Raw genomic sequence first — 72,089 nt, 5'->3', positions numbered from 1 at the left:
AGGATTTCGTGTATTAGGAAAGATGATTTGCATTAAGCCAAGATCTTATTGCGTCTTTCACAGATGTATCTTGACATCTATTGATGTGATATTGATATTTCTTTGTAAAATATGAAGGGGGGAATGCAAGCTTTTAAAAGATAGAGGTCAAATCTTGAAAGGCTACCTACGTATCTTACGAAGGAGACGCCAGGCCCTACGTAGTTCGACTAGCTTGAAACTTTTTCTAACTTGAGATGACAAATCCGCCCTTTTTTAGAAGAAAGAGTAAGATTAAGGATTCGAAAGTGAAGTTCAAAGATTTAAGATTTGATAGCGAAGTTCGAATTTAGTTAGGAAACTAAAGACACAAGGAATATTTGAATGCACTTTTGATAGTGACTTGATATTTTAGGGACTTCTAGAAAAACAATTAAAAAGGAGTGGGTTAGAATGTCTTCAAGTAAAGCAACACGTTCACACAAACAGTTATAACATATAACAGATAAACAATTATTGTGCGTCCTAAACATATATGTGACCTAAGCCTAGCGATTTAAAGGATGTATTATGTCATTTGAAAACATTCCATTGCCCCCCAAAAATAAGATTTCATAAATAAGATATTACAAAGCAGAGTGATAGGGAAATGCAAATACAAATAAAATCAATCCCACACATGGGAAATAATAAGGTGAAAAGTGGAAGTTCATGCTCCTCCTGTTACTTTCTCCATCTCTTCTTGAATAATGTACTTGTTGACCAACAAGTAAGGCTCAACCAATAAGGCTCTATCAGATACTGGCAATTGTTTGAGGTTAGCGAGTAGACTGTCCAAGTTTAAGTGCAATTGTGCTAGAGATGCTCTCGAAATGGCTAGCTCTTGTATTACGAAACTTGAGGCTCTTTGGATCACGACTCCCTTTGGTGGAACTCTTGTTCCCTATGTAGAAACTCTTATTCACTGCATTGAAACTCTTGTTCCCCATGTTGAAACTCTTGTTGGAAAAGGTGGTCCTGTATTTGAAGTCTTGCCTAAATATCTTCGATTTGAAGAGCCTCATGCGGTCCAAGATTCAGTGTACTTTGCAAATCCACTGTTAACCATACCTTGTATTCTTCGTTGTACCGAGCTTCGTACCTATTTTTAGCTATGCTCTCTTTTAAATAAATACAACCGGCCCACTCTTTGAGGATTTCTTTAGACTAAGGAATTATATTATGACCATCATAATAGACGACATATTGGTCAATGTGCCCTCACTGGGGTAAGATTTGCTTTTTGCTGAATTTCCACAAGGACCAAAAAAGGATATCGGAGACCTCGAATTTCTATTCTTTCATATCTAAAGTTTTCGAACATCCAATGACACCTTCGAATCATAAAGAACTTCAGCCCATCCTTCTCTAGTTTTTTGAATTTGGAAGTTTGAGAGACACAAACTGAATTCATGGTGATGAATTTCATCTGTCCCATCCTGCTTTCCCAAAGCTTGTGGAACCTCCTCTGATATTTTAGCCAGATGCTTGGAAATCCACTATTGAAGCAAAAGGTTACATATTTGGAAAAACTAATGTCTATTTTTGCATTGACTTAAGGATCGATAAATATCAGCCAGAATGATCAAAACCAAATTGAAATGATTCTTCTTCTGATTTTGCCACCGACGCTATAAAAAATGGCATGTGTAGTCATAACAATTCTAGAGTTGATTTCATTATCTCTATCCCGTGGAAATACCTGGTTACCATAAGACAAATAGAGAATGACAAAGCTTGGGTGTTACTCCAAATGGTGTGATCATGAAACTCGTTGGGAAATATCCTATAGTAGTTGTAATGTCCCCAACGATCGAAAACCTTCATCAATGGAATATTTGGTGTGTCTAACCAATCTACATTTAACAGTGGTTGGTGTTATTTCGACATCCCCGAATTGAAAGACCATTCTTTCTCTATCCCAAAATCAAGTAATGACCTCAATGAACTCTGGCCATGATTGGAGTTTCATGATCGACGAAAGATGTTGTAGATGGATCATAACTTGAGTCCGTAGATAAGGGCCAAGGTTGTCCCACCAAATGCGGAGAAGATTGGGAGTCTTGGTAACTATGCCGAAACTCAAAAATCTTCTAGTCATCTACAAAACACACAAAGGATTAGGGAAAACTCCCAAACCCATAGGCATAATAGTTTGTCCAACAGCGCATACATACTTCAAATTAAACACATAATCATAGGCGTCCAATTGGGCCATGGGCCTTTCGGACTCAAGGTGATCTTTCCAATGGGTCCAACACGCCTTGGGTATTTGGTCAACTTATTCCAATGTACTAAATAGAGGGATTTGGCTTCACTCTACGCTAGTTTAACTAAAAGTAGACATTATTTTGAAGTGTACCAGTGACCCAAGCGGATAACTTGAGCTCGAAGAAGTTAGCGAATGTTGATCATCCAGTGGCCAACTCATTTCACCAGGGTACCCCCTAGGAACATTTTGGATTCAATAGTTGTGACCCGCATAACTGTCATTTAAGTAAGAAAATAAAAGGCCAAGTGGCGGAAAAGATATTATGCATGCAATGACAATTTAATATGCGGAATTTAAACACATAAAACCTAAATAAAGAAAAATAAATTACTAATTATTACATTCCCAAATAGTTAGTCAAAAAATCAAATAAATATAATGGTTAGAACCTAATTAAATCTCTAGCAGAGTCGTCATTTTTGTTATGTCGGAAAAAGATAGTTTAAAATTAATTTTAACTTTTTAGAGAAAAAATCAATTTTTTGAAAGAGTCGCCACTTAATTATTTAAAGAAACTAAGAAAACTTAATTTAAAAGACTCTAACAGATTTAAGTCTTAGAAATTAGAGAAAACAGGGTAAGGGTTCAGATTTTCACTTTGAGAAAATATTAGCACTCAAAGTGGCTGCTAACGTACGGTTATCCAATGATTTAAAAATTATTTGAATAACTTTGAGAAAATAATAAAAATAATTAAAATCATTTGTACTAGAAATCAACTTAAGACATTTGAAATAATTTATAAAGAAGGTATACTTTACTAAAATGACCAAGTAAAAAGAAAAGAAAATTATTTGAAGAAAATATAAATAAACTCAACATATTTTAAGTAAATTAAGAATGATTAAGACTTGATTAAAATATGATTAAGAGAGAACATTTGCATATTTTCTTAAAAGATCTTTTCTTTTTGAAACAAGTAAAGGATTTTGGACCAAACACTTAATTAAATAAAAACAAGAGTCAATGAAATCTAAAAATGCAACCTTATAAAAGAAATTAGTTCCACTTTTAGGAGATTTAATTAGATTAAAGTTATAGTTAATAAATATTCAATCACAAGAATAAACAATTAAATAGGTCAAATAGTAAATTTAGGCTTCTTTCCCAAATTCAAACTGTTGGGCCATAGGTCTATTCCTCAATCATGTCCTAATTTCGAATAAGAAGGTAATTGTTGCATCATTTGGGCCTTCAGTCAATTTTTCATTCATGTATCACCAATGTAAATATACTGTATATCAGTGTATCCAGTCCATTTTCCACTTGTATTTTTGCCTTCCAAGATATGTATATCGGCTTTTCAGCAATTCGAATAAGATTTGATGGTTCGAGACTCGAGGATATGCAAGAAGGAGTCCAAAATGAACTCGTTCGGGATTTTTCATGCATAAAAAATGAAAAACAGAATTAGGAAAAATTCAACAAAAGTACTTGATGACTAAATATTTTAAAATTAGACAAGACACGAGGAAAGAAATAGAAAACATATATGCCAAAGTGAATTTGCAGTAACTTAATTCTTTATCAAATTGAAATTTCAAAACTAATTCCTCAAGTAGTCATATACACAGTGTGCACAAAAGAGATTTTAACCCTTAAATTCTTACCAATATTACATTAAGGATTAATGGACCAAAACATATTATTTTTTAAGAGCAATGGCACATTTTTTCTAAGATTTCACATTAAAATTAGCCTAGTTGATACAAAATAGCATTAAAAATAGAAAATAAAAAAATGACAACCAGCCATTCAAATGATGCAAAGGAAAATGTAAGGATAAACAAGGAACTCATCAATGATCAAAATTTCTTTAATTCATCACATGTCATTCAAATTGTAAGGAAAAAAAAACATAAAAAGGAAACTAATCAATAAATAGTTAATCTAAATAACACAGAACTTAAGCTATAAAATAGATGATTAAAACAGACGAAAGTTTAAAAATGGAAAAGCATTATCTTGTTCGAAGCAGCAAACTAGGATTACGAGTTGAGAAGATCAATTTTCACACTAATTTCGAGTGCAAGTAATCAAAAAAAAGAGTGGAGTGATTGCGTCGAAAATCAGAGGAAAGAACAATAGTAAAATTAGTGAGTGAAAAAGTATAGAAAACTCCAATATTTCCCAAGCTCTCTACCACTTGAGTCTCTCTTTCAATGGAAATGATTCAACAATTTATAGCCGAAAACAGCCAATTTGAATTTCAAAAAAGAAATACCTCAATAATTCTGATTTGATTTTGACAGCCTATGATTTGAATTTGATTTAATTGAAATTTTTCTATTTCAAAAAAAAATCAAAAATTTTCTAATTCGGATTAGATTTGATTTCAACACTTGAGGCTAGAGTTTTGCAATTTTTTCAAAGATGGAAAAAGAAAGAGGTAGAGGCGGTGTTATTTGGATGAAGAACTTAGGGTTCTTCGTCTTGACTTTTGTGTTTGGGGAAGAAGGAAAGGGAGAGGAGAATATTTTGGGTGTTTGCTGTAGTATATTGTAAGTGAAGTGGGTATAGGAAATTGGGTAGTTAGGTGTGAGGTGTAAAGTAGGGTGGAAATTAGAAAACAATTGGGTAATTGAAATAATGATGGATTTTGTAGGGTGAAAAGGGAAAAGAAAAAGGGTGTGGTTGTATTAAAAGTATTGTAGTGTGGGTATTGGAATTAGGTTAATGGGAATTGTGGTCAGTGGGGTATGTGTTGTAGGAGTAGTAGTTTGCTGGAGTGTATCTACTATAGAATTGGACTTAGGTGGGTTTGCTAGAAAGAAATTGGGTTTAAAATGAAGTGAAAAAGTGGTCATATTTGGATTTAAGAAAAGGCCAAATGGATTGCAAATTTGGTCAAGTGAATTAAGAATTTAACCAAAATTGGATTTAATTGGCGAATTTCGCTAAAATTTAATAAGATGAGTTAGCATGAGCTTCTTAATTCTAACAATATAAAGTAATTAACTTAACTAATTAATTTTAAAATAAACTACTAATTTAAGAAATAATTAATTAAAAAAAATTGAGATCATTTTCGAACATTCATAAAAGTAATAATTAAGGGTACAATTATATGGAAATATATACATTATTTTAAAATTGTAAAAATGACAAAATTAATTAAGAATAACATGAAAATATTTTAATTGTTTATTAAAAGGAATCACTTCAAATTGTTTAAAATTGAAGAAGCTCGATAATTAATATATGTTGTCGAAGGTCAAAATTGGGTGTCAACAACAACCTCGCACTATAAGAAGAATGAATAACAGAAGTTTTCTAACAGTGTTCATAGCCTCTCGAAGATAAGTACAGATATCTCCGTATCGATCCTCAAGATTCTACTTAGACTTGGCTTGTACACGTGAGATCTATGAACCTGGGGCTCTGATGCCATTTGTCATGACTCAAAATTTGGGTGTGATGGCACTCATCCATTCCCAGTGGACAAGTCAGCCTAAACCCAGCCAATGTGGAAATAAAAATGGAAATAATTCAAAGTAGGTAATTTAAAGACAAAAGTGGAAGTCTTAGTCATCTACAAAATCCCCCACTAACTGGTTGTCACATGCACAAGACTCTAAATATAAAGATACTAAAATAAATACAAGTCTCAAAACTTTGTCTTTCGAATAGAACAAAGTAAAAGTAAAGAAGAACAAGAACGATCGTTGGCATTAACAGCTACCTCTCGATCCTCTGAACGCCTCGAATGGAAAGAAGGAGAACAGGGTCACTGTATGGGCTCGGAACCTACACAAGTGTAGATAGAAAGGGTGAGTACCACCAAAACGGTACCTAGCAAGAAAACAACTAAGACTAAGCAAAGCTAGTAAAGTACATGTACTCCTGTCATACCAACCAACCCCTCAGACTACAATCTGCATAAAATTAGCCTAGTCTACAATTTTAACAGCACAAGTACAAATATCTCAACGACAGTATAGCTCAATTCTCATTCAAATCACAATAGTCAATAATATAGATTAGGGGAATATCAGGGGTAAAACAGTCCACCATGGCAAAAAATGTATGATGCAATGCAATGTCACATATAGTGATGTATTTCTATCCTAAATGATACACATCCGCTGACTAGCATGCCGGATTGGGGGTAAAAAATGACCATGTATTCGCCGGAATCATTTTCTATCGGCATAATCATCTCTTGCTTAAACCATTTCTCATTGGCTTAATCATCTCTCATCGGAACCATTTACCATCAGCATAATCATTAGATCAAATTTCATCTCAAAGTATCAAAACCAATGTAAATAGGCAATATACATGTAAAACATAATGATGAAATGATATAATCAATACGTCACAACTCATATCACGACAATTATATTCAAGTGTTCACAATAAGCCAAGGATCAATTCAAATCGAACACAACATGTTAAAACATCTCATTTTCCATTTCTTACCCCATTCTTTGTTATCAAGTTCAATTGAATATCACTTAGTTCCAAACCACTTTCTATTAGTCTTCAACATATAAGACACGAAGACATGATCCAACAAGCTTAAGCATAGGTTTAAAAATTCACTTGCCTCGATTCCAACACCAAACTACTCCAAAATCTGAGCTTTACCATTACAACAATGTTCCGAAGCAATATAATCTATTCAAATAACAATCCTAATGAGAACACAAGTCTAATGATACCCAAATTAATATTTTTGAAAATGGGGCCGAATATGACTCGAAAAACTCAAAAAAACCAATTTTGAAAACAAATAGAAAATCTAAAAATATTTACATGAAAATGATCCTTGAAGTATTTGGAATCTAATAGTGAAAACAGAATTGAATGGGGAATTAAAATGAGCTCAAAATCATCAAAGCATTAAAACTCCAAATTTCTCAATTGAAATCCCCAAATTCCAGCTAAAACAGTAAATAATTAATGGGTAATGATGAAATCATGGTAAAAGGACTTACCGAGCCAATATCCCTCGAAAATCTCTCATGAATCGTCCCTCCCGATCTCCCCAAGGTCCAACAATGGAGGAATGAGGTCTAATTCACGATTTGGGGATTAAAAACATTGTTCAAGAATATTTTACCCTTCACGATCGTGGAGGTTCAATGGGTCAACTCATTTAATCGACCCTCGTGATCGCGATAGAGGCCACATGATCGTGATGCCTATAAAGATAACTCTACGCGATTGTAGAAGTTACCATGCGATCGCGACTTATAAGAAAATAAAGCCTTGTGATCGCGATGAACAAAGGTGGTGCACCAGATATCAGCAAACACAACAATTTAACTAAGTCTCAAATCCCGACATAGACCCTCAGGATTCGTTCGAAACCTCAAGTATACAAACTTTATGTGCTACCATAGTAATTTTAACGTTTCAGACTCAATGGAACCATCAAAATTCAAATTTGAGTTCTCTTTGACCCGAAACTCGAGAAGTTGCATTTAATTAACTAAGGATCCTGAAACACCAACACAAACTCGGGACCTCCAAAAATTCAACCGATACAACTCCTAGACCTAAAACCATCCACTAAATCTATCGGAGTTTCATTCCGAGACTCGTAGCTCTGGTTGGTTCCAAATATCTCTTTTGAACAAATAAGTCCTTTGAAAACTCATAACCTCCCAAGAATCGACTTTTTCATAGAATTTTTCAAAACCAACAGTCGATACCAATAAAAAATAACTCGGGGCAACTATAGAGATGGGTAAAATGTTCATTTCATGTAAAAATTTAAAAATGATCTTCGGAGTCATTACAGATAGGAAGAGGGTTCGAAGTTGAAGGCTGAAAATTATTGGGAAAAAACACAGTAAAGGTCGAAAATAGTGAAAATCAAGAAAAAAGAAAGAGAGAGTGAGTGGGGGAAGGGAGAGGGGTAGGAAAGAATGGTTTAAGAAGGTGGGACCCACTTGTTAAAAATATTTAAAATTAATGAATATGATTCCACATTTTAAATTTAGAAAATGATTTTTTTAATTAATTATTAATTGATTAGTGTAATGAATTTTAAAAAGTGTTTAAGGAAAAAGGTGAATAAGCAAAAAAAAAATTAATGATATGGTGCTTACATGGCTATGATATGGTTCTTACATGGCTATGATGTGGCGGGTGAGAGTGATATTATACTCTCAGGATCATACTTAATTCACTTGAAAACTGTTAAGAGGGGTATTTAAAAGCCCATATAGTTAAAGTGCTAAAATAAGTTTTGCTGTCAAGTTCAAAGGGAATTTGATGTATTTACTCAAAAAAATTATAATAGAAAAGTTTGTTTTTAAATATAAAAATTAGTCTGCTATTTATTTAGTGTGTATATCTAATAAATCACTTGTTAATTCAGAATTGTCTACGAAGAACACTAACTTGCAAAGTTCACATGCCCTTAACAAGTAGGAGGTCTGCAAGATAGTGAATACAGTGATAGTAACAACAACATAACTAGTGAAATCTTAAAATTGGAGCTGCAGAGGAAAGAGTGTACGTGAGTTTTATCACTATCTCATTGAGGTAGAAAGGTTATTTCCGAAAGATTCTCAGCATAAGTGCATCAATTTCAGGCGTAAGGAAAAAGAAAAAAAGTGCAAAGCCTACAAGAAAAGAATATGAATAATAATAAAAAATAAAAATAAAAACAGATGGATTCTAGGAAGATTTATTATCCTACAAGTAAAAATAACTATATTCAACAGTGCTTTGAAAAATTTATTCAGGGAGGAATTCATGGTTGAATCACAAAAAATATTTGGTTGAATATTGATGTTGTTCCTCCTTGGCTTAACTGTGTTTCCCGAAGAAAGAAAAATACTGAAAGAATTTGGACTTTGAAATTGATTACACTCCCTCTGTTACAAATTATATGAGTTAGTTTGACGTGACATAAAATTTAATAAATGACGACAGTCTTTTGAAATTTGTGGTGTAAAATAAGTCATAAATATCTGTGTAGCTCAAAATTATTTCATTAAGAGTAAAGTGAATATTTTAAAATTAAATTGTTAATAAATATAACAATATGTTATTTTTTTGGAACTAGCTAAAAAGAAAGCAAGACATATAAATCGGGACTGAGGGAGTATCATTTAATATGGGATAGATTAAAGAAAAGAAAGAGATGGGAATTAGCTTGGAGTTGAGAGGATCCAGATGAAAAGACTTTGTTTCCAAGGATAAATTAGGTCTCTCCCTGCTTGTCTACATTTAAATTTGATTTGATTTACAATAGTTATTTCCCCACAAAAAAGGCATAATACATAATAGGACCCTTAACTTGTCTTCAAATTATAACTTTGATAGTGAACAAGTAGGCACTTTAACTATCCAACAGTTAAATAAAAAAATACTCAACTATTGCAGCCCAAACGCGTGATATGTAGACGCTCCAAACTGAATTACAGAGCCACTCAGTGGATTTCACCTAATTAAAATAAATACACGTGAATTTTAAAAATATATTTAAATTTGATAATAATAGACAAAACAAATTACATTACGACCTAGATTATTTACAAATCAAGAAATCTTCATTATAGCTTCTTTTTTTTTTACAATGACAACAAATAGTTAAATGCCACTTGCATTAGTAATGAGTAGCAAATAGTGCCAAAAACAGCAAAAAGTTGTTGGAGAAATTAAAAAGAGAATAAATTTAAAATTTAATTTTAAAAATAAAGATATATATATATAAGGATTGATTAAGAATATAATTATTTTTTCAATATTTGTTTTACTGTTGGGGACCTCCAATTTACCTCTGACGCGCGTAACTTGGGTATTTTTCATGCATTTTTCAGGTAGGATTCGAGTATTTTTTGTTTAAGTGTTGGATAGTTAAAATGGATATTTGTGCACTGTCAAAGTTAAAGGTCAAACTTATAATTTGAAGTCAAGTTAACACTCCAATTTATGTATTATGCCAAAAAAAACTTGATTTATTTCCCAAAACCGATCCGATATATCTAAAAAAAATTGAAATTGTGACCGCTGGGACCCAAAATTATCCAAATTTTAAAAAAGTTAACCTTCAAATTATTTATCTATAAATACTTCCTGCATTTCATAATTTTTTTTTACAACAATCATCTAATTCTCTCTCAATTTTTCAATTCTCTATTAAAGTGATAACAATCTTATATTATTTTTTGCAACTAATAACATCAAGTGAAAGTTTTCAACTTTCAAGTGTGAAACACTTCATCAGTTTTATGATTTTTTTCTTTGTCTTCGACAATTTGGTATATTCATTCCTTCTCTTGCTTTTATTTAGTATATTAATTCTTGAATGTTTAATTATATTATTTTTATATTTATAGTTTTTATTATTTTAATTTACATAATGGATAGATCAAAAAAAGTAGGTCAAAGTGTTAAAAATTTGTGTACTGGAGGTCGTAGAGGTAGTAAGAAAAAAAGTGGTTCTGGTAGAGGCAGTAAAAGTAAATTTTATTTTCATATGACTGAAGCGTCACCTAGTGAAGTTGAAAAAATTGGTATAGGTGCACATGATATGAATAAATTTGAGCTTCAAGAATACTGTATAAAAGAATAAAATGAAGTAGAAGTAGAAGTAGAACAAAATAATAATGATGATGATGATGATGATGATGATAATGATATACCAACTAGTCATGCTATTGTTATTGGTAATGTTCAATTTCAAACTTCTAACCATCTGTCACGGCCTGTAAAAGAAAAAAAAGATAGCCCGGTGAACTAAAGCTCCTCCTATGTAGTGTTTGTTTGACAAAATTTGAGCATAAGACCGAGGGTAATAAAGGTGGATGAGTCAATTGACTAGACATATAGATAATTAAAGAATATCCTAATTGGAAAAAAATGAATACAACAAGATGGGGGTGTTACTAGAACAACCCACAATAGATTTAACCCGCAGAACGAAAAATTAGTTGAAATGTATGATAAAATGAAGGATCGTGAAGAGTTAGCAAAAATGATAGTTTTGGATAGTCTACTTTTTCATTTGCTTCTTTTGATGCGTTTATTTATTATATACAATCAGTTTATAATCTCATGTTTAAAGGTATTCCTAGAAGTGCTTGTCGATCAGATATTTTAGACTTCATAGACAATTTGTATATTATTTACGTTGGTTATTAACAAAATTTTCATGTAGAGTTTCTCTTACTTCTGATCTTGGTCATGCTATAAATAAAAATAATTATTTAACTATTATTTGTCACTGGATAGATAGTGATCTTGTCATGCAAAAATGTATTTTAACATTTCAATATGATAAAGACCATAGATATACTACATAATTTATTTCTGAATCTATATCAATGGTTGCAAAATATTATGAACTTGAACACAAAGTTTTATATATTTCTTGTGTTAATGCATCTAACAACACCCATTGCTTTGAATTCTTCAAAAACTGAGCTTTCTCCCCTTTTAGAGAATATTTGTTCATATTAGATGTATTTTTTATATATATAATTTAATTGTAAAAGATGGTTTTATTTTTTGAGCCTATAATTAAAAAGTTTAGGCATGTAGTTGGTTTTATTCAAGGAAATAATAGAAAAGCTAGACTTAAACAATTTAAAATAAAATATGAGAAAAATAATCTTAGGCCAAGATTAATGCCCGAAGAAATAGAGACTAGGTGGAATTCTACTTATGATTTTTACGGACTTGCCACCTTTAATTACAACTTTTAAACAATATACATATAAATTTTCCTGAGTCATGTTACAAGAATTTGATTGGGTTAAAATTAATGATGTTGTTATTTTTTCAAAAAAAATTATGCCGCTACTGTTGAATTTTCCAATGCTTATTATCCTACTATTTGTAATATTTTAGCTTATACAACCGACTCTTCTTTATTAATTATGGAATATAAACTTAAAGTAGATTATAAAGAGGTTGTCACTGAAATGATTAAAAAACATTCCTATTCCTCCTATTTATTTGACTGGTATTATGTTAAATCCGTGTATGAAATTAGCTACTATGTATGAATTTGTTTGTATTATATATAGTTCTTTAAAAATTAAAAATGAAGAAGAACCTAGTATGTTCAAGACAATGAGTGATACAAATGATCATATTTAAATATCATATAATCATTGTCACTTTACTTGATAATGTTACCCCTTCTCATACTGTTCCTTTATCTCGTCCTTCTTACAAGCCATCATTTTCTAAAAAACAGGCACAAGATATGCATGTCCATTGTGTTACTAATTTATCTTTTTGGAATAAAATAGAGCCTACATCACAAAGATGCGTAAATTGAGATGAGTTTAATTATTATTTGAGATAAGCTCCAGAATTCTATCAAAATAATGTTAGCACACTTTATTGGTGGAAGAACAACCAAAATCAATACACTATACTTTCAACCATGGTCAGGGATGTGCTAAATGTATGTCAACTGTTATATCAGAGAGCACAATTAGTCAAAGAAGTCAGCAACTCAGAGATAATCAATACTCATTGGGGAGCAATGTCATGAATTATTTAGTTTGCCTCAGAGATTGAATTATATCAGAGAGAATAAAGAAAGAAAGACCACAAAATACGGAAGAAGAAAAAGAACTTGAAGAATCAATTGGAGATCCTTCGGCACAAGCAAGTTCAAACTACGGAAGTTGATTTTGAAAATTATGAGTCAATTCCTGTTAATTTTAATACAGAGGAATTGGAAAAGATGATTCAAAATATGTAGATTTACAATTTTCTATTTCATTTTTTATTTTTCTTATTTAAGTTTATGATCAACTAATTGTAACCTTGTATGTTTTGAATTTTATCAATCTATTAATAAAGTCAATGACTCATTGACTCTTTGTATTTCTTAATTTCTTTTTCATAAATTTTATATTTAATTAAATAATTTTAATTACTTTACATATTCATATATTGAAAATTAAATTTGTAGTCACTATAATAATTCAATACTTGAAAAATAATGTTAGAAAAAGGTATATATATATATAGCATGTGCATATATATGTATATGTTTTTAAGCATATATATAATATATTGTAAGTATATACATAATATAATGTAGGTATACTATTATAACAGATAGTATATTGTGAGTATATTTTGTATACGTTGTATACATTATATACATTGTAGGTGTGGGTGTGTATATGAACTGATACTTCCAAGTTTTTCTTTCTATTCCTTGTTTCATGTCTGCTTGATGTTTGCTATTTTTGCTTCTAATTTGTCCTCTGTTTTCTTGATTAAATTATGCTAACTGCTTCTATTGCCTGATATCTTGCCCTCTGTTATTCATGATTCAATTCTGCCAATTGTTCATATTTCTTGTTTCACTTGTGCTTTCTGTGATATATTGTCTTTCACGTTTTGTGTTGTCTTGTGGGTTTCAAGTATTGGCTATTTTGCATTTTTGCATACTGCTTACTCGTCTCATTGAATTGTTGATTTCGAGTTCTTGTATCTTCTGAATTTATTGTTCACTCGATTTATTTGTTTTCAGTCTATCCCTTCGTAGTTCATATCTTATTTAGTAGCTTTAGAGACTGATGGTGGAGTAAGGTCATGTCTTTGGTTGGGACCGAGGGCGAGGGGTAGTAGTGTTAAGAGTGGGACAGGTTCTCTTAAGTTAAAAGTAGGTTTGTGATATATAGTGTCGTTGATAGGGAAGTCCATAGAGCTAGTGAAGAGTGTTAAGAGGAGGAAGATTAATATAGCTTGTGTCCAAGAGATCAGATAGGTAGGTACCAGGCACGAGATATTGACGGGTTTAAGTTGTGGTACTCTGGAGGCTCGAGGGATAGAAATGGAGTAGATATTCTAGAAGAGGAGGTCCTTAGGGAGCGTGTGGTAGAGGTTAGGAGGATCAGTTATAGGATGATGACGATTAAGCTAGTTGTTGGTCAGCTTATTGTGACCTTTATTAGTGCTTATGCACCTCATGTGGTCCTGGATGAGGAGGTCAAAAAGCTCTTTGGGAGGATTTGGATGAGGTAGTGAGAGGTATATCAAACTCCAAAAAAAATTTCATTATTGAAGATTTTAATGGCCATATCGGTGAAACTTCTAGTGGGTTTGTTGATGTTCATGGAGGCTTTGGTTTTGGGGAGAGGAAAGGAGGTGAGGCATCACTTTTAGACTTTGCTAAAGCCTTTGAGTTGGTTATTGCTAACTAGTATTTCCCAAATAGGGAAAATCACTTGGTTACCTTTCGTAGCACACTAGCTAAGATTCAGATAGATTATTTACTCCTATAAAAGGGTGATAAAGACCTTTATAAGGATTGCAAGATTGTTCTGAATGAAAATATTACTACCCAACATAATATTTTGGTGATGTACTTAGAGATTAAGAAGGATATGAGGAAGAAAAATTTTTATGACCGATCAGAGATTAGATGGGGTGGCTTGACGCCTACCCTTTCTAGGGAGATGGAGGAGAAGTTGATTGGTTTAGGGGCTTGAAGTAGTAGCAGGGATGTGAACAACATGTGGGATATGATTGCTAGTTGCATTAGGAAAGCAGCCACTGAGGGATCTTTGGTGTCGATTAAGAAAATTGGTGGTGGAATGGAGATATTCAAGGAAATATGGAAGCAAAGAAGGTTGACTATACGAAGTGGTTCGAGTGTGTGGATAAGGATGAGGAGTAGATGCCTAAGGATATCTATAAGACAACGAAGATAAAAGCAAAGTCGGCGGTCAAGAATGCTAAAATGACAACTTTTGAATGCATATATGCCAAGCTAGGGGAAAAGGTAGGGATAAGAGATTGTATAGACTCATAAATGCGAGAGATGTAAAAGATTGTGACTTGGATCAAGTGAAGTGCATCAAGGATGAGGAAGGTGAGATATTGGTGGACAAGACCTCCATTAAGCAAAGGTAGCAAGCTGTCACGACCCAACTCCGTAGGCCATGACTGGTGCCCGAGTTGGGCACCCATACGTACCCTTAGCCCCACTTAGTACATTAATCGAATAAACATAGGTAATGATCAAAAGGGATCTCTAAACAGATATAATGCACGAGGGCCGATAGGCCATCACGAAACACAAAAAACCCAAAACATATATACAAAACCCACATATCATGTCTACAGACCTCTACAGAATGATATCCTATTCATATAACGGGACAGGGCCCCGCCGTACCCCTGAACAACGTATATATATATACAACAGAAAGTGTCAGTACCAAAATAGGGCTCCGGACAAAGGAGCACTGTCGACCAACATGGTGGATGTCCTAAGCGAGCGGATCAGCAAACCAATCGTCTGTACCTGCGGGCATGTAACGCAGCCCCCAAAGAAAGGGGGTCAGTACGGAAAATGTACTGAGTATGTAAAGCATGGACTAAAATCAGTAAAGTCATTACCAGAGCAGAATGTGCAAAAATGAGCAAAATATCCAAAAATATCAAATGCTTATCAAACCACATATAATGGGTTGTAATAAGTAAAGTCATTACTGCAATAGAATGTACAAAACTGAGCAAAATGTCCGGAGATATCAAATGCTGATCAAAACCTCAGATAATGTATGCAGAAAAACATATGCCATATCCGGCCCCATTATGGAACTCGGTGAACAAATATGGTCGCCCTCCTGTCATTGGCGCCACAGCACAGCATAATACCAGAATAGGGAATATCTCCGTAACAAATCATATCATATCATATCAGATGGCCATATCAAATTATATCATATCATAAGCATATGTGTACATGGCACAGCATAACTCTGTGGCATAACATACACCACCCCATGTACATTTCATACCTGCCCCCTCACGTCGGGACACGGAGAACAATGCAGAGAAGTATGCACGATAACATATCCTGGCCCAGGCTCAGTGAAGGAAGCATTGAGGCATCCACGAGTGGAGTAGTGAGAAACTATATGCAATTTAAATCATATTTAAGACTCAATGGAATAATCAGAATGAGCTATCATTTAAAAATCGAGACGAGACTCATGTCAAGTACCTTTCGAAAGTTACCCTGGATTATATCAGAATAAATCTTCTGGAATCATATAGACGTATCGAAGCATAATAAAATACCTTTTGGAAATCAAGGAATTGGCCATCCTAATGGCTCTAGGAATAGGAACCTCTTTGAAATTATATAAAAGTCATATTTTTGTTTCATAAATACCATACCAAAACAAAGATTAGCTTTACATACTTATGTCAAAACATGAAAATCGAAAGAATATGCTTTACATACTTATGTCAAAAACATGCCAAAAGAAAGAAAGGTTCGCTTTACATACCTCTTACGGATTACTCTTAACTATGCTCGCCTCGTCGTCTCTTGAACCTATTTAACATGAAATTAATACTAAGGTTAATAAACTTTCACTTTCCAATTTCCAACTCTACACCCAAGTAACCATAGGAATCATTTCCTTATCTATGTCTCTCGACTAGTTTATTACTAGCTCCGAATCTACCAAAAATCGGGCAGCATCTCCCCTGTAACTTGAACATCCCCGAGTTTTCAACTCGGCCACCATGTCAACAACCATACCAACAACAACAGCCAGAAGTATGTATACAAGTAAATCACCTCAACTTTACACAATACAAGCTCTATACAACTCATTCCAAACTACGATACCAAAATAGAGTTTTTAATCTTTATTTCGTAAAATATGTAGTCATACCAAATGGAGGGTTGTGTGGCTGCAACCAGAAGCACCCACATCCATTTTTGAGTACTTTACAGCCCTGCAACACGCAATTAAACCACCACCAAATTGCAGCACCACAACAACAACACACTACGCGACTTCGATTTAACTACTACGACTTCCATTTAGTTTGTTTCCAACGTCAAACATCCTTATACATTTTTTTTCCACTTCCAGCATATTTTAAGACATGTAATATACTTCATAAAATCATCATAAAGTCCAGTTCAAAACAGAAAACTTTACCTTTCCCGAAATTCACCAAAACTCGCCAAAACTTGCCTCGGAATTTCCTTTAGCGCAGCTGAAACTTATGGACTGTTTGGTAATGTTTTGGGCTGCCTCAAACCATAAAATTTCATTACTAACATCTTCATAACATCATGGTATAGCTCATATAATTAATTCTTGGAACGGAATCGGAGAACTTACCTTTTTCTCCTCCCAAAATCGTAGCTCTTTCCTTCTTTCTACCTTAATTTCTCTTCTCTTCTCTTCTTTCTTTCTCTTGTAATTTCGTTTTGTTAGTCTTGAATTTTCTAGATAGGTGTGGAAATTAATGATTCATAATACTCATATATATATATACTACTTTAGGGGTGACACATGTCATCCCCCAAGTGGTGACACGTGTCAAGCACTAAGTGGCGACACATGTCAAGACCTAAGTGGTGACACGTGTCAAGATCTCATAGGTCCAACACACCCCTTTCCTCCAATCACGGGCTGCCATGTGGCATGTGGGGCCCACATGAGTCTTCTTGAAGACTTTGTGAAATTCCCATTTTACCCCTAGCCTTCCACAATATTACCATAGGCCACTTTGCGAATTTTCCTTTTTGCCCTTTGCCTTTTCCAATATTTCCACACTATTAATGATCATAAATAATATTAATATCCAACTTGTATATTAAATAAATTTTGGAAGATGGTCATTTCCTTAACTTTACCACAGCTACCCTAAAATATCCAACCGTATAAAATATGGGATATAACATTCTCTATGAGAAATTCCAATTTTTTTGCCCCTCACCTTTTATAATATTTCCAAGTTGAAATTCTAATTTAGTCAAAAGAATTTTGTATCCAACAAGATCAAACATAGCTTTGTCCTTGACTTGTTACCATTATCTCCAAAATATCCTAATGTACAAAATACGGGTTATAACACAAGCATACTTCCATAAACTCTTAAATGAAAAAGGGGACAAAGACATTGTGTTGGGGGATTTGGAGCACTTTGAAAGTCTCCTAGATTTTGGGCATAGGTATTTTAAGGTTGAGGAGATTAGACGTACTATTAGTCGGATAAGTAGGGGAAGAGAGACCTGACCCGATGAGATTCCAATTGAATTTTGGAAGAGAATTGACAAGGTAGGTATGGAGTGATTGACTAGGTTGTTTCATGCTATTTTTTAGATAGCTAAAATGCCCAAAAAATAGAGGTGGATCACAATGGTTACAATGTTATTTCTTGTGCGGAGACTGGTAGAGACATATATGGAAAGAAAAAGGGACCTTCATAATATGTTCATTGATCTTGAGAAGGCTTATGACAAAGCTATGAGGAATGTCCTCTAGAGGATTCTGGAGGCTAATGGTATCCTGATGGTGTATTTTAATGCGATAAGGGACATGTATGAAGGATCTAAGACTAGGGTGAGAACGATGGGAGGAGACACAGAGCATTTCCCTATTGAGATAGGGCAACATCAGGGATCAGTACTGAGCCCTTTTCTATTTGCCTTGGTGATGGATGAGCTGACACGGTCTATTCAGGAAGAGGTTCTATGGTGTATATTATTTACAGATGATATAGTACTGATTGATAAGACACGGGACATAGTTAACGATATGTTAGAGGTTTAGAGACAAACTCTGGAGTCCAATGGGTTCAAATTGAGCAGGACCAAAATAAAATATTTGGAGTGCAAATTCAGTGTTGCATTAGATGAAGTAAGCGTGGAAGTAAGGCTTTCCACTCAGCCTATTCCTAAGATAGAAAGCTTTAAATATCTTGGGTCTGTAATCTAGAGTAGTGGAAACATCAACAATGATGTCATGCATCGCATTGATGTAGCATAGACAAAATGGAGGTTTACCTCTGGAGTACTGTGTGATAAGACGTTCCACCTAAACTTAAAGATAAACTCTATACCATGTGATAAGACATTCCACCATCCTTGTTGTATATGGTGAAGTGCTGGCCAGTTAAGAACTCACATATTTAGAAGATGGATGTTGTAGAGATAAGGATGTTGAGATTGATGTGTGGCCATACTAAGAATGACAAAATTATGAATGAGAAAGCGAGACTGAGATGGTTTAGGCATGTATAGAGGAAGTACGTCGATGCTCCAGTGAGAAGGTGTGAGAGGTTGGATTTAGGGGGTACGTGGAGGTGTAGGGGTAGGAAGAAAAGTATTGGGGAGAGGTGATTACATAGGAAATGATGCAACTTCATATTACCAAGGACATAACTTTAGATAGGAAGAAGAGGAGCTCATGTATAAGGGTAGAAGGCTAGTAGGGGTAGAGTCTAGTATTTTCTTTTGATGATTTAGGGCATGTCATAAGACTAGTTGTTCCACTATTGTTGTGTTGTTATAGCTTTTCGATAATCATATTATTTTGTTATTGTTATTGTTTTTCTTTTAGACTTTACATTGCTTTTCTTTTTAGCCGTTATGCTTTTTCTACTGTTTTCTTCTTTCTTTACTTGGGTTTAATACACTTGAGTCGAGGGTCTTTTAGAAACAACATGTTTACCTCCATGAGGTATGGTAAGATCTATGTACACTCTATCCTCACCAAACCTCACTTTATGGGATTTCACTGGGTATGTTTTTGTTGTTATTGTTGTTGTTATAAATAATATAATGTAACTATTCTATTATTTTAAATAGTTATAATCATTTCAAAATTAAATAGTTAACAATACACTATATATATTGATAATTGACTCAAACTATTAAATTAATAAACATTGATGAAAAAAAATTTGAAAAAAAAACAATGACCCAGCCTGTTAAGCCCACTTGGCCTATAATGACCCTTTAGGTCATTTGCTTTATTTTCTGGTCTTTTCATCATTTGGAGTTTTTCTGTAGTGACCCCAAGTCATTTATGACTCATTTGGACTGATAGTTCAGTCACCTGATCATTTGAGTTTTATGTCCATTTGTGTGTTTTAGAGCTCTTGGAGTTTGAACAGTTGACAACGGTAAAAAATCCAAGAAAACAAACTCTGAATGGGATTCTGATGGCTCCATCAACTCTGAAATGGTTATTTTAGTCTAGTAGTATGGATGACTTGAGTCCCGAGGCTTTCAGTGCGAGTTTGAACCATTAGATATTTTAGCCTTTAAACTTTAATCTAAGTTTGACCTTGGTCAACATTCTTGGTAAACATTCTTGGATTGAAATTTTATCAGAGCAGTTAGCTTCAAAATATCGAGTTTGGTCTAGAATGACCTTTTATCTGCTTCTCGGGGCTTTCAGGCTAATTCTGAGGCCCCTTATAGAATTTGGATTTAAATAACACTTGGACGTGGGACCCACTTTTTGTCGAGATAATCTCGGATGGAAATTTTGACTGTGCCATTAAGTTTGGAACTTTGAATGTAGTTGGGATACCATAGTCCGTTTGCACACATGGGGTTTCAAATGAATCCCGAGCACCCTATCAGAGTATTTTCAACTCTGAAGTTCAACTGATGAATCCCTTGCTAGTTCATATTTATTTAGTCTCCATATTTGCGGACCAGGTCTTGCATTCACAGAGGGGGAGCTTGTTGCTCTTAGCATTCACGGACCAGGTTCCAACGTTCTCGGAGTAGGGTGGGGGTTTCTCTCCGCATTCGTGGACTAGGTCCCCTGTTCGCGGAGAAGGATCATGCTTTCTTCCACATTCACGAACCAAGTCCCACATTTACAAAGAAGGACACTTGAACCTGATCAAGGTTGATCTCCGCGTTTGCGGACCAGCTTCCAAGTTCACGGAGAAGACCCTTGACTGATATATATTTTTGTTCAACCCATTTTTCAGACATTCTCCAAAATTTCAAACTTTTATATCTCGATTTTATAGGTTCATTTTGGGTTATTCAAAGTTCAATATGTTTGAAAAGTTCATGGCTATGCATTGGAGTGCTTGGAGATCATCGGGGACTCAACGTTCGAGGTAAATTTCACCTTGAGAGGGTTGTCAGTCCTCTTTTCTTTAGCTTTAATGGTGAATTAATTACATAGGTCGATTTCTTTGTTTTCGAGCATTAAATTGTGTCATTGTTTGGAACATAAGTTCAGTAAGCTCAAATAAGGCTTTTCACGAAGCCAATTTTGGGATTCTCCCTGCGGGTCCCATAATTATATTTTATACCGAATTTTGGGTCCATCTCTAAATAATGTAATTTTGTGTCAAAATGTCCGTATTAATGTTGTGAACAATATTTTAATAGCGTAGAGGCAATTAGAGGTGATTCATAGATGGAAAACTTCACATAGGTAGACTCGGAGCGCGTGTGATTATCTTCGAGGTAGGTTACCGTCTCCCACTTTAATTGAGTTTTACTAAATACTATTTAGTATAAATTTCATGTAATTTTGGTTGGTACTTGCTGAGTTTAGGTTTTGCCTCCTTCCATTCCACTTTTTCAATTTTCGGTTGAGCCTTAGACCAACGTAGTCTAGTGGAATCCTTAGTTTAGGTTATGGACCTTGTTTGTGGTATTGGCTTAGCATTATTTTCCTTTATAGGATTGATATTCAGGGCCTTATGTTAGGGTTAAGCCTTAGATACTTTAGCATGTACTTTGTGCCCTTACATCTAGGTGTAGCTTTTGGTAGGGCTTATTTTGGATGATGTGCCTTATGCTAGTGCTTGAGACATTAGTGGCTCATTATAGCCATAGATTTTTCTTAGCGGTTCTCGGTTGTGAGCTAGAGTGGCATATTAGGAGATAGGCATTATTCCTAGTAATATTTCTCCCCTATTTGATTTTGATTCATTTCTCAATTAATTTGCTTTATGTTTAGTGGTAGAGTTGTGATGCCTTATTGACTAGTATTATATTGGTGGGCCCGAGGTCGTGTTTAAGGAATAATTAGATCCTAGGTTAGTTTTCTTTGCCTTGGTTGTGTGGTAAGACTTGGTATTACATTTATGAATGTGTGTACCTTGTTCGGATGTTGGTGATGGCATGCTTTCATTAATTGAACATTTTCACAGGTTTTATGGTATGATCCTGGTTCTCTCATTGGATTTTCACTACTATTTTTGAGAAGGCACATTCTCTCAGTTTTACTGTTTTAAAATTAGTTTTAATAGGAGTCATACCACCTGGATCATTTGGACACTGGTTTTCAAACTGATGAGGCATCGAGGACGTACTCTTATTCTACCGGCAATATCAGAGGCATCGTGGATGTACTCAGCATTTTATAGATATCTAGCACAGCATCACTCTTTTTCTACATTGGCTACAATAGGGGTGCTTTTAGAATGTACTTGACTATCTGATGCGGTGTTGCCCTTTTCTACATCGGCTTGGCTACTCACTCTATCTGGCCTAATTTATACCTAGGCAGTGTATACACAATTCCCAAATCCTTGATGGGTCCCTTTGATCGGTGCAACACTAAGCTGGATAAGGGAGCTGCATGGGTCCCACCAGGTAGGCTGAGAGCTAAGGTGGGTCTATACACTTAGTTATTAATGATCTCTGAGAGATACCAATGATGTTACTTGTTCTTACTACAAACTTGCATTCATACACATCGCATATCACCAATATGCTTATTTGCTATTTGGTCCCATGATTTTATGGGGGTCAAGGATATGTTTGTTATTATTTGTCCTTTCCAAGGGTATGGGCATCTGATCGGTTATTGTTGATTATAATTGTGCTTATCTTATGTTGTATTTTTAGTTGGTTAATAGGGGGTCTTAGTTTGGATTTGTTGTTGGTACTCCTTTCTAGTCTGAGTTGGATTGGTCCTTAGTTGACTATGTAATTAATGGTGAACGTCAATATTTCATTTACGATTAGTTTACTCCTATAGTGCTTCACTATTGTAAATAGGTTGTTGTCTTGCGATTTCAGGTACGTTCCTTGACTCTACTTCTTTTCTCTATGTATCCCATCTCTTCACTCTTATTTCCTGTTCTACTTTGTGTTAGCTCATGTTACTATCACGACCTAAGTTAGGCCATAGGCGTGACCCGGCGATTAGAATCCTGAAGGACTCCAACCAAGTCTCTTAGCATATCATAAATAAGCATACATAAGGTACTTAAAGTAATAAGACTAAATCATAGATGGAGAAGTAAAGTCTCAATAGGAATATCTCAAGAAAGGAGAGAACAACATCAATAATGCGACAACATAGACCTCATGAACATCTAACATGCCTCTACTAGCCTAGATGAAGGATTAAGACAAGCTCCTAGCTCACCCATGACAACATATAAAATTCATAAGAATGATGAAAAGATAAAAGTATTATCCTCGGAGCATGAGGACTCACCAACAAAAAGAAAGTAAAACTTAACTCTAGCCACAAGTGGGAGGTGCATGATGATTGTTGGACCCTACATTATGATACAATGTAGGCTAAAGTATGCGCTAGTACATGGAATGTGTTATGCGCTAGTACATGGAATGTGTTATGCGTTAGTACATGAAATGAACTAAGTATGTTAGAAGCATGCATGAATAATGATAATAGGACATAAGCAATATGAATATGGGATGCACGACCAATATCTTGAAACCATGAGTAAAATATGAAAACATTTGAATAACATCATAATACTATGGTCAATGCATTATAAACATCATAGGAACTTATAACATGGTATATATATATGGGTGGGATATTAGTTCATTTGGAGAGCCATAAGTCTATGTGAGAGACACCATGTGAGCTATAACATAAAATTTTAATGTAACTCCCATATCGGAAAGAGAGAGGCTACTTGCCTAGGTAGATTCTGTGATGCCTAAGTGTCACGACCCAACCTATTGGGCCATTTGGGGACCTACTCTAACACATCAATAGGAGAACCCTTACAAAACATCATGTGAAAGTTAGCAATTACCAAAATAATAGCCTTAAAAGTCAAAAATACAGCATAATTAAGTATTAAACTCTAAGGTTTATTACAAGAAAAAGTCTAATACTCCCAAGGATACTAGTCTAAATAGGTACAAGAGCTTCTAAAGATACAGAGTATAAATAAAAACAATACACAGCTCCCACCATAAGGAATGAAGAGTAGAAGTTGTTGGAGACTCATCTTCGTATTCACCTATGAAACATCATTGACCCTGAGACCAGACTATGTCAAGTGGCATATCAAGAGTAGTATCAGTACAAACAACACTTACTGGTAGGCATAATTGGTCAACTCGATACCCACCACATAATATAAAGAAATCAACAAGAAGAAGCATCCTTATAAGGAAATACACTCTGCAACCTTTATACATAAACTCTTGTCATTCTCATTAATCTCATTAAAATCATTCAAGCCTAACTCTCATCTCTTCTAGTTGGTCTGCTACCAACTCTAATCCAGATCAAGGTCTAGTCCTTTTATCACATAGATGAGGTTTTGAACTAAGGGGCTCATTAACTTTGTCTAACCAGTCTACTACATTTAGCTTTAACACCAACACCTGGCCCTAGAATAACTAGCATCTCACTCGAAAGAGGGAAACATGTCGGTAGAATAAGGCTCATATTCTAACTGCACTAGCCCATTGTGGCGGGACCTATCCCTCTCTAGCGGCCTCGCCATAGCGGGAAGGCAGAAGCTCTGAATTCTCTTCAAATCCCCCTTTAACATATGTGTCCATAGGACATCAGGAATACCTGACTTTAAGTTACTAATTTCATTTAACAATGCATGGATTGCTCTCCATTTATTTACCCACGACCTCATGCATATGAGGCAGATGTCTAGAAACCATAACATATCGAACGAGCATATACATGAATACATTATCAATTTATCATTTAGGGAAATATATAGTTTCACAATGTAAATCTTAGATACAACAGTCAACATGGTAACACTTGGACCTTTTGTCCTTTCATATCAATTATTACACACAATGGTTTTCTTATGGAACCCACACTCAAACTGCTAGTTTGTTGACATGACACCCAATCCAGTAGTTAGTATGTGTCAAAAGATGATATTCGATCAATATATGTGTTAGAATATGATACCTGATCTAATAGGTATGTTGTAACATGACACCCAATCCAATATATGTGTCAAAATGCGACACCCGATCCAATATCACAATCATAATGCGCAATCACAGTACATAATGAATAGTTCACATACTTGCACAATCAAGTAATCAGGCTCATTTCATGTTATTTTTCACAAATACTCATTTCATTAGTTTCATTCTATCTTTTCTTTCATTAACAATATTTCATCAAGCCTTCTTTATTTAAGGCATCACTTTGGGGTAGAGCGAGTTCAAGATTATGGATTTCACAATCATGAGATTGTAGACCCATCACAACAACATACCAATCATCCAACTATAATAATTAAATACATGGTAAACATCACAACATTACTCAGTCACTATTAAGGGTTTATCTAAAATATAGACTAAACCATAACCTACAGCCATAGGCAATCAAATAGGTTCATGGCATGAAATCTATCAATACTAAGTCATTCACATTCACTCTTTTATTTCATGATTCATATTACACAAGTAATTCACAAGGAATCAGCATAAACACACATAATTATCGATATAATCACATCCCTTTATATACATCAATAACTCATAACCCACAAGTGTCAAGATCTCCTAACAACCTAGCAATAGTCTACATTTAATCACGCAAGGGTCATTGGTCTTCTAAACAGTTTTTACCAAGGTTAATATTTAAATATTGGACATTTATCACTAGTTATATAATAATCATAATCCAAAACATACATTTCTACTCTAAACATCAACTGACAATCATTTAACCATCCAGACCTGAAGGCCTAGGCATGAAATCTCCCATCAATCTATATTATATTAAATAATGGGAATGGATTTATAACTACTGAATTAAGAAAATCTAGCCTACCTGGGAGCCAAGCAGTTGTATAAGGATTATAGCACGATTCCTAACTTTCGTAGGGAGAAACTATAGAGACGAGCCTGAAATTCATGAGTTGTAGCCTTCCTTGCCCTCAGAATCTCTTTTTCCCTTCTCTCCAAGCCTAGAACAGCCTGTTGGGGGTTCCTAGGGTAACTCTCATCTATTTTGGCACTTAGGAGAAGAATAAGATAATAAAAATACTCTCTTTTTTAACTTGTCCCATTGAATCCTGTTCTGGCGGCCAAATCCTCCGAACTCCGAATAAGAAAAAATTAGTGGCATTGGAAAAAAGACTCATATAAATTTAATTTGATATGGTCGTTTATAGTTGACCCTAGTTTGAACTTAGTCCCAAAACTAAATCTGAAAGACTCTTTCAACTCAACTTTGAGATAGAAGTATAGTACGACCTTAATTCACAACTAATGCACTCTCATACCAAAGAATTGATCCTAGTCTTATGACAAAAGAGATTAATATATATTTACTGCAGATATTTTTAGTAATGACCAACTAGGTCATTTCACTAAGTGGATTCACTAAGCTACTAAGGAATCAAGCCTCAACTATCGGGTGATCCTTTCTATGGAATCAAGCCTTACTAATGGTTGATCCTTCTTCCTACGGTGGCACATAGTTATGGAACAATGAAATTTCTACTAACGTTCTCATGCCTATATTAACGAGTGAGCCTCTACTATCCCAAGTTCCACTCGGTTCTAGGTCAACTCTCAACGGAATATCATACATAACATATATCATAAGCTTTGAAGATGGTAAGAATCTAGTAATACCAAGCTGATCACAACTTACTTGAAAATCATAAGAATAGCTCCTTCCACATATCATGACATCATAGCATGTTTATAAATATACTTTCTAATGCATTAAGATCATGATACGCTTGTTCATAGAAAATCATAAAAAATCTTCATGATAGCATATGTGTCCTAAAAATATGTGTCTGAAAAATCTATCAAGACCATTTTTAGAATGCTTAACCTTTTTATATCATATTTCAATCTCCAAATGCCTGGGATATTAAAAGTCCCCACCTCAAATTCCTCTTGGTGCTAATTCAACATCCCACAGAAAATATATCATTATCATAAATCATACTTGTCATAAATCACAAGCTTTTCATAAATCATAATTCATAAAACTTATTCATAAGAATAGCTCATTATCATGTGATTCATGTAATGTGGATGTAAGCCTTCCATATTTATGAATCTTATTCATAAAGAGTATGGTTAGGGTCTTAAGTTACCCTTTTTCATAAAACTTACTTGAACCCTTGAAATTTCATGATCATGACTTATACTTGAAATTAAGATGAAAATATAGACTTATAATCGGCTGACTTGGAAATCATCAAATTGAATTGAAAATACTAATTTATATCAAATCATACATAATTCATGAAAATAATATCAATTAAAAGTATAATTGAAAACACCCATCATCCATGTCATTAACCCTAAAGAGTAGTGTAGAAAAAATCATAGAAAAACTCTTCAATTCCATGCAATAATCATTAATTCATATTAAAATAGATTCATTATCAAAATTTAAATCATAATTCATGTAATTGGAATTGATATCATCAAACTCATAAAAATACATACTTGAATTAATTGAAAAGGAAGAGAATTTGTTGGGATCCATGAGTGAAAGGTACCATTGGATGAATGCTCACATACCTTGAATGAGAATCTAGAAGAAACTTGAAGAATTATGGGATTTTGGTGAAGAACTTAAGAGAGTTGTTTGATTGTCTTCAATGATTATTTGAGAGCCTTTGTAGAGAGAGAATTATTTGCAATAGATGAATTGTGAAAGAATGAGGGAGAATAGGGGTTCAAGGTAGTTAATAGGATTGGATTTAGTCCTAAAAACATCCAGGCTCATTAAGTAATAGGTAGGAAAAATTCTAAGGTGCCCTTACTTAAAAATTAATTTCAGACAAAAATAACACCCAGGTCCACGGCGTGGACCTTCTCCCCAGATTGGATTTCCAAAAGTTCGCGATGCGATGACATCACAGCCTCTTCTGTTTCAAAATTTACCTGAATCAAATACCTCCTCATGTAGTTGCTCCCTGTGTCTATTTTTCATAAATTTTCTTGTTACATGGAATAATACAAGTTAGAATGTTACAGGGTATTACATTATCTTCCCCTTGGGAACATTCATCCTAGAATAAGGTAGAACTAGCTTGAGTAGAGTGGAGCGTATAGCTAACAACCCAACGTGAATGCAATAATACAATTTAAACATCATTTAAGATTGAGTTCATGAGCATGCATGCATGTAATAAGACATAGAGAGGTTGGAACATAGGAGTTTGGAGTATTTGAGCATGAATAGCAAAATACCTTCAGCCGAAATGAAAGGAAAGAGATAAGGATATATTTTCATCATGTCCGCTTCTGCTTCCCATGTAGCACTTTCAACTTCTTGGTTCCTCCATAAGACTTTAACAGATACAACTTTTTTTCTCAACCTTTTAACTTGACGGTCCAAAATTTCAACTGAAACCTCCTCATAAGTCAAGTTTTTCTCAACACTCATGCTTTCCAAAGGTACAATGGCATTGGGATCACCAACACATTTCCTCAATATTGATATATGGAATGTCGGATGAACTGAGGCTAACTCCAATGGAAAATCAAGTTCATTGTCCACCTTACCAATAGGCCTTAGGATCTTATAAGGGCCTACATACCGAGACTAAGCTTCCCCTTCTTTCCTAAATACATTACCCATTTCATGGGCAAAATATTCAAGTAAAACTCAATCTTCCACATTGAAATCTAGTTCTCTTCTTCTATCTTCCAAATAAGACTTTCGACTACTTTGGGCAGCCCTTAACCTCTCTTGAGTAAGTTTGACCTTTTCCAAGGCCTCAAACACTAATTCAGGCCCTAACAAGGAACCTTTTCCCCTTAAAACCATCTAATAGGTGATCAGCACCTTGTTCTATACAAGGCTTTACTTAAAATCATTTCTCTTAGTTCCACAACATTTGAAACACATTATCGACCTTGTTAATGAAGTACACCATCCCCCCTTGTGAGAAAACCTCAATCTTTTTATCAGCCACCAATTTCTTTACTCAACTAAGATGGAATCCATGTCTTACCTTACCTTTTCATCCGCTACTAATGATGATTCCGGTCCATTTTGAACAAAAATACCACCCTTATTACGGATATTCAACCATACCCCCAAATGGGCCAATTAGTGCATATCTTTAACTAACTCTTTTTTGTCATCTTCAATATAAGCAATACTATTCATGGATCACCAACTAAGAGCATCGCGATATTTGATTTATTAGGATGGTACAATATACTCATATCATAATTCTTTAATAGTTCAAGCCACCTCATATACCTAAGGTTCAAGTCCATTTGGCTCGACACATATTGCAAGCTTTTGTGATAGATAAATATGTCAGCATGCATGTCATGGCAAAATGTTTGATCTTATAAAACCCTTATCTAATAAATCTTTAAATTGTTCTTCATGTAAGACCCTGAAAGTTGAAAAAATGGAACCAAGGAGAAATTCCTCAAAATATTGACTGGATTTAATATTACGACTCACTCTAGACTCGTAGAGGATTTTATGACTCATAGAGATGAGTCGTAGAGGGATTCTTTGCACTTTTCCAGAAACACTCTCAGGTGAGGTCCTATGACTCAACAGGAAGAGTCGTCGTCCTGTTCAAGAGTGGTAAGGATGACTCATACACAAAGTTTAGAGACCCTCAACTTGAAGGTTTTCATACCCTACAGGATGAGTCATGTTCATGACTCGTAGTCCAGATGATGAGTCAGAGACACAACTCATAGGGAAGAATCATAGACCTAAAATCAGGGTCTTCTCAGAAGCCTACACGACGACTCAAGTCTATGATTCATAGACTTAAGGACGACTTGTAAAAGCTGACTCATAGATTAAAAATCCTCATTTAATGAAGGGAAATCTGATCTTTTTCAAAATTTTGGTTCAATGAACCTAGACACTTTTATGGCCAAGTTCAAAGTTTATAAAATATCAATTCTTCAAAATTCCCCCTATTCTAATTCATTCACCAAAATTCTCCTAAGGAAAGACTAAAGGATTCTCTCAAGCTCTCCTTCAAATTTCAATCTAAGGTTTCAATTTCACCAAGGTTCTTCTTCAATTTCAAGTTGATATAATCAAGGTATATGGGGATTGAATTATGGTTCCCTTTCACCCACGGAGTCCCAAGGTTTTCTCAAACTTTTTTGCAAATATCAATTATTTATTAATCCTAGTTTTGATGAATTGCATTAAGATGATTTAATTTTATTTTTGATGATTACCAATGATCATTACAAGCATGTTTCTACATGAATTGTATGATTTCAAGTTGAATTATGAATGTCCATGCATACAGTTATTTTCAATTATGATTATGAGATTCAATGATGATATACATAAGTTTGATTATGAGATTAATGATTTTCGAAGAAAAGCTTGTATTAATGAAGTTGAGATTATAATTTAATGATAAAAGTTATGATTATGATCCAAGAAGGTTATTATGGTGTAATACGTACAAGTTTCACATAATTATGTTTAAGATGGTGATAAGGACAATTCTCACTGAATCTATGGATTCTTATGAATCACTAAGTTAATGAACTACTCTAATGATTATTTTCATGATGAAGTTAATGATTATACTTCTATGTTTTGATAAATTTCGTTGGGATATTGACTAAGCACCGAGAGGACTTATAGGTGGGGTTCTGTCCAGTAATATAGTTAGTTACCCAAGAAAATACTAGTAGCAACCTACAGTTCCAAACTACGTTTTTCCCGTAACTTGCCTTCATGGCTTAGATAGTGGATCCACATATAGCTATTGAGTTAAATTTGGTTTTCATACAGTCTAGCTTGGCAAGTGGCCTCACTCTTCTCGATGTGGGAGTTACATTGGATTCCATATTATAGCTCGCATGGTCTTAAGATGTCGGTTAAAGGTATTATCCCACACAAGTTGAATGCCAAGATATGAGATTTGCTATGAAGTTTTATGATACATTGACTATAAGTTTTCATATGTTTTCAAATGCTCTTAAGGTTTACTCATGTTCATTATGATTGGTCATGTATCTTATGCCATATTATTCATATCTTATTACTTACTCATGCATAAATCACATACTTAGTACCTTCTATGTACTAACGCATAGAAAAGTTGATTTCGGTGTCGAAAGAAGATCAATACCGAAATCAACTTTTCTTTTGGGAGGAATATCGGGCAAATCATCTGAAAATTCATTTACAATAGGAACCAACTTGATAGTAGAAACTTCAGAATTTGTATCTCTAACCCACACTAAATTATAAATACACCCCTTCAAAATCATTTTCTTGGCTTTTAGGCATGATATGAACCGACCCCTAAATACCAAATCACTACCCTTCCACTCAAGAACTGACTCATTAGGATATTGAAATTTTACCATACGGATTCTACAATCAATAGATTCATAAGAAGCATGTGGCCAATCCATGCCAAGAATGACATTAAAATTGGTCCTATCAAGTTCAATAAGATCACATGGAATTATTTTATGCAAGACCAACACGAGATAGTTTCTATAGACTTTCTTGGCTAGAACTGAATCACCAACAGGGTACAAACTAAAAAAAGTTCTAGCAAGATTTTAGGACACATATCAAATCATATAGCAAGGTAAGGAGTAACAAAAGATAATTTGTCACCCAGATCAAGTAAAGCATAAACATCAAAGTCAAAGACTTTCAACATACTGGATGAAGTACCCTACTGGGTTAGGAAATCTGAAGAATCACTAGGCTCAACCTGATGACGAATCTCCCTTTCCTTCTTAGAAGCCACTGGACAATCCCTCCTCTTATGTCCATTCTTACTATAATCAACTTCTTATACTGGCCAAGCACTTTTCTAAATGATTTTTACCACACCAGTAGCACAAGAGTAGGATCTTCCTTTCCATCACTCTTCCTCGAGTACGAACCAGATGTTTTTCCTTTTGACATTCTCTGATGGTTAAAGTCATTTCCTCTCCTAACATTCCTTTTGCAATATTTTCTTTTCTTCACATTGTGTTCACGGGAGTTACTATTTACTAATTCAATTGAGTGGTCACAGCCCAAGCCAATAACAAGATGGCATCATAAAACTCTGCATTAGAGATATTGCCACTTGAGGTTGGGTCAACCGGAGCGGAAAGGCTACCATATGATTAATCTTCTGGATGCTCTCTTTTTGATTAAACATATTCTGAAATGCATAGGACACGAGTTAAAATGGATCCATATAAAATTCAACTCTATTGCATGATTAGATCATGAAAGAAGTGAATATTTCCTAAAATGCCTTATAGCTTCCTCTTCATAAATGTGGCCCACTTTACACCCATGAATAAATCTCTACTTGACGTGGCATGTTAGATTCCCTAGGACACTTCAAAACCTTATGCTCTAATACTAAGTTTGTCATGACCCAAGTTAGGCGCTAGGTGTGACACAACGATTAGGATTCTTAAAGAAACCCCAACTAAGCATCTCAGCATATCATAAGCATACATAAGATAACAAATAAATAGAAACTCATAAATGCCTAAGAACATAGCATAGCTAGAATGAATTAAGACAACATAGACTCCATACACATATCCAACACATGAACTAACATATGTAGGACATATAGTCTAATAATGACAAAAAAAGGAAGGATAGGCTCGGCTAGCCCTTAAAGCATGAGGACTCACCATACAATCTTTAATAGATCACCAACTAGCCATGAGAATAAGATGGAGCGTCCATCCCTACATTATGATATAATGTAGGCAATGAAGTATGCATTAGGACGCTTGAATGTACAAAGTATGTAGGCAATGTAATACATAGTAAACTCATGTTGTGCAAATGACCATTCCAAATAGCTTGTTAAAAAGGTAGTCAAATCATAAGTAGACATGAGAAAATTCAATGCACAATAAACCATAAGAGTATCACGTAGAAGTAAAGGATAGGATTAGTTATTTAAAACATCATAAGGGACCATACATATATGGGATATAATCGTAACAGACAATAAAACTATGTAAGCTATAACATGGAATTCTGATGTAAATCCCACATCGATAAGAGAGAGGTTACTTGCCAAAGTAGACTATGTATCATCATCATCTTCAAGTGCTCTATATGGATCCACTATCTAGGTCATAAAGGCAAACCTACAGTGGCAATGTAGTTAAGGGACTAGAGATTGCTACTAAGGACCCCTTAGGTTGATTTTCCACCTCAAAGTCCTCTCGGTGCTAAGTCAACATCCCACATAAAATATATCATTATCATAAATCATACTTGTCATAAATCACAGACTTTTCATAAATCATAATTCATAAAACTTGTTCATAAGAATATCTCATTATCATGTGATTCATGTAATGTGGTTGTAAGTCTTCCATCATTACGAATCTTATTCATAAAGAGTATCGTTAGGATCTTAAGTCACTCTTTTTGATAAAACTTGCTTGAACCCTTGTAGTTTTGTGATCATGACTTATACTTGAAATTAAGGTAAAAACATGGACTCATAATCGATTGACTCAGAAATCATCAAATTTAATTAAAAATATGCATAATCATGTAGTTTATATCAAATTATACATAACATGAAAATATTATCAATTGAATGTATAATTGAAAATATCCATCATTTATGTCATGAACCCTAAAGAATAGTGTAGGAAAATTCATAGAAAAACTCTTCAATTCTATGCAATAATCATTAATTCATATTAAAATAGATTCATAATCATAATTTAAATCATAATTCATGTAATTGAAATTGAGATCATCAAACCCATAAAAATACATACTTGAATTGATTGAAAAAAATGAGAATTTGTTGGGCTCTATGGGTGAAAGTTACCTTTGGATAAATGTCCATATACCTTGAATGAGAATCTAGAAGAAACTCGAAGAAGTATGAAATTTTGGTAAAGAACTTGAGATAATTGTTTGATTGTCCTCGATGATTATTTGAGAGCCTTTGTAGAGAGAGAATTGTTTGAGATATATAAATTGTGAAAGAATGAAGAGAATAGGGGTTTAGGGTAGTTAATAGGGTCGGATTTAGTCCTAAAAAGGTCCAGGTTCATTAACTAATAGGTAGGAAAAATTCTAAGGTGCCCTCACTTAAAAACTGAATTTGAACAAAAATAATACTCTAGGTCTGCGACACGGACCTTCTCCTCAGATTGCATTTTCTTAACTCCGCAACATGGGGAAATAGTAAACTCTTCTGTCTCAAAATTTACCAAAATCAAAAATACCTCCTCAATTCTGCGATGCTCCCTGTGTCCATTTTTTCGCGAATTTTCTTGTTTCATGGAATAATCTAAGTTAGAATATTACGAGATATTACAGCAGGCCAGCAACCAGTCCTTGACTATGAAGCATTTGAATCAGGCCGCTCGAAATGTTGAACTTCGCTCCAGGAGGTAATGGAGGTAACGCAATGGCATCAGTAGTTCTGCTGGTGTCATGGTTAACCCCATAGTTATTCCATATGCTGAATTCAGGTCGTTGTCTGGGTGGAGTGTGTTCTCTTACTAATGATTGGTTGCGGTGAACATTCTGTAGTGGATGTTATGTAGGATTTTGATGTATGTTCTCTCCTTCCATTCTGAGCCATTCTGTGACTTCTAATCAATTTCGTGCCCACCATTGTCTGCCATACTTCGTAGTGCTCTCTAAATTTCAGAATTAAATAAAATCAGGGGAATGCCTTGACTTCGCATATTTGGCATGCACTAGAATTTAATCCTCTTTCAGCACAAACAAGAAGAAAAGAAAAGGTAAAATTAAGAAATAATGACTACAAATTAAATAATAAGAATTAATCTAATCTAAGAGCGGATTCCCCGCAACGGCACCAAAATTTGACACACCCAAATTACACCTTCCTAAAGAAGTATAAAGAGGTCATTGACTAAATATAGAACCTCATGGAGGTTAGGATCGATCCCACGAGGAATATAGTTTAGACTTAGATTAATCGTTTATTTTTTGTGTTCGTAATCGGATTATTTCCTTAAAGGAGGGTTTTTGTATAAAAATAATTAATTGATTCGATTGCAAGTATCAAGTAACAAAGTAACAATTTAATATGATTAATTCAATAAGAGAAGAAACTAGGGTGTATGTGTTCCCATGAATCCTTAATTATGTAGAACCTTTTATTAGTAATCCCTTTTTAATGTGTTACATGCAGAATCGGTAAGTTAATTTCACCTAGGTCCTTGATCCGACAAATAAGTGATTATCACCACGCAACTTGATTCATCTACGGATGTATGCTTTACTAACCCGTACCAGCGATCCCAGATTAGCTATCCCTTGATTCGTTCAAGCTATTAGATGTGGGTTGATAGCCTCAAATCTCATTGTTAATCCTTTTTTCATCAATTACCTCTTTGATCCGGCAAGTAAGGATAAGACAAGTTCTAACACGGGCCCTCGTTAAGAAGCAATCAAAACGAAAGGAAAAAACAATACATTTTTTTTGTAATTTGAAGGACCCATTGGGTCATATTTATTTAAATATAATACATGCATGCACATTATTCAAAAATTATATTTTATTAAGTCTACGTTGTTAATTCTTCGTGGTACCATAATTGTGGATTTAGCTACTCATAATCGAGTTATCACAATTCATAATAATGTGATTCAAATAATTCATGTACTTACAATAAAGAGTATGAAAATCAAAAGGCTTCAATTGAATCAGAATGTAAACGTCGATGACAAAAATTCACGAATTCAAAAATTAAAGCCAAAAGTAGTTTATGCTTATTCCTAAACCCAAAATCGTGCATAATACAATAAAAAACCCAAAAAATTTATTTATAGACAACTAATTCTAATTAAAATAAAACTAGGAAAATCGGGTAATTTAGGTCGGTTAAGGTTCTACGACTTGTTCTTACGGATCATAGATATTTAAACGAGTCGTAGACCTGGCTCGTAACACAGCTTCAAGTCAGTCGTCAACTTTTTCCGGGGGACTTTCTATGGCTCGTAACAACTTCTACAGTTCATAGACTCAATCGTAGGCCAAGTCCTTCTAAACTTCAGTCACTGCTCAGCTTCTACGGTTGGTCCTACAGCTCGTAGACCTCCTCGTAACTCTTGACTTGCCTCAGTTGTTTGATCAACTCTTCTATGACTTCCATCTACAGCTCGTAGAAGTTTCTACGGCTCGTAGGTTGGCATCGTCACTGCTCTCATTCAGCTACTAGTTCACTGTGTTTTCTTCTGTTAATGCAACGACTTATTTTCTTGCAAAATAAACACAAACAACATCAAATCTACTAACAAATGCTTAAAAGACATGCAATTTTTTAAGTTTTAAGCTAACCAATACCGTAAATCCAGGGTACATCAAACTCACATTACATGATTAGAGGAAGTCCTAGAGTGTTTTATTTCTCAAAATCAATCAAAATTGAAATAGGATAATACAATTCGACTAAAATATGTATTCATAAAGTTTATGCATTTTGACCTATGACCACCAGATAGAGTCTCTATGTTGGCTGTATATCAAATATGAAAGCTTAAAACAAAAATCTACAGCTGATACACTCATGATATATGATTGATATATCCCTGATATATAACTGATATACACCTACTATAATGTCTGTTGGTCATGTATTGTCAACATATAATCTGTATGTCCCATGTACGGCTGTAGAGTCCTCCTTTCAGTAGCTACGATCTTGATACTTCCATCTAATGTTTGATATACAGCTCATATATCACTTATACATTTCATAGATCCTATACATAGATCGTATTCAGATATAAGATCATTATTGTACGTGGACACCTTTTGGTAAATCGTACATAATATTTTGTTCACAACTCAGATTGACCTGGTCTTTATATGGTTGGAAAGTTATTTTAGAGATAGTTACAACTTTCATGTCCAGAGTATTCGCAGATTCACTATCAATTAATAAATATACGTGCTTGTATTGAGGCTTTGTGCAAACTCAATAAGAACTTTTGATTTTAAGTACATTTTTTCAGCTTATATATAACTAAATGCAAACACTCTATTTGGTATTATATATGGAAAGTCATAATATTAGCAATGCAAGGGATGTTAATATATACATTAGCTAGTTAAAAATAATATATTCTCTTTTTATTCGATTGAATAATTTTTTAAATAAATATATTGAAGCTCCCAATTATTAAAAAAATATATTATAATAATCAAATCGATTAAACTTTGAAAGCCAGTATATTTAGATTTGACGAGTAATATATTCAAATATTGAAACAATACTATCTTTTAAGTCTTTATGATCGGCGCAAAAGTGTGAACAATCTCACTAATTATATATATATATATATATATATACAGAGAGTACTTTACATATCACTAATTCAACGATGTGGTAGATGTAAACATTTAGTGTTAGTAGTTGCTAAGGCATTAAATGAAGGATAGAGAGAGGGAAAAAAAAGTAAGAATTGTTAGGGGAAATGGGAGCAGAAACTCAACCTTACTCCTAAAAGGAGTGAAGTTAACAAGTCAATTTCCATATTGTTGTTTCTCCATGTTTAGCATTGGCATGTCCTCAACTTTCACAACCACTTTCTGTTGAGGGAAAACATTATATTTCATCTCCAACCAACAAACCTATCTGAGGTTAGACATCATATATATTGGACCACTCCACCACCCTTCTATTTATATATACAACATGTCATACTTGTTATTATTGTTCATAATAAGAATTGAGAATAAGTGCACCTCCACCATGTGCTGTTCTAATTTTTCTTGACTTTGTTAACCCTTTTTTTTCTTGGTTTTAACTTTTATTTAATGATACTAGCTAGGTACGTAAAAGCATTTATATTATCAAGTCAGTTTAGAGATAATTGAGATTACTGCTTTGAAAGCAATGTAATTTACTTGCTACCACATGTCAAAAAAATATATACTGTAATTTACTTGCTACCACATGCCAAAAAAAATATATAGTTATGGTGGAATTGTTTTCGTGGTTAGCTAGTTTGTATATATCAAAGTCCTATGTTTTGTTTTTGCCTTTGTAAACTCAGGGAAAAAAGTACTTCCCAACTTTGCTTTCTTTCTAGTCGTTTTTTTTTTTAATTTTTCATCTTTTTCTTTGGTCAATCTCTTATTCTGACATTATTTGGCCCTAGTATTCTGACAGTATTTGACCAAATACAGAAAAAGGAGGGAAAAAGAATTAAGAAGTTGAAAAATCACAAGACAAAGAAATGTCCACTCTTCATTGCCTCACATGTATAAAGATAAAAGGGCTTTCTTCATTTGCCATGTTGGTTTTCTTTTTCCTTTTTTGGGGTGGGGGCTTACTGGTAAGCTTCTCCACTCCTGTCAATATGAACACTTGGGTTTGAATGTAAATCAAAACAAGAGGCGTTTATTCAAATAAAGGACTTGAAGGGATGCCTTAGTACTTTATTACTAGTACAAATTGCAGGTTTTCTAATTGAAACATTAAATATTAATAAATAGATGCTAGTTCACTATTTCGAATATTGTTCGCCCTTAATTAAGAAAAAAACAAACAATTTGCTCTAGCACGTACTCGAATAGGATTTCAAGATTAAAAAAGTATTATTCACTAAACGTTTCGTGCACATTCTTTTGAAAGTATGGGGTAGAAAGGATTCTGCTATACAACGTAAACATTATATTATCGTGTATGTGGCAAGCACAAACAAGAACGCAATCAACCATTGAATGAGTCAAGACTAGTTCAATCGAAGTTATTATTCGGACATACCAAACTATAGATATCGGAAACAATCTATCTATACTGACATGATTACTAGCAGTCAGGCTCCAACATCTCACAGATTCAAATAAAATTTTAAACTAAACATAAAGCTTAGAGAAAAGAATGTATAGTACCTCCACTAAACTACTAGAAAAGAAAGCACAATGAAATTTTGAATTTTGCTTTTGCTGTTTCACATGTAAAAAAAAAATTCATGACTTTTTCCAACTTTTAGCCTTTCACCTAAAGCCAAGACAAACTTCTACTTGCAATATATTTGTTGTAGTTGGTTCTTCTTAAGCAAATCTCTCATCACCTAATATCTTCCTCTTTTCCTAGCTCCTACTCACTCTTTTTAACATAGATATATATATATTATTTTTCTTGAAAGAAAAATCATGAACAGCTGTAATGAATTGGCCCACATTTCATGTAAATTTAAAGAGAAGTTGAATGAAGAATAGAGTTATCATTTGGTCGGGAGGCAACCATAAAGAGAAGCCATCATCATATTCCCCATCACATAATGCCCATTCATTTCTATTCTTTTTCTAACTGGAAAATTAAAAAAGAAAGACTGTCTAATTTAATATTTAAAAACTTCAGAATGTTGTCCTGTTCATACGTCCGAATTTTTTACTTTGTTCTATACAAAAATACTGACCATAATTATATTCCATTATCCTCCTCCCAAAAATTAGCCTTCTTTCTTTCTTTTTTTAACTTTTTTACTTGCCAGTAAAATTTTAAGACTCACGTGCCGTTACCGTCACCTTCACAGTCAAGCACACTGTTCCTGTCGCCGTTTAACTGTCCACCATATTCTGATCCTCGCCGCCAATTTCGCCGTTAGCGTTACCGTCATTTTCTCCGTCTTCGTCAATCCATCTCTCTACCGGTGTACACTCTGCCTTGTGACGCATCTTCCAATCAAGCGCCTGGCAAGCGCGTGAGCAATAGTTAACCGTACCACAAACAGAGCATCGACGGAATTCGTGCCTCCTACTTTCGGGTCTTCCACAACCCGCATGGGAACAAAGTCGGAGCCCCGAACCCGGTACTCCACCTTTTGAAGAAAACCATTCCGTCAAAAATACATTTGCTGGGTGAGCTTCCGGAGCAGGAACATTACACCCGAAATCACTGAGTAATGGGCACCCGCTACCTGCTGCGTGCCGGTGATGAGGGAGTGGGTTCCACGTCAGCCACCCGCCGGAGGTCAGAGCTGAAGGCGTCATCGACAAAACGGCAGCAAGCTCACGCGCGTTGGCTTGGACGAGGAATCGCCGACCCTCAGCGATGTTTTGCTTCACGCCGTACCCATCTTGAAGGCAGTGACCAAGTTCTCTCAAAGCATCGATGTGCCCCAAGAAGGCAGCGCGTGCACAGAGAGCAACTCCGGCGCGAAGGTCCTTGTCGTTCTTTGAACCACCGCTACCGTTGAACTGGATAACGGCGAGAGAATAAAGCGACGGTGCGTGAGAGCTAATAGCCGCCTTCGCCATCAAGGACGCGCCACTTCCTCGATTTTGTAAACAGTAGAATCGAATCTGTGTCCCAACAATAAAAATTGCACTTATTAGATATATAAAATATAATTCCCCATTAATTAAATGCTACTTAATAGATATAAATACTAACCATGCCAAGGGTGTAACAAGCTTCAACATTTCCGGCATCGGCGCATTGTTTGAGAAAGCGTTGAGCAGATTCCGACCAGTTTTGGGCTTTCACGGCTATCATTTTTTGAGAAGCTTTAGATAATACAAGCGAATGGTGACCTAACCCATTTAGCCTTTTGCATCTGCATATCAAACCAATAAGATGGGAATTTTAGTTTTGGGTAAAAAAATACTTTTTTTAATTTAAAGGAAAAGATAAAAAGAGGATTTGGAACATACGTAATCAAAACGTTAACAAAATCAGCGGGCGATGTAGCAGAAGAAGTGAGCTTGCAGAGAATAGAGAGTACGAGATCATCAGGCAAAGAATCAAATAGATCAGGATGATGACCAGTGACCTCCGGCGAAAGTTTAGATCTTTTCCGACGACCGATATGGTCTCCGACGCCGGAAAAATCATTTCTTCTCTTGACAAGTCTGTTTTCTATACACATGTTTACTTTCGGATAACAAAACCCTCTCCTTGTTCTCATTCCTTTACACAGAGAGAGAGAGATAGAGAGCACTTTATTTATATAAAGAGAGAAGGGTAAAACAAACAAACACCGACGACGACAAAAGCCGAATGCTCTGTGTGTGTATATATATATACACACACACACACACAACTCAGGACCCAGGCCCAGGATTAGGGGCAACTCGAAATGACTTAAATACCCCTTCAAGTTTGTCTCTAGTTTTGAAGATAATGAAAAGTTGGTCAAACGGCGCTGACCAGATCCGTCGTCGAGGACGCTTGCTTTAATTTATTTATTTGCTTTCCTTCTATGCATACTCCGAAAAGGTTAAAAAGTAAATGGAAAAACTCACTGTACAAAAAAACAATTGAATAATAACTCACTCTCCTTACTGTAATCTTCAATTTTTACAAAAAGAGAAACAAAGTAATTAGATGTATAATTACAAAGATGAAGACAAAAAGGCAACACAAGAATTGCTTTGTGTTATCTTTTTCCTAACAAACTTATTATTCCTTGTTTAATCGTAATGACTAAAAAATACTGGATTTTTCATCCTATGATAAAAACTGGAGCTACTATGTTGTTTAAGTAGAGATTCTAGGAAGGAGAAAGGGCAGTTGTTGTTCTGTTTGTTCGTTTTAATTTCTACAGGGTTTGTTTTAAAAGCAGTTAATTTTGTTGTGATTAACTTAATTATGCAACTAATTACGGTTGTTTCTAAAAACAGTTAATTTTGTGTTAATTAACTTATATACGGTTGTTTTAATTTCTACGTTGTTTTAAAAGCCGTTAATTTTGTTGTCATTAAATTAAATTTTTGAATTTGGAATAATGTATCTATGGTAGCGCGTCAATCCTACGAATAAAGGCAAAGTAGAGAAAGTGAGGAACACGTGCAGTGGATGAGAGTGGGGAATATTTGTAACAAAATTCAGGTAGCGAATGAACGACCCATCCACTTTAAAGGTCAAAGGTGGTGATTTCAGCAATTTCATAACTTCTTACTGCTATTTTGTATTTACTTGCCTTCTCATTTTACGTTACACATGCTATTCATTTCTTTTTGATGAATTTTAACATATTAATTTCATTCTATGTTTTTTACCAATACAAGTAAAAAATATTGAATAAGTGAAAGAAAATGTTAATCTTTTTATTAGCACTAAAACATATTCAATAAGTGAAAGAAAATGTTAATCTTTTTATTAGCACTAAAACAATATTGTGTACAATGCTTAACCTATCATGAAATAGTTTGTAGTTCACGTTAGAGTAAAATCTCATTAAATTAATATAGATGAAATCATTAAATATTATTATTTCGTATAAGTATTATTTAATCGATAAAGAGTGTTTTGAGATTCAATAAAGGTTAATTTTAATTACATCAAAATCATTGTATCTTACTAATTTATGTATCATATTTATTGAATTCACATAAAAAGATTACTTTAATATACATAAAGTACAATGAATATATCAAAATCGTTGTATCTTACTAAATTATGTATCATATTTATTGAATTCATATAAAAAATAAATTCATTATACATAAAGTACAATGTATGTGTATGATTCATTGTAATATATTTTTTTGTTAAATAATTCATTGTAAGTAAATTCAAGAATTCAATAATTCATTTGTAAAAATAAATTTATTATACATAATGTTCATTGTGTTCTTGATAATCAAATATTATTCATTGTATTTTTACTAAAAACTATTAATGTATGATGGTGAGGGAATAGACTACATATATAAGCAACATAGAAATATCTTGAAACCATATTCAAAAATGACTTCTCATTTAAAAGGTGTCACAAAATTAATAATGACAGATCAAATACGTAAAATATTGTGTGAGTACAAAAGAGATCATTCCACATTCACATAAAAAGAATTGCAATCGTGGCGACACCGAAACTTTTGGATACAATAAAAAAAGTTAGAGATGAACTTCAATTAGATTTAAATTTTAACAACGAAAAAAGGCCTAAAATATCCTCGAACTATTGGAAATGGTATAAAAACGTCCCTCGTCCATCTATTAAGCCTAAAATATCATTGACATCCACCTTTAGGTCCAAAAATGACGTTTTCTTTAACGATAAAGGGCATTTAGGCCCAATAGATGGATGAGGGGCATTTTTGTACTATTTCCAATAGTTCGAGGGCATTTTAGGCCATTTTCAGTAATTAAAATTATGTTAAATAAATTTTGATTTATAATTAATTTTAAATAATTAAATTGTAACCAATAGATGACTGTCACATGTTTAAAAAAATTATTCAAATTATTTAATTAAATTTCTGTTAAATAAATTTTAATTTATAATTAATTTTAAATAATTAAATTGTAATCAATAGATGGTTGTCACGTGTTTAAAAATTATTTAATTAAAATTCTGTTAAATAAATTTTGATTTATAATTAATTTTAAATAATTAAATTGTAACCAATAGATGGCCGCCACATGTTTAAAAAAATTATTCAAATTATTTAATTAAAATTTTGTTAAATAATTAATTTTAAATAATCAAATTGTAACCAATACATGGCAGCCATGTGTTTAAAAAAATTATTTAAATTATTTAATTAAAATTTTGTTAAATAAATTTTGATTTATAATTAATTTTAAAGGTGGATGTCAAGGGCCTAAACTGCCCTTGCCAAAAAACAAAACACAATAAAATGATATTTCACTAAATTGTCTTAGATATATTTGTGCTTTTAAAGAATGATTAATTTATAAAATTAATGGGGTCATATATTAGTACAGGAGTCTTCAAAAAATATATTATCTTATCGAAATAAGTGATATTTTCTACTAGCTCAAATAGGGACCGAAAGAAAATATTGTCTTAAAGAGATTATTAATTTATCGAATATTAATATAATGAAGTTTTACTGTACTAATTTAAGTTTCTTAAACATCTCCATAAGTTTTCTTAAACATCTTCAAAAAGACATGTCGATTTATATCTTATAATGTTTTAAAATTAGACATACATTGCTTTTTACGTCATACATTTTAACGGTAAGATCAATAAAATTGAAGGAGATAAATTTATAAAACTAATACTACTATTAGTTGATCAGAAATAATCTAGTTCCTTTAATAAGGTCATTTTAAAAAAAAAAAAACATAGCCTTATAAAGCGTTGCGCTCATAAAATAATTTTGTAGTACGACATATTAATGTAGTAGTAGTAGGGATCTTCAAAAAAAAAAAAAAAAATTAGGGATCGTCATTTACTAGCTGTTCTGTTAACCAATTACCTCCTAAATGCAAAGTTCAAATTGCATTATTCAGTAGTAATAATTTTCAACTTTGTGATAATTATATGCGTATGGTATGACGGCTCAATTTGACTTTCTATGAAATCTCCCTTCTAACGTTTCCTCCATTTGACCTTCTCTATTATCAAAATAAATACGTAATTGTTATTTCACATCAGCTACAATTAATTTCTTTTTAATTTTTTTAGGAGCATTTTCCATTTAAAGCGTATATATTCTGTTTCATAAAGATATATAATACCAATTACCATGGCTAAAATAAATGTGTATACTTTATAAAGTTGTTAATTGTCCGGTGGAAAATGCATTGGTTTCATTATTTCCATACCGAAAATCAAGATGTTATTGTTGAAAAGAAAAATGTCAAGTAATTAATAATTGAATAAAACTGGGAAAAGAAATCAAATAAACTAATCAGATGGTTCAAATCTGCTAATTTTGACCATTTATTTAATTTCTGCCCTAAGCTATATTAAAAGGACATATAATAATCAAGTAAGAAAAAAATAAAAAATAGAATAAAGTAACAGATCACGGAGTTCAATGCTATTATTTCATACCGAAAATCAAGATATATTGTTGAAAAGTAATTAATAATTCTAAATATGAAAATGAAAATAAATATGGTTGAAATCTGCTAATTATGTCCACTTCTTTAATATTTTTGTCCTTGTAAATTAAGCATGGTGCATCTTCATAAACGTAACATCTATAATCAAGTAGGTGGAAAAACATGAAGCTTGAATAAAATAGTAGATCATGGAGCTCCAATTCTACGAATTGCATTAAAAAGTTATAGAAGACTATTTTTGGTTCAAAGATTAGCGGATAATGACTTTAGTAATAAGCATTACGGAGAGTTTGACTTAGTCGGTAAAACTAGCTATATTTATTAACTTAAGGATATGTACTCCACTCTCCAATTTGATTTATTAAGGGATCCTTTGGTTGTGATATTGAAATTGGAGCGAAAATTAATTTGAAGACTTGCGTTAGTTCTCCTTAATTAGTGAAACATTTGCAGTAATTCAACTTGAACGATTGATTGTGGAAATTCATATCAGATGGGTGAACTCTCTTATTTTTATAGCATAAAAATCTCTTTGATGCAAAGAACTCCTGCAAACCCTAGTCGTTCTATTATATCATGGAAAGTTTCCAGCTTAAACATCCATATCATAGTGTTTATATAGGCTACTAGTTCTAAAATTTTACGTGGAGAAATAATAAATAGGTTGTGGATAATCTAGCATCTCTTATATATTTGTGGATTCTACTCAATAATATTTTTTAATAAAAATAATTAATTGTAACATCAAAATTTCTTCATATTTAATTTAATAATCGCATAATAATTCCCCCATTGTTATTAATTTATTACGACAAAAATAATAATTGTATTATTATTTGCAGATAAATAAGTAGTAAGTGAATTAGAGAATTGTAAGAGGAAGAGATAAATAACAAATTCCCCCCACCATAAACATAAACACAAAATTAGAATTGTATAATGTTAGATATATAAAATTAATTAAAGGTGTAATGGGAATTAGTTGAAATAGAAAGTCCGGGCCAAAAACATGGCACTTTATTTGGATGGCTTCACCATAAGTAAAAGAAGAAAGGATAAGTTGAGAGATGACGAGGATCTTAACAACTCATGTCGACCATTCATGTCAATCCTCTACGGCCCACGTCTCCCTTCTCCCTCTTCACCAAGCATACAACATACTATCTTTTATTTTAGAGTTAATTTCTAAGTTTCGAAAATTATCTACTAATTGCTGTCATGTGACTAGGAGGTCACGGATTCAAGCCTTAGAAACAGCCTCTGGCAGAAATGCAAGGTAAGATTGCGTATAATAGACCTTTGTGATCGGACCCTTCCCCGAATCCTGTGCATAGCGGAAACTTTAGTGCATCGAACTGCCCTTTGAACACTTCGCCTATGAATGAACGAACTATCCCTTACTATCCTACCGTCTGTCTACTTCCATGCAAAATACGTACAAATGTTGTAAGGGGTTCACCAATAAATGGACAATCTACAATTTTTATTATTAGCTTTTCATGTGAAGAAATTTTGTTCTAAATTTTAAGTGTATTGTCTCGTCTAGTTTGATATATAGAATCGTGAATGAATTCAACAATAAATATGTATTCCTATTCACTTCACATTCTCTCATTCATCTTTTAACTTTTTCTACTAATATAATATTTTGATTTTTAAAAATTGATAGGCATGTCTCACTAATTCAGAAGGTTTGTATATTCCATTGAACCGGAGTCCGGCTATATGTAAATGCAAAGAATATTGAGTTGCGTTCAGGGGGTTAAAAAAATAAAAATAAAAAATTGAGTTGTTGTCAAGATCCTATTGTGAGTGGCACCCACACTAACCTGTCACGATCCGACCTAGAGCCTAGTCGTAACACGACGATCAAAACCCTGAAGGGCTCCAACCAAGCCTCTTGTACACATCATAAGCATATATAAGGAAAAATATAAAAGCGAAAACATCATAAGAGAGTTTAAAACCATGAATAGAAATCTGAAAATGTCTTATGACAACATAGACTCAAACATATGTCCAACTAGATGCCTCTAAACATGAGTATGGGCGGGGGCTAAGACATGTCCCTAACTCACCCTCAATATAAAACATAAACAAAGTCTTTAAAAAGAAGAAAAAAATAGTAACCAACTTGAAACTAGTCTCCGGTCAATGAGGACTCACCACAACACCTTCGGATAGGAACGCCTACTAATTACGTGGACGATTAGGATCTTCAACCTTAACCCCTATATTATGAGACAATGTAGGCAAAAAGTATGCATAGTACGTTGGAATGTACTAAGTATGAGGGCGTGACATGCAACGTAAATCATGAAATGCAAAGGTCAAGTAAATCACATGATAGGATAGAATACGTAAAGTCATGAGAAAATCATATTGTCCAAAGCATTTAAAAACATAAGTTCAAAATCATAACATACTTAAGAGATCATAGATATGTGGGATAGGAACCATAACCAACAATAAGACCATGCGAGCTATAACATAGAATTCGATGATCCCCACATCGAGAAGGGGGAGCTATTTTGCCAAGGTAGACTCCTAATCATGAATATATGCTATTTGTGGGTCCACTAACTAGGACAAAAGGCAATCCTATGGTGACACGTAGTTATGAGACAGGAGACTTTATATAAGGACCCCTTGCTTCGAGCCCCCACCTCAAGTCCACATTCGGTGCTAAGTCAAATCCCACGAAATACATACATAACATAAAATCATAATATCATATATCATAGTCATGATCGTAGGCTTGAAATCATAGAGTAGCTCTTTTTCATAACATACTTCTAATGTGAGAATTGTTCTTTCATCATTACAATCATATTTTCATAATTCGTATCGTTAGGTCTTAGGTCACCACACAGGGCCCTAAGTCACCTTACTTAATAACTTGCATGAAATTCTATAATTTGAGATATACTTATAATTCATGATCATAATGAAAATACATAGTCATAATTCATACTTTGAAAATTCATGACCATAGCTTGAACTTGAAATTAGGGTATGACATGAATGCATGATCAATTGACTTGAAAATCATGAAATTAACTTGAAAATATGCATGATCATAAATTATATCACCCCATACATAATCCAAATAGATAATATCCTTTAGAAGTATAAATCAAAATACTCATAATTTACATCATGAACCCTAGAAATCAAAATATGAGAATTTATGGAAAAACTCTTCAATTTAATTCAATAACCATCAATTTATATCAAAATAGACTCATGATCATACTTTAAATCAAAATTCATGCAATTGGAATGGAGATCACAAAACTCATAAAATATCATACTTTAATTTGATAGAAAACCTTGAGAAATTGATTGGGCTTTCATGGATGAAAGGATCCATGAATAAATACTCACATACCTTAAGTGAGAACACCAATTAATTTGGAACAACTTCAGAGTTTGGATGGAGAAATTGAGTGAATTTGCTTGAAGTCTTCAATGGAAACCTTTTTTTTTTTGATGACCAGAATAGATTATTTTTTTTTAATCAAAATTTTCCTCATTATATAAAGCAGAACGAAAGAACAAGTACAAGGAGGGGGACATGAAAAGCCTTACCTCCAAAAATAAGATGGATGAGAAGCCGGCTTTAAGGTCGGCATACTTATCCCTGGTACAAAGGTGCTATCTATGTACTAGAAAAGCGTTAAATCTATGAGAGGACTCCTCTCGGTACAATGCGACTAAGAAGAGAAAACATAACTGAGGGAGGATTGATTTTCCCTAAATCCAGAATCAGCCTCACAACTCCAACACAAGGCTCAAGGTCAGTACAACTAAACCAGGAGACACACAACGGTGACCAAAATTGAAAACTAGCTTCATTTTTTATAGCCGTTGAGTGCGGCTCCAAGTATTGGGTGTTGTGTTGCTGGTCTGGATTTTTGTTGATTGCATCAGGCATTTGAAGATCTGCATATAACCTGCACGACTTAAACAATTGAGAAGGCCCAATAGTTGTTGTTGAGCTAACCATCCAGCTGCACCAAAAGGCTTTCTGAAGCTGTTGTTGTTGGTAGATTGTGTAGCTTGATGTTGTGATTGCTGTTGCATGTTGTTGCAGCATGGTAATTGGCATGGATGGAGTGTTGATGAGCTTCCTGCATGCCAGGCTGCTATCTCCCTTCTTTTGAAGTTCTGTGGGTCTGCATAGACAAGTAACCAAAGTAACAAACACCTGTGGGTGTTCAATGGAAACCTTTAAGAGCCTTTTTGTAGAGAGAGAAATATTTGATAGATGAATTATAGAAGAATGAATAGAATTAGAGGTTTAAGTTAATTTATAGAGTTGAATTAGGTCCTAAAAACGTCTAGGTTCATTAACTAATAATTTGAGAAAAGTCTAAAACGCCCTTAAAAAAAACTTAATGCGGCCAGAACTGCTTCTCAGATCCGCAACGCGGTCCTGTCACGAACCACACTATTTTGTGGATTCTTCGAAAGTCTTTCTTCCGATTTACGGGTTCTAAAAATCCACCGAGGCTATTTTCCCGCAGGTTTTGACCCCCTGATCGATATTTCGAACTCGGATTTTCTAAAAAATTAAGGATAATGTGTTACACGAGCGGCCTATTTCCAAGGCATTTTTGAGGGATGTTACATAACCCTTCGATGGAAAAACCAATAGTACAACCGACTAAAATATACTATCAACCAACTCGCATTTAAATGTGGAAACAATTTAAATAAAAGAGTTTTAAAGCTGAGTCCTCACAGACTCTGGAAAGTTATCAAAACATGCGAAAGTTAATTACTCTATATAACCTAAAAGTCATTGTACCAACGCTATCTAAGGGTCTGGAAAAAGGAGATGTTACCCCAGAAATAATTCATAGTAAAATACTGGTCTAAAAGGTCTAAAATCGAAAGGAAATGTCACAATCCAATCCCGTAGGCCGTGACTGGGGTCTCACCTAAACCCCTGTATACATACCTACCAGCTGTAGTCAAATCAAGCTATGTACAAAGTGATACTACTTACAAAATCTCAATGAGTTAAAACTTTTTTGAGTACGTGTGGCCCCTTCCATTCTACCATATCATGAAATGGCGCGCAAGCCGATAAGGCTGCTATAACATAAAAATATTTACAACATGTTGTATAGGCACAATCAAAACAAACTCACAAACAACCCACATACATATGTCTAAGAATAGTAATAGCAACATATGACGGGATAGGGCCCCCGCCGTACCCCTGAATATACAAATATATACATAGGAGGTCTAATACCCAAAGTCTTGGCTCCGATTCAATAGAGCTCCTCCCAAACTTGCTGAGTGGAACCCTAAACTAGCATATCCCCAAAGCGTGTGTCTATACCTACGAGCATGAAATGCAGCCCCCCGGAGAACGGAGGGTCAGTACGATATATGTACTGAGTATATAAAGCATAACAATACATAACTGAGATAACAACTGAAATAGGGATGCAGAAAACAAGTATGACAGTTAAGAGCTCACTATACCTGCATCCTATGAAAAGAGAGCATGTATATCACCCTCACATATCACTCCCGGCCCGCCGTGGGATTCAGAGGTATAAATGTATCGACATATCATTGTGTGCAAGCCTATCTATTACACCCGACCCCTTTAGTAAGGGACTCTATGAACAATTGCCTCATCATTTATCATGCTCGATCCTTCATGGGACACGGTGAATAATTATTTCATCATTTATCATGCCCGGCCCTTCATGGAATGCGGTAAATTATCATTTCATCATTTATCATGCCCGACCCTTCATGGGACACGGTGAATTTATCATTTCATCATTTATCATACCTGGCCCTTCATGGGATGCGGTGAATTTATTATGCCCGGCCCTTTATGGGATGCGGTGAATTTATCATTTCATCATTTATCATGCCCGACTCTTCATGGGATGCGGTGAATTTATCATGTCCGGCCCTTCATGGGATGCGGTGAATTTATCATGCCCAGTCCTTCATGGGACGCAGTGAATTTATCATGCCTGGCCCTTCATGGGACGTGGTGAATAATGTATTAACAGCATGCATGAGTAGAGTAGCGAGGAACCATATGCAATTAGCTCATTATCTGAGATTCGGTATAATGATCGTCATGAACTATCATTTGAGGATCAAAATGATCATCATCTCAAGTATCCTCTAAATGCCATTAGGGGCCATATCGACAGAGTCTCAGGAGTCATAGACTTTTATTAAGATAATACCAAACGACTTATGCAATCAGAGACACTTGTCACTATAGAGTTCTTAGGGACAGGAGCTTATACATTTAATTAATATTCATTATATAGGAACTCGAGGGTAGTAGTTCAACTACTTCGAGGCCCTTATCATTCAGAGGTGAGTACAAGTCATAGGTTACATCCAAAATCTATAAATGGAGCTATCTCCAAATCCATGTTCTATAGTACCTATAGTCCAGTTTTTCTAGAAGTAGGAAAAGACAAGCTTTGCATGTACCATTTTCTCTCACATGGGAGATTTGAAAAGTAATGACTCAACTTGTTACAGGAGTTCTAATCAGTAAGAAGTGAACAAGAGCCTTAACTCACACTTAGAGTTTTAAGAGTGGAATAACTTCCAACTTCATATACATAATACTTACATCTAAGTCATGCCAAAAGAGAGGAAGAATAACTTTACATACACTACTTTTCAGCATATAGCAGACTTGAGGAATGGAAGCTTAACTACTTTAAGAGTCTTAACATTCAGAAGTGAACACGAATTATGAATCATGAATCATGTTCAGAGCTCATGAATAGAATTACCCCAGGCTTCATACACATATCATTTGTCACTTAAATCTAAGACATGCCCAAAAGAAAAGAGAGACATGCTTTACATACCTCTTACTGACTTCTCTTAACCTCGTTTACGTCGTCGCCCTCCAAACTTATTTAACATGGAAGCAATGCAAGTATCAAAAACCCTTGGCCTTCCAACACCTTAGGCTGCACATGAGTACTCATAGAATTCAACCCCTTGTTCGCCTCTCGACTAGTTCCTTAACTAGTTAAGGAGTTAACGGAAATTGGGCAGCATCTCCCCTATAATATGCCCTATCCGAAATTACAATTACACTCCTAATAACTACAGCCAACCAACAAAAATGACCTGTAGCATATGTTTAAGCAATTTACATCAACAATATACAACATAAACTCCAAACGACTCACTCGAAACTACGATACCAAAAGAGGGTTTTTAATCTTTATTTTATAAAACCTTTAATCATGCAAAGCGGAGGGTCGTATGGATGCAACCAGAAGCTATCATACCTCTTTTAAAACATTTTTAAACACCTTAACACACCACCACATGACCAGAAGCATCCCCCACACGCACAACGCCTCACTTCGACTACATTTTAACTATAATGATTCCAATTTAGTTTATTTCGAACGTTGAGCATTTTTACGACTTTCTTACACTTACAGAAGCAAAAAAGGTGTGTAATACACCCTATAACAACACCATAAACTTCAAATTATGAGAAAAGACCTTACCTTACCCGAAATTGGCCAAAACTCGCCAAAATTGCGCCTCAAAACTTCTCTAGCGCGATTTAAATGTCGTGGATGCTTGTTGTCCATTTTGTGCTGCACCAAGCCATGATTTTATACTACTAGTACCTCCATATCATTGTGGTATACGCTAGATAATTAATTTACAGAATGAAATTGGGACTTACCCTTTTTTTCTCTCCTAGCCGTAACTCATTTCTCTCTAAGCTTTAGGGTTTGTTTTCTCTTTGTTGCTGCTGTAGTTTTTGGATAAAGAACAGAATTCGGAGTCACATATTACATATGTATAGGTGCCCTTAGGAGGTGACACGCGTCAGCCCCTAAGGGTGACACTGTCCATCTCTTATTGGGCCACTGTATTCATGCGTCCATTGAGGAGCTGCCACGTGGCAGTGGGATCCACCTCCCCCAAGCAGGTGAATCACCTACTTGACCCCAAGAAGGTGGGTCACCTGCTTTCTTGAGTTGCTTCCACGTGTCACCTTCCTAGGCTGCCACGTGTTCTTCTCTTCTCTTCCTTGTAGATTCGTAATCTCGTCTTATTTTAATAGCCTATGTAATCCGTGCTTCGTAAACTTGGTACATCCTCAAGTAACTTAGGTATGTAAGACTTCTAAGTTAGTAGCTTCCGTAGGTAAATTGAGTCCTACGACTCATTACTTGGCCTCCAATTCCTTCCGGATTCTTATGACTCTATTTCCAACCTTCTCTACTATAGGGTATCCCATTCTCCCTTCCTTAGAGTCGTTTGATAGTGTCGTAGATTATCTGGCTCACGTGCTAACTTCTAAGAAGCTTAAGAAGCATTCTGAGCTCAAGAATGTAGGGTGTAACAGGAAAGGACTAAGAGTTAAGATGAATCCACGACAGCCTGAAAGCACTGGCTCACCCTTGAATCCGATTGATAAATGCTCTCCTAACTTAGGTCTCTCAACAGCCGCTTGAATATGTTCTATACTCAACAAAAAAAGAACAAGTGCAATATCAGTACACAATCATAGAGTGCTGGTAGGATTATAGGACCATTTTCAATAAATGAGATATGAGCAAGAAACTACAACACAATAAGACAACAACATACAATCACATCACAATTATGTCAACTCTTAAACCATTATATAGGTAAACATACTCAATCAATGGTCCTCTCATGGAACCCAAATTTAAACTATTAGTTGTACCGGTGTGGTACCCGTTTTAATAGTTAATGTATCGGTGTGGTACTCTGATCCAATAGTCAATCTATCGGTATGGTACCCTAATCCAATTGTACCTACATAGTACCCGATCTAAATGTACCAACATGGTACTCGATCCAAACATGAAGTCACACATCATAATCACAACCACAATGAATACACACACACTTGTACAACCAAGTAATACATTCTTTTCATGCAATTTGATCATAAGATATCATTCACTTCATGGTCTTTCTTTTTTCCTAATCATACATCATGCATGCAATACAAGTGAAGTAGTTAACAGAAACATATAGCACAAACAAGAAAACACAATCATCACCTACCTCGAAACAAGCTCTGAAAAATTTAAAGAACTGAAACTTTTTCTTTTTCCAATATTTTGTCTCTTTCTTTGTCTAAAACAAACAAAGAATACAAGTAATCAATGAACAATGGCCTACATAATCCTGATTATATCAAAATCCTAACCCTTGGCCAATTTCATGATCATCTACCCCCTAATTAGGTCTTTTTCCATAATTAATTTCAAGTCAAAACCTTCCCCTAAGAGAATTTCCATATATTTTAAGGTCTAAGAATCGAATTACAAGTTAGAAAAATGAATAACTTATCTTTACCGAAGAAATTGATGAAAAACGTAAAGAAATAGCCCTAGGTCGTCTCTAGATAGCTTCTCAAAAATGAAGTTGCAAAAAATAAAAATGATTTTGGAAATTTTATGACTTAAAATCCGCGACTGTCCGGCTATAGCAGCCCCTCACCATGGCGGGATTCAACCCGCTATAGCATCCCCCGCCAATACGAGATTCGACCCGCTATGACTTTGCACAGAGATGAATACTTGGAATTCGTGTCCCAAGCCTCCATTTCGCACACAACCTCAAATTTTGACGTTCTAAATTAATCCTTTCACGACAAATTCTATTCCGAGAGTTTTACTCATCCAAATTTACTTCCGTAAGGCCATATGGATTTCTTAACGTCTTACCTACTAGCTCAAACAATCAAAACTCAGAAATCAATCCTAATTCATTACCGAATTGTCCTAACCTCACCTGACGCAAATTCCATCCAAATCTAGCCTAATCTCGAAATTTCTAAGTTATTACTCAAAATATTTCTGATCCAAATTTCTTCTTTATTGGCTTATCCATAACGACAGGAACAAATCATTAGTTGTTCACTTAAAAACTATCTGGATATTCATTTGTTTCATTGTTTAGTTATTTTAGAAAAGCAGTGGACGCAATTATTTCCAAATTTTTGATATGAATATTCACTTCAAATTATTAAGTTGTTCCTTGTTTTGCTGTAAGCTTCGGAAATAATCACATTCACTATTTTCCTAAATAACAAAATAAGGAAACAAGTGAATATCCATATTGAAGTGAACAACTTAATTTTTTTACTTTTGAATGCGCACAACTTCAAACTTACAATTATGATTTTTTGGAGTCCTCGCTATTTTTATTTTACAATACTTTTCGTATTTATATATATCCGATTCAATTGAATATACAAACCTTATGAGTTATTGAAACATGATTATCAATTTTTAAAGATCAAAATATTATATTAGTAGAAGAAGTTAAAAGATTAATGAGAGAATGTGAAGTGAATAAGAACATATATTTATTGTTGAATTCAGTCACGATTCTATATATGTATCAAATTAGACGAGACAATACATTTAAAATTTAGAATAAAGATTATTTCACGTGAAAAGCTAATAAAAAATTTGTAGTTCGCCCATTTATGAGAGAACACTTAAAATATTTGTATTTTTTTTTGCATGCATGAAAGTAGACATACGTTAAAATGGTAAGGGACAGTACGCCCATTTGTGTGCGGAGTGTCTGTTTTGGTCTGTATTTTTAGGAAGGGTACCTTTTAGTATATTGTGCTCAAGAAGTGTTTGTTTTAGGCCTAACTCCTACATTGAGGATGCTACCAAGGAGAAGGAAGGAACCTCAATTTATAGAGTGCAATGTACCTCTTAACTTTGTGAAGAATCCAATATGCCCCTAAATGGATTTTTTTCAAAATGAAAAATCAAAAAGATAAATTTTTGATTAATTTTTTTCAATTTTGTTAGATAAAAAGGGTATATTTGGATATTTGTTTTACAGTAAAAGTATATGTGAGTTATTTTTATAACAACAGTCAATTCAACTCTAAATTATTGTAAAGTCGAGATGTAAGAAAACAGAGTTTTAATGTTACATGGTATGTCAACTGGGAAAAAAAACTTTTGTGGTGTTTAATATTTTTGAAAATAATACTAATAATTACATGAGTTTATAATCCTAAAAAAACAATTTTGATTCTATAAATAAAAGTTGATGCTATGATCAAATTCTCTTGATAAGTCATTTCTTACAAGTTATTAGTAGCTAATTAGATGGTCAAAAATCACTTGAAGAAAATTTTAACTTCATCAATAAACGTCATGCAAGAACATCTAAACGTGTGAAGTTAAAATGTAAAATGGAATATGATGATAAATGGTCCATATACTTGTCAATAAAAACAAGTGTGTGTGAATTGACATAATAATGAAAACAAAAAAAATTGGTTGGCTCGATCTGTAAGAAGCCTTAGCGTAGAGTTATGGCGGCCCACAATCAACAAAAAATAGTTAATCGTTTGAGATTATTTTCACTGCAAAGCGTGCTAACTTGTTTTCACATTACAATTAGTCCATTTGCGCAGTAAAAACTAATAAAATATTTTCCTTTTCTTAATCCAATATTCAAATGTAAATGAACATAAAATTAATGAATCTAATCAGGGCGAGATTTACGAATACAAAAGGTTTAAATACAAATAGTCTTTTAGTCATTTATTGTAAATCATGCATTCTCATGAATTCACACGTATAATAGCAAAAGTTTTTTGTATTCGAAGCCTTCTTTAGAAGGTATATTTTTAACTGTTCTGAGTTTTTCCTCCGACGCCGTTGCTAGATTAATATATAGGTGATTAATTTCATATTTTTTTCGATTTATCAACTACTTTATCATTTAGTTCTTGTAATTTATTTCATTATAATTTGATTATCTGGTCATAAATCTAATTCGCATTCTCTTAAATCACGTATATAAATTCAATTGTATTGTTTAAAGGGTAAATGATATTAAGAGTTTGATTTGAAGAAGAAGGATAAAAGATAATCATTCAAGATTGATAAAGCTATATAGACCTATTTAGAACCAGATCCTAAATTATGCAGTAAATAGTAATTAATAAAACACAAATTCATATCATAGAAAATTTCTTGTTCAAGGAAGTAAAAAACTACGATCTATACTTGTAGAATTTCAATCACCAATCTTAAATAAACTTTTAAAAATAATATTTCAGATTACAACTTATCAATCTAAGAAATCCATGAATTTAGTCACCTCACTTATCAGTTAACTCAAACTGACCTACAAACTCTCATTATAATAAGAATATGCAGGTTTGACGACTCAAAGTTTGTCGGGTGAAATTTAATAAAAGTATTGATAGAATGGGACATTAATTAAAAGAGTTATTCTCCCCTGTTACATTCAAATAGATTGGTATTGTTCTTTGCAATATTATAGCAAGTTGATGTTAAATTCTCCTCTTGATCATATAGATATAATAATCAAATGAAGGAATAATAATAATTTATGGCCTGCATTACGTTGTTGAGGCGCATAATTATTTTCTTTTGATCCGTGTATAAATATATAAGATCGATAATGGCGGCACGGCAACAAATTAAAGTAATGTCTATTTCATGATGAATAGCTAATAAACCTGCCCGGAATTTGTTAATTAATAATAATGACTACAAACACCAAATAATATAACTTTCTAACATGGTCGGCATAAATTAGCAAAGAATGACTTTAATTTATTATTATTATTATTATTATTATTCACAAGTTGGCGACTTCCAATCAGATACTATTTTAATGACTATCAATAACGTTTTATATGACTTCTAATAATTCAATCTCTCAATATTCTATCTATTTTCTCCGTCTCATATTTAATTAAAAAATTATATTATTATATTTTTGCCTCATATTTTTCTTATAATTGTATTGTTATATTTTTATCTTAGATATCTTTAAGCTTATTACATATTTTATGTGTGCGGAAATTTTAAAAAAGAAAAACTGAAAGAGTTCATCTGAATTGCATCGGTCGACCTACTATACCTGCTAGGTTAAATATAAATCCCAAGAAACGTGTTTTGAAGAGGCAAGGTACAGTAGAAGAAACCTAGCAAGGGACAAGATTTTATTGAAATATTAATTATAACAATATTACACCTTGATATTACCTCTACTTTAATTAAAAAAGAAAATGCCAAAGAGTTTTTGTGTATATAATTTGCTTTAATAAAAAAGGATTGTTTATAGTTAGTAATTACCCATTTCTTAACGAGTACTCTTTCATAATTTTAAAAAAAGAAATATTCAAAATAAATGCTACAAGAGAGAGGCGAACCTAAAAGCATTATGACCCAAAAAATAATAATGTAAAAGCATTAAAAGAAAGTTAGCATGAAACAACGATGATACGAAAAAGTTTTTGTGATTTAAACTTGTAATTAATAGTAAATTTTGATTTGTATATGTTTGAGAGGGACACATTTATCTACTCAATGGAATATAAATAATAATATTCCATAATTGATATGAAGAGTACTGGCTGGTTACGTTCTCTCTCCGTCCATCTTTATTTATCCATTATACGATTTTGAGATTTTTAATAATATTTATTCTATTTATAAAATTAATAAATAATTTATTATAATATGTCTATTTTATTTTTACTATTAAATACTATTTATTTTTTAATATTTAAATGACTTATATTTAATAAAAGTTATTTGATAAAATAATTCCTATCATTTAATCTCCTTAATTTCTGTGTTAAGTGAATTGTAGGATAAATAAAATTGGGCAATAAATAATATGTGCAGGCGTGCCCATCGTTTGTTCAAGTAGTTAGAAATTTTCAATGGAGGCAGGGCCCGTTGAGTGATCGGTACGTGCGTCGTTGCATGTAATTTTCCAAAAAAACATTTACTATTTTATATTTGAGGGACACGTGTCCATTTACTAAAACTTTGGAAAACAAAAGAATAAGATAAGTTTGGATTTGGAAGGAATGGTGAAGAATGGATACCCTATACGACTTTCTCCATGCTGGGATTAGGATAAAGCCTAAAACATCTCAAGCTAACAAATATCAAGGAACCCTCTATCTACCTACCTCTAGTGGGGTTCCTCTAATATGTTGTACTCACTCGACTTTCTTCTTTTCTATATCTTGCACCTACACACAATTTATTAATGTTTTAGAAATTATGATTAAAATGAATTATGTCATTCAGGTCCATTTTACTTGCGATATTCTTTTTTTGGTCATAATACTACTATAGTAATTCCATTTTACTTGCGATATTTTTTTTTGTGCATAATACTACTATAGTAATTAGACGGATAATTTGATTAATTATTATTATTATATTTTAATTTATTACTCTTCATTTCACCTTCTTATTCATAGCTCTTCACTAAGGGTAAAAGTAAAAAAACAATTAAATTATTAATAATATTTTGAATTCATGAGTATTTTTAGTACTCATACAAATAAAATAGATGGGAGGAAATAGTATCTTAAGGTTGAACTTAGTGACATTCTGACAATGCTATCCAGGAGAATTTTCACCACATCCTTATTGATTCTGAAGGTTTCTCTTAATGATTTGAAGTGTACTCTAATGGTACTTCAAGATAGCAAACTATGAATTGAAAAAGAAGAAGAAGATTGTAGTTTATTCATTAGAAGACTTGATCATTACAACTAAATGAAGGATATATATATATACATTTCACTTTGGACTTAAATCACTAACTAACTTTTTAACTGACTTTTGGCTCCTCTAACTAACTAACTGATTTTCGAAAACTAACTGACTTCCTGAAGTTAACTAACTTAGTTAGTTGATTTGATCTTGCTCAACACTCCCCCTCAAGCTAGGAGGAGCAAAAATATTTAGAACTCCTAGCTTGGATAACAAGTGCTCATGCTGGACACTACTCAAGCCTTTAGCTAGGATAGCTGCAGGTTGATTCTGTGTTGCTATATAGTTGATCTTGATTAGCCCTTGTTGTAGCTTCTCTCTAATAAAATGACAGTCTATCTCAATGTGTTTAGTCTTCTCATGGTAGACTGGATTGGCTGCCAGTTGGATAGCTGACTTGATGTCACTATACATATTGACTAGAAGCGTTATCTTAGCTTCTAAGTCCTGTAACATTCCTACTAACCAGATAATTCAGCCATAGTAGATTCTAGACTCCTATACTCAACCTCAACTGAGCTTCTTGAGATTGTGGTTTGTTTCTTTGCCTTCCAAGACACAATAGAGTTTCCCATCTTAATCACATATTTCTTGTTATAGGGCATGCTGCCCAGTCAGCATCACAATAGGCAGACATTTCATTGTTTGAACTACTGGATAATAGTATACCTTATCCTGGAAGTCTCTTTATGTACTTGACAATCCTCAATACAACATTCATATGAGATTTCTTTTGACTATTGTAGGAACTGACTTAAGGTTTGCACACTATATGAATCACCATTTTTACCACTGGGGAGAACGTCTCTTTATAATTTATCCCCTTCTTTTAACTGTAGCTTTTGCCAACTAACCTTGCTTTAAACCTTTTCATCTCTCCATTAAATTTGTATTTGATCTTGTAAATCCATCGACATCCAATTTTAGTCTTTCCTTTAGGTAACTAAGCTAGTTCCCAAGTGTTATTATTCTGCAAGGCTTCAATCTCAGTCTGTATAGCTTCCACCCACTTTGGATCTTTCACAACTTCAACATATGTAGCTGATTCTGTGAGAGTAGAAGATGCAGCAATAAATGCTTTGTAAATTTTAGACAAGTGATCATAAGCAACACATTCTGAGGTAGGAAACTTGACATCCTTAGACAACACATTCTGACACAGAAAACTTGACATCCTTATTAATATTCAAGGATACAAAATCCTTCATTCACATAGGTGGATGAACTCCCTTTGTGGACCTTCTTGTGATCACATTTTCACTCCTTTCTTGAGATTCATGTATCTCAGATAAAGGCTCTTATATCACCTTATCTCAGGTGAGTGTTCTGGTATAGTCCCTTGATCAGGACCTCCTGTCATACTCGTATTTTTCTCAGTAACATGAACACCTTCCTGACCAATCATCATTTCCTCGGTAGCTTTTGTCAAACACCTTGGATCACCAGCACTGGTATTCATAATTTGACTTAATAAGTCTGTACTCATATTCTAAACAAAAGGACCAATATGTTTTTGTGACAACAAAGAGGTAAAAGGGAATATTGACTTATTAAATATCATATCACTAATTACGAAGAACTCATGATCAGCTAAGTTAAGTAGAATATACCTTTTTCGAGTTTCTAAGTAGCCCAAATATACTGAAGCCATAGACCTTGGTGCTAACTCATCAGATTTTGATAAAACCTTTGCATAACGCAAACACCCCATCACTCTTAGATGTGTTCGCAATGGTTTTGTTCCATACAACCTTTCATATTGAGATTTACCTCCTAGGACCCTACTAGGCATTCTATTTATCAGATATGCAGCTGCAAGGATAGACTGACCCCAATACTTTATTGGTATATGTCCTTGAAATTTCAAGGCTCTAATTACTTCTAACACATGCCTATGTTTCCTTTCTGCCACTCCATTTTATTGAGGAGTATAAGGGTGTAAGGTTCTGCGTGTTTTAAAGGTTGGAATGTGCTATAATAATGTGAAATAGAGGGAAAATAGCCTTGGAAGATTTTTGGGACTCATTTTTTGCGACATGAAATTTTTAAGAAGTGCGCAAAATAGAAGACTCCGCGACAAAGGTAGGTCTTTCCCTGTTAGTGTAAATTTTTCCGAGCTCAAGTTGAGCTCAAATCTGGCAAAAAATTGAACATCACAAAAAATGAACTACATGGGAGTGCCTCCGCGTCGTGGACCTATTTTCGGATAGTTCAATTTTTTGTGAAAATTTTCCGTTTTAAGTAAGGGCAACTTGGATAATTTTTTGAACATGTATAAGCGGGTTTGGACAAAATTTGGAGTTATTGTCCACTCATTTTACTACCTAAAACCCTAAATTTCACCCTCCCTCATTTTCAAATCATCTCTAATTTCTCTTAAATCAAAAGGGTTTCAAGGTTCCCTATTAAAGACCAAGCATTAAGATTTCTTCAAGCTGTTCAAGAACTCTTCAATTCTTCTTCAAGATTCACTCTAAGGTATATGTGTTTCTTCATCTATAGCTTCTTCCATCCATGGAGTCCCAAAACCCTTTCCAACTAATTCTTTTAAATTCAAGTATTAATTCTTTATGGGTACTTCTAATTTTTTCTTACTAGCATGAAACATGATTGAAATTGTGGTTATTGACTCAAATTGCATGCAATTGATTACTACCTATGAATGCCCTAATTTCCTATCGTGGGTTTAAGAATTTTCAAATGGGTCTTGTTCAATCCTTCTCAAATTGCTAGATATGGTTCAAATTATTGATATTACGTTCAAGTAAGCTTATATTACTACTCAAGTGCATGAATTGTTGAATTTCAAGTAATTTTCTATCTCAAGCTATTATGGGTCTTTGAAATGAATAGTGGGTTATTTGAAGTATGTTTTGAATTGACTCAATTGATAATGTTCATGCATGATTCTATTGAAAAGCATGTTTGAAAGTTGAATTAAGCAAGAGGTGAAAAGTTTTGTTCGAAATTGTGCCTTATTCCATGAATAAAACCCACCTAGTTTTACTATGTTTTCAATGAAGCTTGACTTGAAAGTTTTTGACTCCAAATGAATATTTATGAAAGCAGTGTCTTTGATCAAAAGGGAGTCTTATGAAATTAAAGAACGATGAAATGATATGAATGAAGGATTCTTTATGTGATGAGGACAATTCTTACATATTTGAATCAATGAAAGTTTTAATGAGTTATTCTTCCGAATGTGATGCTTTGAATTCTCAACCAATATGCTATTACTATTTTGAAGGATTAAACTATTCCGTGGGATTGACTTAGCACCGAATGGGGCATTGAGGTGGGATTCGGTAAGGAAATCCTAGTAGCAATCCCTTGTCTCATTAACTATGTGCCTCCATAGGAGCCCTAGTAGGCTTAGGCTAGTGGATCCACAAAAGCCCTTAAAGTTAAAGTTAAAGAATGAATGTAAAGTTGACGGAGTTCTACCCTAGGCAAGTAGACTCCCTGGCCAACGTAGAGGGTTATGTTGGATTCCATGTAATAGCTCACATGGTCTTAATGTCGGTTATAGTCATCTTCCCACAAATGAACGTTTCAAATGCTATTTACTTGATTACTCATGCAAGCACTCACTTATGTACTTTACTTTATAAATGTCTTAATGTTTTTCTATTATATTGCATGCCTACATAGTTATAACATTCAAAGTACTAACACATACTTTTGCCTACATGATATCACCATGTAGGGACCGGTGTACCTCCTCGTTCTCCTCCACGTGGCTAGCTGAGATTCCATTTGAAGGCTACCTTTTGGTGAGTTCCCATATTTCGAGAACAATACTCCTTTATCTTTCTAGCTTATGATATATTGAGAACTTTAAACACTGACTAGGGAATTTCATTCTATTTTGATTGAGGGTGAGCTAAGAATTTATTTTAGCCCCCGCCAAATCTAAAAGTTAGAGGTATTATTGGACATATATAAGTTGAAGATTTACTATTATGGTTTCCTCTTCAATGTTTTCCCTTAGCCCTTATTTTCCTTTGTTTTCCACTTGTTTATTTATTTTCACTACCCATGAAAGACTAAATGAATGCTAAGAGGCTTGGGGAGGTACCTTCGGGTTCCTCATTTGTCGTGTCACATCTAGGTCTTAGGCTTGGGTCATGACAAAGGGCAAGATCTTTGATGAATTATGCCTTTTTCTTTAAATATATTTGTACATACAGAATTAACAAACTTTGTTCCATTATCAGACCTCATCACTTTAACTATTCTTCCAAACTGAGTCTGAACAAATTGCAAGAAATACTGTAAAGATATACATATCTGACTTGTTCTTCAACAAAAACAACCAATTCATTCTTGTAAAATGATCCATAACTGTTAAAAACTATCTATTGCCATCAAAAGTAGTGTTCTTATAAGGTCCCCATCCAAATGTACCAAATTAAAGCATTCAATACTTTTAATACTACTAAGTGGAAATGAAGTTCTTGTATGCTTTGCTTAAGGACATACACTACATTTACTCAAAGACTTGTTAATAGTTTCATTATTGACAAAAAACAACTGACTCAACATATGAGAAGACATATGTCCTAGTCTCTTATGCCACACACTTATCTCTTTTTCTGATATTTGTTTTTGACTGGTATCCTGCTATTTAGCTTTCACCACACATGAAGCATGTTGTAGTTGATCCTTAGTAACATGATTAAGAAGTAAGTACAACCCAACATCCTCTTTACCAATCTCCCTCACCTTGCTAATGTAGAGATCTTGAAACACACAAAAATATGGAAAGAAAGTGACTGAGCATCCCAACTCCTGAGTTACTTTGCTTACTGAAAATAGATTGTGCTTGAATTTTGGGAGATGAAACACAATTATAATAACACTTCTTGGAGAAATAAAAAACGATCTTATATGAGTGACATTTGATACTTCACCATTAGGTAAATATACTGGTTTAGAATCTTTATTTCTTATTATAGACTCCTTTGTAAGCATGCCAACCTTTGATACCATATGATTTGTATCCCCTGCATCTATAATCTAGACCTCATTATTTTAAGAAACTAATAAAGTTGTACTTGCTGCATTTGCATGAACTGCATCATCTGTAGGGTTTACACTTGTTTTATTATGATTTAGCATCTATAAAATCTGACTATACTGATCTCTGGTGAAGGTGCACCCGTGTAGTTGTCTGGCATACTCATCTACTTCATTGTGGTTAGTCACTACTTGATCCACAACTTCTTTCCTTTGGATGGCACATTAGTGTTAAAACCATAGTTAAAGCTGCCAGAACCATCATAGACATTTTAATATCCATCTTTTCTTTCTGAAGCTTGTTCACTCACTACATTATAGGTTGCAATACCTCCTCCATTATACACTTTTCTCTTTGACTTGAAATTAGGAGGATAACCAATTAGTTTGTAACACTGATCTTTGGTATGAACCTTACATCTGCAAAAATCACAAATTACACCAAAGTTTTTTTTCTTGAACTTATTATTACTTTGTCCAGAGTATTTTCCACCAGACTTGGAATACATCACCAAAGAATTAACTCCACTTGCATTGACAGAATTCATACCCATACTAGAAATATTAGAAGTAGTCCCTCTTTGACACTCATCATTAACCACCATAGCATATGCTTGATTAACACTAGGGACAAGACTCATTAAGAGAATATGACTTCTTGCCTGAGAGTAAGACTCATTCAACCTCATAAGAAACTAAAATAGCTTCCATCTATTCAAGTGATCAATAAATCCTTTAGACTTTTCATAATTACACCCAGGAGAAGGCACTAAAGCCTCAAACTCATCCCACAATTTCTTTAACTTGGTGTAATGCACAAACACATACGAAGAACCTTATTGTAAAGTAACAATTTCCTTATGAAGAAGAAAAGTTCTTGAACCATCTACCCTGTCGAATCTTTTCCTCAAGTCTTCCCAAACACTATAGGCACATGTAGCAAATGCTATGCGCCCCCCCCATTAATAAGACTCTTGGAAATAGAATTCAACAGCCAAGAGAGAACAATGGCATTAACTCTTTTCCACTGACCTCATAACAATTCACTTACACTCTCCTTTGTACACGAACCATCAATAAGCCCAATTTTGTTCCGTCCTAGTAAAGCAAGCCTGATTGATCTACTCCACAGAGCATAATTTTCAAACCTAGTGGTTGAAAAAAATAGTAGACTTACACTGATATCAGTAGGATTCAGATATAAGGGGTGATTGAAATCAATATCTTGACCAACAGAATTTTCAAGATTCGTTGGATTTCCAGAGTTCCCATTACTGTTAGAATCTAATCCATTTACAGGACCATCAGAGTTCACATAATTTTCATTTGCATTTGCCATTTATGATCTAAAACTTCAGAAGAAACTTTAGATCTTGAACTTGAATTTTCTTTTGCGGAAGCTTTGATTCTTTTAATGATGAAATTGGATTGATATCAACCAATTCAACTCCAACCTTCTCAGAATAGGATCTCCTGCTCTGATACCATGAAGATTTTTCTTAATGATTTGAAGAGTACTCTAATGGTACTTCAAGATAGTAGACTATGAATTGAAAGAGAAGAAGAAGAAGGAGATTGTAGTTTATTCATTAGAAGACTTGATCATTACAACTGAATGAAGGAGATATATATACATTTCACTTTGGACTTAAATCACTAACTTACTTTTTAACTGAATTTTGGCTGCTCTGACTAACTAGCTGATTTTCAGAAACTAACTTCACTAACTGACTTTCTGAAGTTAACTAACTTAGTTAGTTGATTTGATCTTGCTCAACAATTACGTATATATATATAGGGAATAAGAACACTTAATTTCTCGACCACCGTAAAATTGACCTTAATTTTATCACTAATAATAGTTGTTAGAACCTAAAATCCTTGAAGAAGCAATCCAGCAACTTCTTACTTTCAAGGTAAACAACATACTGTAACACGAAAATTGAATTCTAAGCTGAGTTTATAATATATATAATTTCACGTGACTAAATATAATTGAAGCTAAAATAAAATACCACCCTCATTATTATTTTTACTCAGTGTAGTTATATGCAGTATTGAGTTATGGTTAATTAAAGTTGTAGACACAATTAAATTTCAAGAAACTAGGGACATGGTCTAAGCAGTTGTAGAGTAAGCTAATTAATATGTTTGGTACGTACGTTATGGCTTTGTCTCCCTGCTAGTAGCTAAGGCGTCAAAAAGAGGCAAAGAAGTAACTAAGGTTCGTTTGGTGTGATGGATAAGAGGATTTAATCTCGGGGTAATTTTTAAGTGACCTTTAATCTCTTTTTGGTTGCAAAGGATAGAATAACTTATCCTAAGATTAACAATTAGTACTGAGATAAGATATCTCTCCCTGGGGGTGGAATACTACTCCCAGGATAACTTATTCTGGGATAAAAATATAAAATAACAAAAATAACCCCTTAAACTCTCTTTTATACACCACTTTTACATTCATGTATATTTATATAATTTTTAAATACATTTATAATAACATTCATAACTTTAATTAATTGTTGTTTTTATGATAATATATTTTTCTATTAAAAAATTACATTTTATAAATACAATTTCTATTTATGAATATATTATAAGTTAAATTTATTTGTCTAATTCTTATGTTTATTTATATTTTGATTTCTCTTAAAATGTTCACTCCACTAATAAATTGCATATTTTTAATTAAATAGTTTATTACTAACTTAAAAATTATATTTTATATATCAATTAAAATGTAGTTAACTTTAAAATGTAGATAATTTTAATAACAAAATTTCTTTTACTTTAATAAACTTAAAATGAAAGTTTTATTTTTAAGCTAAACAAGATGAAAGTTTTATTTTTTAAGCTAAATAAGAGGAAAATTTTATATTTAAGTTAAATAAGATGGAAATTTTATTTAAAGCTAAATAAGATGAATGTTTTATTTTTAAGTTAAATAAAATGAAAGTTTAATTTTAAAAACACGTGACACAATTATAGAAATGCATAAATAAAAATATTTAAGTTAAATAAGATGAAAATTTTATTTTTAGGAATGAATAACTAAAGCTTGCAAAGAAAATATATATAAAAAAAGAGTTAAATAAGAGGGAGGGTATTTTCGTAAACAAACAACTTATTTTTGGAAATTATGCAATGAAAATAACTTTAAATATGACCAACCAAACAAGCAATAAAAACTACTTTTATCATAACTAATGTTATTATAACTTATCCCAACATAACTTATGTCAACATAAATTGTATCCAAACCAAACGACCCCTTAAAAGATTATGGAATACAAACATCAATCACAAGTTAACCATCCAATATTATGGCAAATTACTTTCTACTCGATCTACCATGTGATGTACCTTCTTTTCTTAGAGTACATTTCAAGTGTAAATCCACATGTCCTATTGTTCATCAACCCGCCAGGATAAAGTTAGATAAAGTCAAGGGTTCATCTGATTATTTTTTTAAAAAAAAATTAATAAGATTAAAATTATTTTTTATATATATATTTATAATAGTTTTGAATTTTTTTAGCTTTTTTATATTTTTAAATTTTCTCAATTAAAATTCTGACTTTGCTATTACTCCTATCAACTTCCATATCATATTATATTGATTTTAATTTACGGTTAAAGGTAAAAAAACACATTTAAGATATTCCAATTTTTTGAATTTCATAGTTAAACTATTGAAAGTGTGAAACACACCTAGATGTTGACTAGACCAATTTTCTATCTTGAAATGCTTCTAGGGGCATTTGTCCATAAAATTTTCGTCCACATGACAAATATAACAACTTTATTGGTTGACACATTAATTTTTTAATATATTTTTAATTGACTTCTTTAAAATCCTAAACTCCCATTCAAGTCAAAGATAACGATGCCACGACAGAAACAAGGCGACGACTAAGAAGGTGGAGAAAAAGATAGTGGATGTACGTAATAGTTGGAATAAATTAATTTATACGATGATAGTTTTAACCTTTAACCTAATAATTATTTATTTAGATTTGTCTCAACAAAATTATTTTTAAACATGGAGTGCCACATGATAGAAATTTTAAGCAAAATAGATAGTACACAAATCATCAGAAATTAGTCAAGGTATTCTTTTCGCTAACTACTGAGTAATAACTCAGATAGGAAATTCACATTTTTTATTGTTTAGATATAAAACTCAAAAAACTGAGATAATTTAGATATGTTTTCGATCCTTAAATACCCTTTAATTTATTATTACAATGAATTAAGACGAGTCAAAAAGTATACACTAATTATAATTTGAACGGATGTCGTGTAACAAAATCAAAATTTCAATCCTTAATTGTACCTATTAGTTGTTTGAGCATACTATGATGTTAATAATTCAAATCAAAAGAAAGAAAGAAAGATAGAACTGATTTTTCTATTTTTAGACAATAACTTTTAGACTTGGAAAACTAATTTGTAACAGTATTGGGGGGGACTAGTGTGCTCATATTTGTAAAAATATGAAGAATTTGTTAAAGTTGTGGGTCCCTCTTTTTTGTTGGAAGGTTTGAAGACAAGTAAAGTTTGTTCCCTTGGAATGGTGCACGCCGATACACGTGGCAGAATACCATGCCCTATCAGCAAACATGTTTGTTTGCGTGGCACCTGTATTTGCATGACACGTCAGAAATAAAGATTAGATATGCTGTGAAGAGTTTCTGTTAAGGAAAGGTATAATTGAAAAAGGAGAAAATACGTAATAGTACTCCTTTTCTTTTCAAAATTTCTAATTTACATAATAGTACTCCTTTTCTTTTCAAAATTTCTAATTTTAATAGTTCCAGTTTTAAAACAAACGTGTGATGTAATCTACTCCTCCATATAAGGTGAATCGTTGGGTAGGACACATAAAAGCGTAGTCAATTTTTTTGAAAGATAAGCTAAATGCATTGTTATGAAAAAGAATCAAAAAAATATAAATTTAATTAATTTGATCTTTAATTTTTTTATTATTAAACCCGCTAAAATTCTAAAAGTATATACAATGATTGTATGCTATATTATTCACTATTATTATTTTTAATATACACATTTGATTTAGTTATATTAAATTTTATAGTGATAAAACAATCTGAATTTTCAAAATGACAGATTTAATTTTTTTGAAATATTAGAAAAAATATTAACAAAAAATAGTATAAATAACCATTTAGAAAAATATTGTTCGATTTTATAAGGAAAAAAAGAAGAAAATAGATATAAGATTTATTTCTAAGCTAACTTAAAAAGATGCACACTCAATAATTAACACATTACATAATATTTGATACTTTGAGTGTGTGTTCACATATACACTCTTTATGATCTGGGGAATGAAGCATATAGTGTCCCTCTAGATACGCTTCTGATGACACACTTTTAAAGAAAAATATATTTAAGCACATAAAATAACAATTATTTTTCACTATTATATTTTTGGTTATTCCACGCTATTTCGTAGAAAATATAAATAGTTAAGAACTTTATTTTAAAAAAGGGATAAAGTATAAGTACTCTTTAAATTATGATCAAAATCTTAGTGACATACACTAATTTAACTAGAACCCTATTATCCCCCCCCCCCCCCCCCCCCCCCCAAACTCATTTTTTTGCATTTTTGTGCATTTTTTGTGCTGATGTGGCCTTTTTAACTAAGTAAGTTGGTGTGTTTGTACACACACGCCTTCCACGTCAGTAAATATATTTTATATAATTTTTATTTTTTTTATGTTTTTAATTCTTTTTAAAATTTCTTTATTTTCTTTATCTTGTATTTAAATTAATTTAATACACGTAAAAGATGTTTTAAAAAATTTCTTGTATTTAATTTTTTTAATTTTTTTTTACCTTCATTCATTGTCTTTTTGCTTTTGTTTTTCTATTGATTTTATTACTCTTTTTATTTTCTTGATCTTTCCTTTTGATTTAATTTCAAATTTAATTCAAAATGCTTTGAATTTAAAATAAGTTAATTTTGAATGGATATCAAAATAAGTGAATAAAATTAAAGAAAACATAATTAAATAATAATGTTAAAATTAAAGGATATTTTTAATTATTTTTTTAAAAAAATACACATAATTTTTTAAAAATAACAAAAAGTGAAAAGATAAGAAAATAATGAAAGAAAAAAGTTTAAAGTGAGAAAGAAATTAAAATAACTATTTTACATAAAAAGAAATGAAAATAATTAAATATATATAAGTTTTAATATCAAACTAATTATAAAGTTAAAAGGGAAACTGTCCAATTTTTCCACTCATCACTTGCATTTAAGAGAGTGTGCATACTCTCTATTCCGCGCTTTTAAGATGTTTTATTCCATTATAAAATAATTTAAGAGGGTAATAGCATCTTAATTAAATTAAGGTGTGTCTGTCATAATTTAGAGGGTATTTATGCATTATCATCTCAACAATTCTCTTGAACTTTAAATAATTCACTTATTTAAACTATAAAAAAAATTCAATAATTCACTTAATATGAATTAGAGAAAATATATGCATTTATAATTAATTAATTTGCTTGAAACAAAAATCGGATAATATATTTAGACCCTCCACAACTTCATATGATTTTATTTGCAAAGGTTATTTTTACCAATACCAATAAAAAGAAAACAAAAAAAACATTATATTTAGGGAAAACTAAATCTATGTCTCATAAAAGAAAAATAATTATAGATAAATACCTTTTTATAATTCATATCCCTCAAAGTATGCGACTTGTGACTTTTCTTCCCTCCCCCCAAAGCATGAGACCTCCAGCATACCATTGCAGTATCAATATACTAACATGATATTTTTGAAGTTTGATTCAGTCCGTAATATCATTGATGTTTACTTCAATCGTTTAGTGACATCTCCGTGATATCATCATATACTAATATAGTACCATTAAGAATTGTTATATAATCAGTAACACTACTCAAATCATGTATGATACCATCACAGTATGTGAATATACTATTGTGGTAGCACTAAGGTTTTCTTCCTTCATTCATTCACAAAACTACTCATTCATAAATGATACCATAACAGTAAATTCATATAGTGCTATGGTATTATTAAGGTTTCCTACATTCATTCATGTACAACTAAGTCAATCCTCAATAACACATTATATATATAATAACATGATATCATTGACTAATGAGCAGTCCTTCAATTGAGAGATTATCTCAATGATGTTATAACATAATATCATATATAATAACATGATATCATTCACCAATGAGCAGTCTTTTAAGTATAAATCATATATTGACATGATACCATTACAAATGTTGAATGATACCATCATAATATATATATATATATAATATTTTGGTATCATAGATGTTTTTCTAAGTCATTCGATATTAAATGAATGATATTATCACAGTATATTCGTATATTATCATGATATTGAAATTTCTTAAAGAGACACTTTTAAAATTCTCAATACCATAACAATA

The 72,089-nt window shown here is 33.2% G+C and overlaps 1 protein-coding gene and 1 long non-coding RNA gene across 2 annotated transcripts; both read right to left on the bottom strand.

Annotated features, from left to right (window-relative positions):
• Positions 1 to 15,338: 15,338 nt before the first annotated feature.
• Positions 15,339 to 17,484, bottom strand: LOC129875928 (uncharacterized). The gene is made up of 3 exons (XR_008763249.1): positions 17,194 to 17,484; positions 16,528 to 16,574; positions 15,339 to 15,533 (listed from the first exon to the last, which is right to left on the bottom strand). It is a non-coding gene; the product is annotated as an uncharacterized LOC129875928 (long non-coding RNA).
• Positions 17,485 to 39,395: 21,911 nt separating this feature from the next.
• Positions 39,396 to 41,208, bottom strand: LOC129880470 (F-box protein At1g67340). The gene is made up of 3 exons (XM_055954509.1): positions 40,871 to 41,208; positions 40,611 to 40,773; positions 39,396 to 40,519 (listed from the first exon to the last, which is right to left on the bottom strand). Exons 1-3 carry the CDS (start codon positions 41,122 to 41,124, stop codon positions 39,776 to 39,778), a joined length of 1,161 nt encoding a protein of 386 aa, XP_055810484.1. The 5' UTR covers positions 41,125 to 41,208; the 3' UTR covers positions 39,396 to 39,775.
• Positions 41,209 to 72,089: the final 30,881 nt, after the last annotated feature.

The sequence above is a fragment of the Solanum dulcamara genome, chromosome 2 (assembly GCF_947179165.1).
Source record: "Solanum dulcamara chromosome 2, daSolDulc1.2, whole genome shotgun sequence".
NCBI lineage: Eukaryota > Viridiplantae > Streptophyta > Magnoliopsida > Solanales > Solanaceae > Solanum > Solanum dulcamara.
Note: the sequence above shows the minus strand (reverse complement) of the source record. Positions and strands in the feature narration are given on the sequence as shown.

What these genes read in the sequence shown, in the direction of transcription:
- LOC129880470 (XM_055954509.1), bottom strand. Translation starts at nt 41,124, where the DNA reads ATGAGAACAAGGAGAGGGTTTTGTTATCCGAAAGTAAACATGTGTATA. An exon ending in TTTGTTAACGTTTTGATTAC is followed by an intron (nt 40,774 to 40,870) that starts GTATGTTCCAAA and finishes TTTGATATGCAG; the next exon opens with ATGCAAAAGGCTAAATGGGT. An exon ending in CTTGTTACACCCTTGGCATG is followed by an intron (nt 40,520 to 40,610) that starts GTTAGTATTTAT and finishes GTTGGGACACAG; the next exon opens with ATTCGATTCTACTGTTTACA.